Below are 72,089 nucleotides of genomic sequence, written 5' to 3' on the forward strand. Positions count from 1 at the left end.
AGAGAGACCAGCTACGGACCAGTTACAACACCCTGACTAAAGAGAGAGACCAGCTACACATCAGCTACAACAACCAGACTGAAGAGAGAGACCAGCTACGGACCAGTTACAACAACCTGACTAAAGAGAGAGACCAGCTACAGGCCAGTTATAGCCTTCTGACTGAAGAGAGAGACCAGCTACGGAACAGTTACAACACCCTGACTAAAGAGTGAGACCAGCTACGGACCAGTTACAACACCCTGACTAAAGAGAGAGACCAGCTACACATCAGCTACAACAACCAGACTGAAGAGAGAGACCAGCTACGGACCAGTTACAACAACCTTGACTAAAGAGTGAGACCAGCTACGGACCAGTTACAACACCCTGACTAAAGAGTGAGACCAGCTACGGACCAGTTACAACAACCTTGACTAAAGAGTGAGACCAGCTACGGACCAGTTACAACAACCTGACTAAAGAGTGAGACCAGCTACGGACCAATTACAACACCCTGAGTAAATAGAGAGACCAGCTAAGGACCAGTTACAACACCCTGACTAAAGAGAGAGACCAGCTACGGGCCAGTTACAACACCCTGACTAAAGAGAGAGACCAGCTACGGACCAGTTACAACAACCTGACTAAAGAGTGAGACCAGCTACGGACCAATTACAACACCCTGAGTAAAGAGAGAGACCAGCTACGGACCAGTTACAACACCCTGACTAAAGAGAGAGACCAGCTACGGACCAGTTACAACACCCTGACTAAAGAGAGAGACCAACTACACACCAGATACAACAACCTGACTAAAGAGAGAGACCAGCTATAGACCAGTTACAACACCCTGACTAAAGAGAGAGACAACTTTCACTTTGGTGTATTTTCATCCATATCGGTTGAACCGTTTAGAAATGACAGAACTTTTAGGGGACCAAAAAAATTGGGACAAATTCATTTATATGTGTATTAAAGTTACAGACTCACAAATATTATACCCCTAAGACATGCTAACCTCTCACCATTACCATAACAGGAGAGCTTACCGTGTCTTGGGGTATAAAATTTGTGCATTCACTCATCATTATTCACAATTAATTCAGGACTATCCATAATCATGGTAGAATCCTCGTTAATGTACACGTTTAGAAACATATTCTATTATAATTTACAATAAAAGTGACTCCAAAATGACACAATACATTATTTACCGTTCATTTCTAAATAATCTGAAACACAACCAAAGCAAACAGCAAATGCAGACAAGTTTTTAGAACGCTAAAAATATGGGATCAAATACTAAACCTTGACTACTTTAATACACGTATAAGATCATTTGTCCCAATCATTTTGGTCCCTACAGTATGTACAAAAAGTTCTGGCATTTCTAAACAGTTCACCCGATATGGACAAAAAAAACTAAAATGAAAGCTGACAGTCTGCACTTTAACCTCATAGTGAGTGTATCATTTCAAACTGCTGGAGTACAGAGACAAAACAACCAGACGTGTCAAGGTTGAAATACTTTTGGAGCTCACAGTATATATATTTACATTTCTCAACATCAGACATTTATCTTCATCCTGAAGAAGAGAGTCTGGATTGGTCTGAGGGGACCAGGAAATGGGTGGAGATAAGATAACTAATCTGTCAATAAGGCTCCATTCAATAATTTTCTATACATGTTATTGTCATTGATGGCAGCAATCAACAAAGTTAACTTTAAGATGAAACATTTCTGTATATTATTTAGGATTGTGACGTTCTAACTGTGATATCTGACTGTTATTAACCCTGTAGGTGCTGGTATTAACCATGATATCTGACTGTTTTAACCCTGTAGGTACTGGTATTAACCATGATATCTGACTGTTTTTAACCCTGTAGGTACTGGTATTAACCATGATATCTGACTGTTTTAACCCTGTAGGTACTGATATTAATCATGATATCTGACTGTTTTAACCCTGTAGGTACTGGTATTAACCATGATATCTGACTGTTTTAACCCTGTAGGTACTGGTATTAACCATGATATCTGACTGTTTTAACCCTGTAGGTACTGGTATTAACCATGATATCTGACTGTTTTAACCCTGTAGGTACTGGTATTAACCATGATATCTGACTGTTTTTAACCCTGTAGGTACTGGTATTAACCATGATATCTGACTGTTGTTAACCCTGTAGGTACTGGTATTAACCATGATATCTGACCTTTTTAACCATGTAGGTACTGGTATTAACCATGATATCTGACTGTTGTTAACCCTTAGGTACTGGTATTAACCATGATATCTGACTGTTGTTAACCCTGTAGGTACTGGTATTAAACATGATATCTGACTGTTGTTAACCCTGTAGGTACTGGTATTAACCATGATATCTGACTGTTTTAACCCTGTAGGTACTGGTATTAACCATGATATCTGACTGTTTTAACCCTGTAGGTACTGGTATTAACCATGATATCTGACTGTTGTTAACCCTGTAGGTACTGGTATTAAACATGATATCTGACTGTTGTTAACCCTGTAGGTACTGGTATTAACCATGATATCTGACTCTTTTTAACCCTGTAGGTACTGGTATTAACCATGATATCTGACTGTGTTTTAACCCTGTAGGTACTGGTATTAACCATGATATCTGACCTTTTTAACCATGTAGGTACTGGTATTAACCATGATATCTGACCTTTTTAACCCTGTAGGTACTGGTATTAACCATGATATCTGACTGTTTTAACCCTGTAGGTACTGGTATTAAACATGATATCTGACTGTTGTTAACCCTGTTGGTACTGGTATTAACCATGATATCTGACTGTTTTTAACCCTGTAGGTACTGGTATTAACCATGATATCTGACTGTTTTAACCCTGTATGTACTGGTATTAACCATTAACCACTGTTTTTAACCCAGTAGGTACTGGTATTAACCATGATATCTGACTGTTTTTAACCCTGTAGGTACTGGTATTAACCATGATATCTGACTGTTTTAACCCTGTAGGTACTGGTATTAACCATGATATCTGACTGTTTTAACCCTGTAGGTACTGGTATTAGCCATGATATCTGACTGTTTTTAACCCAGTAGGTACTGGTATTAACCATGATATCTGACTGTTGTTAACCCTGTATGTACTGGTATTAACCATGATATCTGACTGTTTTAACCCTGTAGGTACTGGTATTAACCATGACATCTGACTGTTTTAACCCTGTAGGTACTGGTATTAACCATGATATCTGACTGTTTTAACCCTGTAGGTACTGGTATTAACCATGATATCTGACTGTTGTTAACCCTGTATGTACTGGTATTAAACATGATATCTGACTGTTTTTAACCCTGTAGGTACTGGTATTAACCATGATATCTGACTGTTGTTAACCCTGTAGGTACTGGTATTAACCATGATATCTGACTGTTTTTAACTACCGTAGGTACTGGTATTAACCATGATATCTGACTGTTTTTAACCCTGTAGGTACTGGTATTAACCATGATATCTGACTGTTTTAACCCTGTAGGTACTGGTATTAACCATGATATCTGACTGTTTTTAACCCTGTAGGTACTGGTATTAACCATGATATCTGACTGTTTTTAACCCTGTAGGTACTGATATTAACCATGATATCTGACTGTTTTAACCCTGTAGGTACTGGTATTAACCATGATATCTGACTATTATTAACCCTGTAGGTACTGGTATTAACCATGATATCTGACTGTTTTAACCCTGTAGGTACTGGTATTAACCATGATATCTGACTGTTTTAACCCTGTAGGTACTGGTATTAGCCATGATATCTGACTGTTTTTAACCCAGTAGGTACTGGTATTAACCATGATATCTGACTGTTGTTAACCCTGTATGTACTGGTATTAACCATGATATCTGACTGTTTTAACCCTGTAGGTACTGGTATTAACCATGACATCTGACTGTTTTAACCCTGTAGGTACTGGTATTAACCATGATATCTGACTGTTTTAACCCTGTAGGTACTGGTATTAACCATGATATCTGACTGTTGTTAACCCTGTATGTACTGGTATTAACCATGATATCTGACTGTTTTAACCCTGTAGGTAATGGTATTAACCATGATATCTGACTATTATTAACCCTGTAGGTGCTGGTATTACCCATGATATCTTACAGTTTTTAACCCTGTAGGTACTGGTCTTCACATCAGCCTGATAATGGTGGTGGCAAACAAGAAGAATATGGTGAGGAGGACTGTGTTCAGATACATAAAGATCAGACTTCTCTGGAGTCATGGAATGACTTGTCATGTGACAGCAAACTCAACTGGATTTGTGAGAAAGTGCTTCAGCATCACCATGACAACACCCTGTAACACATACAGCAGCCCGCAGTACACACACCTTCCTCTTTCATTCTCTCTCTTTCTGTCTCTCTGTCTCTCTCTTTCACACTCTCTCTCCGTCTCAACCCCCCCTCCCCCCACCACACACACACACACACACACACACACACACACACACACACACACACACACACACACACACACACACACACACACACACACACACCGTCTCACCTAATCATCCCCATTTTACAATTGGCTCATTCATCCCCCTCCTCTCCCCTGTAACTATTCCCCAGGTTGTTGCTGTAAATGAGAAAGTGTTCTTAGTCAATTTGGCTGGTAAAATATGGCAAAAAGCATTTTTAAACACATGCACGCAAACGCACCTATTGTTGTATTTGTTTGTATTATCATATTAATAAAAGTCCCACTTATTTCCTGTTTGTTGCTTCCTGTGTACCAGTAGTTATGTTTCACACGTCATCAGAGTCAACATGAAGTTAGTACATTTGTGACCAGTTTCCGGAAACTAGGCATATGTCGCGGGTCACTACTTCACAGGAGAGCCGTTTCAACGTACAATTAAAAAGAACATCTAAATTAGTTTTCTTTGGACAGAAATGCCTTCTCCAACATGTGACCTTTCATGTGCCTTAATAACAAACTTGTGTGCCACCTGTAAATACGACTACAATTGTTAACTTCTTATGGCTGCAAGGGGCAGTATTGAGTAGCCAGTTAAATCGTGCCCATTTCAAACGGCCTCGTACTCAATTCTTGCTCGTACAATATGCATATTATTATTACTATTGGATAGAAAACACTCTCTAGTTTCTAAAACCGTTTGAATTATTTCTCTGAGTGAAACAGAACTCATTCTGCAGCACATTTCCTGACCAGGAAGTGGAATGTCAGAAATCGATGCTCTGTTCAACTTCCTGCCTATACATGGGCATGATACGTAAGAGTCTACGTACACTTCATACACCTTCCCCTGGTTGTCAAGAGGCGGTGAGAGAAGAAATTTCGTGTTTATCTTGGTCTGAGGTGGAATTAAAGCTCTTTGTATGACGTGACCGTCCATTTCCTGTTTCTGGAGCGTGCGAAAGGGGACATGGATTTGCCTTCTGTTTAGCTGTCGTTATGGACGACTAACATCTCCGGTTTAGATTTTATTTGATACATGTGACCATATCATCGTAAAGTATGTTTTTTCAATATAGTTTAATCAGATTATTGAATTTTTTTTGGGAGTTTTGCCGTGTTCCGTTCTCTGACTTTGTTGACGTTGGAGAGATCCGTGCCACTTGGCAAGTGCCCATGCTAAATCAAGAGGGAAATTTGCCGTTCCAGATCCAAACAACGACTGTTCTGGACAAAGGACACCTTGTCCAACATTCTGACGGAAGATCACCAAAAGTAAGAAACATTTTATGATGCTATTTCTAATATCTGTCGTGCATGTGAACTGGTCGTCGGCGCCCAAGTGTTTCTGGCTATTGTGGCTACGCTAATATAACGCTATATTGTGTTTTCGCTGTAAAACACTTGATAAATCGGAAATATTGTCTGGAATCACAAGATGCCTGTCTTTCAATTGCTGTACACTATGTATTTTTCAGAAATGTTTTATGATGAGTATTTAGTTATTTGACGTTGGTGTCTGTAATTTTTCTGTCTGCTTTCGGTGCAATTTCTGACTGTAGCTGCAATGTAAACTATGATTTATACCTGAAATATGCACATTTTTCTAACAAAACATATGCTATACAATAAATATGTTATCAGACTGTCATCTGATGAAGTTGTTTCTTGGTTAGTGGCTATTTATATCTTTATTTGGTCGAATTTGTGATAGCTACTGATGGAGTAAAAAACTGATGGAGTAAGAAAAGTGGTGTCTTTTGCTAACGTGGTTAGCTAATAGATTTACATATTGTGTCTTCCCTGTAAAACATTTTAAAAATCGGACATGTTGGCTTGATTCACAAGATGTGTACCTTTCATATGCTGTATTGGACTTGTTAATGTGTGAAAGTTAAATATTTAAAAAAAATATCTTTTGAATTTCGCGCCCTGCACTTTGAGCTGGCTGTTGTCATAAGTGTACCGACGTCGGGCTTGCACGCCAAACAGGTTAACTTCTCTGCGCTAACAAAACACAGCTTAGCTTTTTGTTAACTTCTTAGCGCTAGGGGTCAGATTTTTTATTTTTTTTAAAATAACGTACCCAACGTAAACGGACATTTGCTCTGGTCCAGATCGTAGAATATGCATATAATTTACAGATTAAGATAGACAACACTCCAAAGTTTCCAAAACTGTCGAAATATTGTCTGTGAGAAAAATAATACTTATTCTGCAAGCGAAATCCTGAGAAAAAGTAACCCGGAAGTGATATTTAAAAAAGAGAATATTTGTTTCCTTTCCCCTCTAACCTCCATTTAAAGGGGTATCAACCAGATTCTTTTTCCAATGGCTTCCTCAGGCTGTGACCAGGCTTTAGACATAGTTTCAGGCTTTTATTTTGAAAAAGGAGCGAGATGTTTCAAAAGAGGTCAGGTGTCCTCTGAATATTTCCTGCGCGCGCGGGAGGAGCTCACCATTTTCCTTTTCTCTCTTAATGAATAGGTTATGCTCCGGTTGAAATATTATCGATTATTTTGTTAAAGACAACCTGAGGTTTGATTTAAAAAAACAAACAGAGCCATTGTTGTGTCAAGTTGGCTGAATGTCTTTCAGGTGGTGGACCATTCTTGATACATACTGTGATGGCATTTTCCTGTATTACCAAATGAGGAGAGTTACAAACTACACACCAGTCAGAGTTATACTTAAACTTCATCTTTAATAATATGAGCTTTACAATAGCCCTTTGACTCTCAGATCAATTTACGATCTATAATGAATTTTGAGAGTGACTACAGAAGAATACAAATATCTTTTATAGCCAAGATACACCCCTCTCAACTTACATGACGAACCACAGATCTTAGGAACAGTTCACAAAGGTTAAGATTTGTATGAAAGATATCTATAAAACATAGCAGACAGTTACTGCTGTGTCAACAGTTCTCATTGTAAAGACCAGTGTCTGGCCCCATCCTACTCCCAACTGGAACCTTTCTCACCCTGGTACAGTATAACACAAAATCATTACCTCATCCATCTGGAATGCTCTTTAGGATTTATTACCCAAAGACATCGTAAATCTCCTCTGTCAGTGCTATCTCATAGAGGCCCATCCTCAGTGGAACACACACACACAGTAGTCAACAGATTATATTCTATCGAATAAAACAACCATTCTAATGCAATACAAAGATTATAATATAATTTTACAAGCACTATAACATAATCTTGCAATTTTCCACCACAACACTGTTGAGCGTGAAACACCCATAAGCATTGCAGTTATTGGCACAAACCGGTGAGCCTGGCACCTACTACCATAACCCACAAGAAGGTACTTAAATCTTTTGTCTTGCCCATTCACCCTCTCAATGGCACACATACACAATCAATTGTCTCAAGCGTTTAAAATCCTTCTTTAAGCCGTCTTCTCCTCTTCATCTACACTGATTGAAGTAGATTTAACTTATTTGTGATAGGGGGCAGCATTTTCACTTTTGGATGAATAGCGTGCCCAGAGTGAACTGCCTCCTACTCTGTCCCAGATGCTAATATATGCATATTATTATTACTATTGAATAGAAAACACTCTGAAGTTTCTAAAACTGTTTGAATGATGTCTGTGAGTATAACATAACTCATATGGCAGGCAAAAACCTGAGAAAAAATCCAAACAGGAAGTGAGAATTCTGAGGCTGATCGATTTTCAACTCATCGCCTATTCAAATCCCAGTAAGATATGGATCTGTTTGCACTTCCTACGCCTTCCACTAGATGTCAACAGTCTGTAGAATGTTGAATGAAGCCTCTACTGTGATGTGGGGCCGGATGGGAGTTGTTTCAGTCAGTGGTCTGGCAGAGTGCCAGTTCTTGGTCACGCACATTCCAAATGATATCGCCTTGCGTTCCATTATTTCTGTAGACACAAAGGAATTCTCCGGTTGGAACGTTATTTAATATTTATGATAACAACATCCTGAAGATTGATTCTCTACTTAGTTTGACAAGTTTATTCGACCTGTAATATAACTTTTTGAAGTTTTCGTCCGACGTTCGCCTGGATCAGCGCGAGCGTTTGGACATGTGTACTAAACATGCTAGCAAAAGTAGTTACTTGGACATAAGTAATGGACATTATCGAAACAAAACAACGATTTATTGTCGAACTAGGATTCCTGGGAGTACATTCTGATGAAGATCATCAAAGGTAAGGGAAAATGTATGATGTCATTTCGTATTTCTGTTGACTCCAACATGGCGGAGAAATGTTGTTATATCTGAGCACCGTCTCAGGTTTTTGCATGGTGTGCTTTTTCCGTAAAGTTTTTTTGAAATCTGACACAGCGGTTGCATTAAGAACAAGTGTATCTTTAATTCTATGTAAAACATGTATCTTTCATCAAAGTTTATGATGAGTATTTCTGTTATTTGACGTGGCTCTCCGCAATTTCTCTGGATATTTTGTAGGCATTTCTGAACATGGCGCCAATGTAAACCGAGATTTGTGGATATAAATATGCACATTATCGAACAAAACATACATGTGTTGTGTAACATGATGTCCCATGAGTGTCATCTGATGTCATCTGTGTGTTTTTGTGACTTGGCTCTGACCTAACATAATCATATGTTGTGCTTTCGCCGTAAATCATTTTTTAAATCAGACATGTTGGCTGGATTCACAACAAGTGTAGCTTTAATTTGGTGTCTTTCATGTGATTTCATGAAAGTTTGATTTTTATAGTAATTTATTTGAATTTGGCGCTCTGCATTTTTACTGGCTTTTGGCCAAGTGGAACGTTAGCGTCCCACATATCCCAGAGAAGTTAACCTGTGAATAGACAGTAGATATTATCACAGTTAACCTGTGGGTAGACAGTAGATGCTATGACAGTTAACCTGTGGGTAGACAGTAGATGATATGACAGTTAACCTGTGGGTAGACAGTAGATGTTATGACAGTTAATCTGTGGATAGACTGTTGATGTTATGACAGTTAACCTGTGGATAGACAGTAGATGCTATGACAGTTAATCTGTGAATAGACTGTTGATGTTATGACAGTTAACCTGTGGGTAGAAAGCAGATGCTAAGACAGTTAACCTGTGGATAGGCATTAGATGTTATGACAGTTAACCTGTGGATGGACAGTATGTGTTATGACAGTTAATCTGTGGATAGACAGTAGATGTTATGCTGTGGATAGACAGTAGATGATTTGACAGTTAATCTGTGGATAGACAGTGGATGTTATGACAGATAACCTGTGGATAGACATTAGATGTTATGACAGTTAACCTGTGGATGGACAGTATGTATTATGACAGTTAATCTGTGGATAGACAGTAGATGTTATGACAGTTAACCTGTGGATGGACAGTATGTGTTATGACAGTTAACCTATGGATAGACAGTAGATGTTATGCTGTGGATAGACAGTAGATGTTATGACAGTTAACCTGTGGATAGACAGTATATGTTATGACAGTTAACCTGTGGATAGACAGTAGATGTTATGCTGTGGATAGACAGTATATGTTATGACAGTTAACCTGTGGATAGACAGTAGATGTTATGACAGTTAACCTGTGGATAGACAGTAGATGTTATGACAGTTAACCTGTGGATAGACAGTAGATGTTATGACAGTTAACCTGTGGATAGACAGTAGATGTTATGACAGTTAACCTGTGGATTGACAGTAGATGTTATGACAGTTAACCTGTGGCTAGACAGTAGATGTTATGACAGTTAACCTGTGGATAGACAGTAGATGATATGACAGTTAATCTGTGGATAGACAGTAGATGTTATGACAGTTAACCTGTGGATGGACAGTATGTGTTATGACAGTTAACCTGTGGATAGACAGTAGATGTTATGCTGTGGATAGACAGTAGATGTTATGACAGTTAACATGTGCATAGACAGTAGATGATATGACAGTTAATCTGTGGATAGACAGTAGATGTTATGACAGTTAACCTGTGGATGGACAGTATGTATTATGACAGTTAACCTGTGGATTGACAGTAGATGTTATGACAGTTCACTGTCACCCTATCACCTCTGTTGTCTCTGCTAGTCAACATGATGGCAGCTGAAAGCTTCCTTCATAACCAAGTCCTGCCCTCTCTCTCCTCCAAACCCCCTCATGACATTGGCCACGTTCCAGATTGACTACATTGAAGTCGCCTGACAGATCTCATAATGCCTGGATTGGTGTTTAACACATCAGTTAATTACATCATGTTGTATAGTAATCTGATGCCCATTTGTTGATGCGTGCAACTCAACTGCAATTTAGTCGGCCTGTTCTCTCCTTATTGTAGTTGATAGATTGAGCTCTGACTTCACAGATACAGGAAACTACTAACCCTGCTACTGTTCTCCCTCCCATCTCACTCTGACAGCCACAGTTTCCTCTTCTCTCTCTGGTTGGACAGCATACTTGTTACTCTTTGGCCTCAACTTTATTTCAAAGCCATGTCTTAGTGTTACTTTTGTGTAAAACTATGTCTAATGATTCATTTGAAAGTCAACAATAGGTTTTTCTATATGTCCTGCAAACATTTCTGAAAACCTGTTTTTGCTTAGTCATTATGGGGTATTGTGTGTAGATTGATGAGGGAAAAAAACAATGTAATACATTTTAGACTAAAGCTGTAACGTAACAAAACCCTTTCTGAATGCACTGTACAGTACATGGTATTTGGTGGCCAGTCAAACTCTGGGGGGAAGTTTCCTCTAGGTATATATCTATGATCAGCAATCCCTCCCCCGATCCTAACCTTAACCATTTGTGGTGGAAATTCAAAAAACTGACCCAAGATCAGCATCTAGGGGCAACTTCCCCCCTCACCACCAGTCACAGAGTGAGAGCCATAATGTGCTCTCCATTTGAAGGCTGGGGGGGCTGTAAACTCAGTCAGGATATATGTAGTGTATATGTCAATTAACAGGATCCCAAATAGTTTTAACACATCCCAAATTGGGACTTACATCATATAGCATGATATAGAGTCATATCATGTATTATTTTATCACACTAAGACTGGTTGGAGTCATATCATGTATTATATTATCACACTAAGACTGGTGGGAGTCATATCATGGATTATATTATCAAACTAAGACTGGTGGGAGTCATATAATGGATTATATTATCACACTAAGACTTGTGGGAGTCATTTCATGGATTATATTATCAAACTAAGACTGGTGGGAGTCATATCATGCATTATATTATCAAACTAAGACTGGTGGGAGTCATATAATGGATTATATTATCACACTAAGACTTGTGGGAGTCATATCATGGATTATATTATCACACTAAGACTGGTGGGAGTCATATCATGTATTATATTATCACACTAAGACTGGTGGGAGTCATATCATGTATTATATTATCACACTAAGACTGGTGGGAGTCATATCATGTATTATATTATCACACTAAGACTGGTGGGAATCATATCATGTATTATATTATCAAACTAAGACTGGTGGGAGTCATATCATGTAGTATATTATCAAACTAAGGCTGGTGCGAGTCATATCATGTATTATATTATCACACTAAGACTGGTGGGATTCATATCATGTATTATATTATCAAACTAAGACTGGTGGGAGTCATATCATGTATTATATTATCACACTAAGACTGGTGGGAGTCATATCATGTAGTATATTATCACACTAAGACTGGTGAGAGTCATATCATGTATTATATTATCAAACTAAGGCTGGTGGGAGTCATATCATGTATTATATTATCACACTAAGACTGGTGGGATTCATATCATGTATTATATTATCAAACTAAGACTGGTGGGAGTCATATCATGTATTATATTATCACACTAAGACTGGTGGGAGTCATATCATGGATTATATTATCACACTAAGACTTGTGGGAGTCATTTCATGGATTATATTATCAAACTAAGACTGGTGGGAGTCATATCATGCATTATATTATCAAACTAAGACTGGTGGGAGTCATATAATGGATTATATTATCACACTAAGACTTGTGGGAGTCATATCATGGATTATATTATCACACTAAGACTGGTGGGAGTCATATCATGTATTATATTATCACACTAAGACTGGTGGGAGTCATATCATGTATTATATTATCACACTAAGACTGGTGGGAGTCATATCATGTATTATATTATCACACTAAGACTGGTGGGAATCATATCATGTATTATATTATCAAACTAAGACTGGTGGGAGTCATATCATGTAGTATATTATCAAACTAAGGCTGGTGCGAGTCATATCATGTATTATATTATCACACTAAGACTGGTGGGATTCATATCATGTATTATATTATCAAACTAAGACTGGTGGGAGTCATATCATGTATTATATTATCACACTAAGACTGGTGGGAGTCATATCATGTAGTATATTATCACACTAAGACTGGTGAGAGTCATATCATGTATTATATTATCAAACTAAGGCTGGTGGGAGTCATATCATGTATTATATTATCACACTAAGACTGGTGGGATTCATATCATGTATTATATTATCAAACTAAGACTGGTGGGAGTCATATCATGTATTATATTATCACACTAAGACTGGTGGGAGTCATATCATGTATTATATTATCACACTAAGACTGGTGGGAGTCACGTGGTGGCCAGGGTTGTGTTGATTTCACACTTTCTTCCTCACTGTGGTTGACTGATAAAGAGTTTCACTGCAGTAAGTCACACAGACACAAACTTATATTAGAGTTAAGGTTAGAAGTAGAAGTTACTGTATTTGAGCACAATTGTGTTAATTAGATTTCAGAGGGAGTCTATTAACATTGCCAGATCAAGTGAACTAGATAATAAACAAAAGTGAAATAGACAATAAAAATGAACAGTAAACATTACACTCACAAAAGTCCCAAAAGAATAAAGACATTACAAATGTCAAATTATGTGCAAATAGTTAAAGAACAAATCTTGCTGCTGTTTTGGCAAACTGAGATCTTTCACCCAATAGATATGTGAGTTTATCAAAATTGGGTTTGTTGTTCGAATTATTTGTGGATCTGTGTAATCTGAGGGAAATATGTGACTCTAATATGGTCATACATTTGAAAGGAGGTCTCTTTCTCTCTCTCTCTCTCTCTCTCTCTCTCTCTAACTCTCTAACCTTTGTTTCTTTCACAACTACCAGCGTCAATTTGTTGATACTTCCCTAAAGTTAACACCTACAGTACAGCAGTCACACAGACAGAGACACACAGATGACTCAGAGACAGAGATACCACTAGAAGCAGAGACTTAACGTATAGAGGGTTTGCAGTTGACGTACGACGCCTCCTGGCGGCCATGTTGGAAGACGAGCACATTAATTCTAGAAGCAAAGACTTAATGTATAGTAGACCTGCATAGAAAGAAAGACCCAGGTATTGTTAAAGATGTCAAAGGTCATCTATGCTGAGCCAGATATGAACAAGAAGGTCAAGTTTAACAGAGGTGAGATGGAGGAGAGGATTGTTGATATCTATGTCAGTGCAGACACCCTGAGAGACGGTGAGACCAGCACCAAGAGAGAAGAGACAGCAGACACTGCCCCTAATAATGGACCAGGAGACCAGCAAACAGGTAACACACACACACACACACACACACACACACACACACACACACACACACACACACACACACACACACACACACACACACACACACACACACACACACACACACACACACACACACACACACACTCACTCACAAAATAACAACATAAAAGTATCTTGTATGTGTCCACAGAGCCTGATAGCTCAGTGAAGAGACCCTTCCTAGTTGCTGCAGTGTGTCTGGGGCTGCTGTGTGTTCTACTGGCTGGGATCATAGGCCTGTCTGTCTGCTGTGAGTTTGTGTCCAAGTTCACTGCTTATCACCTAGTTGTAAGAAGTGCTGGTTACTAAGCCTATTTACCTGGTGTTTTAGCTAGTAACTCTATGTTTATACTTTGTAGATAACAGAGCCATCACAGATTCTGAGGATAAAAGGAATAACTTGTCACAGAGTTTTTCCCTTTATAAGACCAACACAACTGCAGAGAGAGACCAGTTACAGACCAGATACAACAACCTGACTAAAGAGAGAGACCAGTTACAGACCAGATACAACAACCTGACTAAAGAGAGAGACCAGTTACAGACCAGATACAACAACCTGACTAAGGAGAGAGACCAGCTATGGACCTGTTACAACACCCTGACTAAAGAGAGAGACCAGTTACAGACCAGATACAGCAACCAGACTAAAGAGAGAGACCAGTTACAGACCAGATACAACAACCTGACTAAAGAGAGCGAGACCAGTTACAGGCCAGATACAACAACCTGACTAAAGAGAGAGACCAGCTACAGACCAGATACAACAACCTGACTAAAGAGAGAGACCAGTTACAGACCAGATACAACAACCTGACTAAAGAGAGAGACCAGTTACAGACCAGATACAACAACCTGACTAAAGAGAGAGGCCAGATACGGACCAGGTACAACAACCTGACTAAAGAGAGAGACCAGTTACAGACCAGATACAACAACCTGACTAAAGAGAGAGACCAGTTACAGACCAGATATAACAACCTGACTAAAGAGAGAGGCCAGATACGGACCAGATACAACAACCTGACTGAAGAGAGAGACCAGTTACAGACCAGATATAACAACCTGACTAAAAAGAGAGACCAGTTACAGACCAGGTACAACAACCTGACTAAAGAGAGAGACCAGTTACAGACCAGGTACAACAACCTGACTAAAGAGAGAGACCAGTTACAGACCAGATACAACAACCTGACTAAAGAGAGAGACCAGTTACAGACCAGATACAACAACCTGACTAAAAAGAGAGACCAGCCACGGACCAGATACAACACCCTGACTAAAGAGAGAGACCAGTTACAGACCAGATACAACACCCTGACTAAAGAGAGAGGCTATCTTCAGGCAAAGCTTTTTATGATAGGTGAGATATAAACTGTGATAAATTAGAAGTAAAATCAACAGTAATTATATATCAGCGGGTTTATGAGTATGAATATACTGGCTACGTTTCTCAATGTGTTCAGAGTGCAGCACTTTGACGACAATTTTGTACTTCCTCGCTACTAAGAAGAAAAACTGGGAGGAGAGAGAAGCAGTCCTGGTGATCAAACTGCAGAGAGGAACAGGTGAGAAAGAGAGAGAGGAGAGAGAGAGAGAGAGAGAGGAGAGAGGGAGGAAGGGGAGAGAGGAGAGAGGGGGGGAGGGGAGGGAGGGGAGAAAGAAGAGAGGGAGGGAAGGGAGAGAATAGAGAGGGAGCCAGGGGAGAGGTGAGAGAAAAGAGAGAGAGGAGAGAGGGAGGGAGGGAGAGAGGTGAGAGGGAAGAGAGAGCGAGAAAGGGAGAGAGAGATGAGAGAGGGAGGGAGGTAGGGGAAAGGTGAGAGAGAATACAGAGAGAGAGAGGGGGGGGCAGACCTGGTGATCATAAACAGAATAGAGGAACAGTTGAGAGAGAGAGGGGGAGAGAGAGAGGACAGAGGAAGGGAGGGGAGAGAGGAGAGAGGGAGGGAGGGGAGAGAAGCGAGAGGGAGGGGGGAGAGGTGAGAGAGAAAAGCGAGAGAGAGGGAGAGAGGTGAGAGAGAGGGGAAAGGAGGGAAGAGGTGAGAGAGAATAGAGAGAGAGGGGAGAGAGGGAGGAGGGAGGTGAGAGCGAGAGAGAGGTTGAGAGTGGTTGAGCAAGTATTTTCATCAGTACCCTAATATGTGCACAGTATTTTAAAATATATTAAAAGTGACCGTTTTTTATCTATCACAACAACAGACATTTGTCTTCAACCTCCACCTGAGAGTCTGGATTGGTCTGACTGACTCTGTTACTGAGGGGAACTGGAAGTGGGTGGACGACACATCACTGGCCACAGGGTGAGAGATTTGACCATTTTACCTTGTGATATGGAGATACAAAACAACAATGATATATTGCTTCCAATCATGTTCATCAAAATGTATGTTTCTACTCATGAATGTCATTCAATGAGAACTATAGACGTATTATAGAAACCAGGTAATATTTACATATGAACATGTAATTGAAAGAGTAAAATATAAAATGTGTTGATGGTCCATTCTTGATAATGGTATGATCATCTTACAGAGTGTGTCTTTAAAGCTGAGAACACATAGGACTATGTGTATAAATGAGGAGGATGTTTGTACCACAGTGTCTGACTGTCTTGTTCTCTGTGTTGTTTAGGTACTGGGGGGCTGGACAGCCTGATAATAGTGGGCAGGAGGACTGTGTTGAGATATACTATAGACAAGCTGACCCTGTACAGACATGGAATGATGACAAATGTACCAAATATCATAACTGGATCTGTGAGAAAGTGGTGTAACAATAACCTACTGTCTGTCTGTCTGTCTGTCTGTCTGTCTGTCTGTCTGTCTGTCTGTCTGTCTGTCTGTCTGTCTGTCTGTCTGTCTGTCTGTCTGTCTGTCTGTCTGTCTGTCTGTCTGTCTGTCTGTCTGTCTGTCTGTCTGTCTGTCTGTCTGTCTGTCTGTCTGTCTGTCTCTCTCTCTCTCTCTCTCTCTCTCCGTATTTATTATGTTAATGGTTGGATAAGGTAATTTATGGTTAAGTGATGATTGCACCTAGTGACATGAACTCCCCATAGAGGTGAAATAATGGTATTACATACTGTCTCATAACTCACTGGAGAAACACAAACTGAGATGAGGAAGAAGAAAATTAAGAGAATGACAGAATGAAAATAAGAATAGTTATGTTAGGATTTAATAAAAGGAGTGTGTAGACATACCTTACTGGGTACACATTGGTTGAATCAACGTTGTATCCATTTCATTTCAATAAAATTACGCTGAACCAACGTGGAATAGACATTGAATTGACGTCTCTGCACAGTGGGACTTTACTCTGTAAAATGCTTGATTAATAGTTTTTTTAATGAACTTGTCATGTGATTTGCCATAGTCTTACACAGTGATCATTTTCAAGGCTCTGAAAGTAAAATAATAAAAAAACAATGTCCCAGAAGGAGTACTAGCTTCCTGATTGGATGTGATTGGATCATTAAAATAGTGTGACCTGAACACAACAGAGAGTAGAACTAAGAGGACACACATACACCAAGGGCAGGAACATACACAGGCACGTACACAGGCACACAAGCATCCACACACACAACACATACACACAGACACACAACACACACACACACTTCTGAATAACTCCTCACACTGATGTCAGTATAGATAGAAAACAGACAGTATAGAAAGACAAAAAGGCCCCTATATGACCATTGGTGGCTGGCCACAGAGCACAAACCATAACATGACTTCCTTATGAACAATGACACAAACAGGCCTGCAAAGAATAACTTCCTGCTTGATGTTGATTGGATACTTAAAACATTCTAGCAACTGTAGTGGACCCCAGACAGAGAGCAGAGAGGTACCTGCTGGAGACCCACATTACACACACTACTCAACTACTTGTCAGTGCAGTTAGAATCATACAGTAGATATTACCATTAGGAGTCAGTTAGAAAGGTAATCATACAGTAGATATTACCATTAGGGGTCAGTTAGAAAGGTAATCATACAGTAGATATTACCATTAGGAGTCAGTTAGAAAGGTAATCATGCAGTAGATATTATCATTAGGAGTCAGTTAGAAAGGTAATCATACAGTAGATATTACCATTAGGAGTCAGGTAGAAAGGTAATCATACAGTAGATATTACCATTAGTAGTCAGGTAGAAAGGTAATCATACAGTAGATATTACCATTAGAAGTCAGGTAGAAAGGTAATCATACAGTAGATATTACCATTAGGAGTCAGTTAGAAAGGTAATCATACAATAGATATTACCATTAGGAGTCAGTTAGAAAGGTAATCATACAGTAGATATTACCAATAGGAGTCAGTTAGAAAGGTAATCATACAGTAGATATTACCATTAGGAGTCAGTTAGAAAGGTAATCATACAGTAGATATTACCATTAGGAGTCAGTTAGAAAGGTAATCATACAGTAGATATTACCATTAGGAGTCAGGTAGAAAGGTAATCATACAGTAGATATTACCATTAGGAGTCAGTTAGAAAGATTGCCCTTTTAATGATTCTAACATGTTATACTGATACAGTAACTTCCTCTTTAATGATTCTAACATGTTATACTGATACAGTAACTTCCTCTTTAATGATTCTAACATGTTATACTGATACAGTAACTTCCTCTTTAATGATTCTAACATGTAATACTGATACAGTAACTTCCTCTTTAATGATTCTAACATGTTATACTGATACAGTAACTTCCTCTTTAATGATTCTAACATGTTATACTGATACATTAACTTCCTCTTTAATGATTCTAGCATGTTATACTGATACAGTAACTTCCTCTTTAATGATTCTAACATGTTATACTGATACAGTAACTTCCTCTTTAATGATTCTAACATGTTATACTGATACAGTAACTTCCTCTTTAATGATTCTAACATGTTATACTGATACATTAACTTCCTCTTTAATGATTCTAGCATGTACAGTAACTTCCTCTTTAATGATTCTAACATGTTATACTGATACATTAACTTCCTCTTTAATGATTCTAGCATGTTATACTGATACAGTAACTTCCTCTTTAATGATTCTAACATGTTATACTGATACATTAACTTCCTCTTTAATGATTCTAGCATGTTATACTGATACAGTAACTTCCTCTTTAATGATTCTAGCATGTACAGTAACTTCCTCTTTAATGATTCTAACATGTTATACTGATACAGTAACTTCCTTTTTAATGATTCTAGCATGTACAGTAACTTCCTCTTTAATGATTCTAACATGTTATACTGATACAGTAACTTCCTCTTTAATGATTCTAACATGTTATACTGATACAGTAACTTCCTCTTTAATGATTCTAACATGTTATACAGATACAGTAACTTCCTCTTTAATGATTCTAACATGTTATACTGATACATTAACTTCCTCTTTAATGATTCTAACATGTTATACTGATACAGTAACTTCCTCTTTAATGATTCTAACATGTTATACTGATACAGTAACTTCCTCTTTAATGATTCTAACATGTTATACTGATACAGTAACTTCCTCTTTAATGATTCTAACATGTTATACTGATACATTAACTTCCTCTTTAATGATTCTAACATGTTATACTGATACAATAACTTCCTCTTTAATGATTCTAACATGTTATATTGATACAGTAACTTCCTATTTAATGATTCTAACATGTTATATTGATACAGTAACTTCCTCTTTAATGATTCTAACATGTTATACTGATACAGGAACTTCCTCTTTAATGATTCTAACATGTTATACTGATACAGTAACTTCCTCTTTAATGATTCTAACATGTTATACTGATACAGTAACTTCCTCTTTAATGATTCTAACATGTTATACTGATACAGTAACTTCCTCTTTAATGATTCTAACATGTTATACTGATACAGTAACTTCCTCTTTAATGATTCTAACATGTTAATTTGATACAGTAACTTCCTCTTTAATGATTCTAACATGTTATACTGATACATTAACTTCCTCTTTAATGATTCTAACATGTTATACTGATACAGTAACTTCCTCTTTAATGATTCTAACATGTTATACTGATACAGTAACTTCCTCTTTAATGATTCTAACATGTTATACTGATACAGTAACTTCCTCTTTAATGATTCTAACATGTAATACTGATACAGTAACTTCCTCTTTAATGATTCTAACATGTTATACTGATACAGTAACTTCCTCTTTAATGATTCTAACATGTTATACTGATACATTAACTTCCTCTTTAATGATTCTAGCATGTTATACTGATACAGTAACTTCCTCTTTAATGATTCTAACATGTTATACTGATACAGTAACTTCCTCTTTAATGATTCTAGCATGTACAGTAACTTCCTCTTTAATGATTCTAACATGTTATACTGATACAGTAACTTCCTCTTTAATGATTCTAACATGTAATACTGATACAGTAACTTCCTCTTTAATGATTCTAACATGTTATACTGATACAGTAACTTCCTCTTTAATGATTCTAACATGTTATACTGATACAGTAACTTCCTCTTTAATGATTCTAACATGTTATACTGATACATTAACTTCCTCTTTAATGATTCTAGCATGTTATACTGATACAGTAACTTCCTCTTTAATGATTCTAACATGTTATACTGATACAGTAACTTCCTCTTTAATGATTCTAGCATGTACAGTAACTTCCTCTTTAATGATTCTAACATGTTATACTGATACAGTAACTTCCTCTTTAATGATTCTAACATGTAATACTGATACAGTAACTTCCTCTTTAATGATTCTAACATGTTATACTGATACAGTAACTTCCTCTTTAATGATTCTAACATGTTATACTGATACAGTAACTTCCTCTTTAATGATTCTAACATGTTATACTGATACATTAACTTCCTCTTTAATGATTCTAGCATGTACAGTAACTTCCTCTTTAATGATTCTAACATGTTATACTGATACAGTAACTTCCTCTTTAATGATTCTAACATGTTATACTGATACAGTAACTTCCTCTTTAATGATTCTAACATGTTATACAGATACAGTAACTTCCTTTTTAATGATTCTAGCATGTACAGTAACTTCCTCTTTAATGATTCTAACATGTTATACTGATACAGTAACTTCCTCTTTAATGATTCTAACATGTTATACAGATACAGTAACTTCCTCTTTAATGATTCTAACATGTTATACTGATACAGTAACTTCCTCTTTAATGATTCTAACATGTTATACTGATACAGTAACTTCCTCTTTAATGATTCTAACATGTTATACCGATACAGGAACTTCCTCTTTAATGATTCTAACATGTTATACTGATACAGGAACTTCCTCTTTAATGATTCTAACATGTTATACTGATACAGGAACTTCCTCTTTAATGATTCTAACATGTTATACTGATACATTAACTTCCTCTTTAATGATTCTAACATGTTATACTGATACAGGAACTTCCTCTTTAATGATTCTAACATGTTATACTGATACAGGAACTTCCTCTTTAATGATTCTAACATGTTATACTGATACAGTAACTTCCTCTTTAATGATTCTAACATGTTATACTGATACAGTAACTTCCTCTTTAATGATTCTAACATGTTATACTGATACAGTAACTTCCTCTTTAATGATTCTAACATGTTATACTGATACAGTAACTTCCTCTTTAATGATTCTAACATGTTATACTGCTACAGTAACTTCCTCTTTAATGATTCTAACATGTAATACTGATACAGTAACTTCCTCTTTAATGATTCTAACATGTTATACTGATACAGTAACTTCCTCTTTAATGATTCTAACATGTTATACTGATACAGTAACTTCCTCTTTAATGATTCTAGCATGTACAGTAACTTCCTCTTTAATGATTCTAACATGTTATACTGATACAGTAACTTCCTTTTTAATGATTCTAGCATGTACAGTAACTTCCTCTTTAATGATTCTAACATGTTATACTGATACAGTAACTTCCTCTTTAATGATTCTAGCATGTACAGTAACTTCCTCTTTAATGATTCTAACATGTTATATTGATACAGTAACTTCCTCTTTAATGATTCTAACATGTTATACTGATACAGTAACTTCCTCTTTAATGATTCTAACATGTTATACTGATACAGTAACTTCCTCTTTAATGATTCTAACATGTTATACTGATACAGTAACTTCCTCTTTAATGATTCTAACATGTTATACTGATACAGTAACTTCCTCTTTAATGATTCTAACATATTATACTGATACAGTAACTTCCTCTTTAATGATTCTAACATGTTATACTGATACAGTAACTTCCTGTCTGTGTGTATGGGTATGTGTGCATGTGTGTGTTCTCACATCAGTGTGTATCTCCTCAGGACCTGAGGATTCAGGGAGGACACTCTATAGGATGGTTGCTGTGAGCTTTAGGATGCTGTGTGTTCTACAAGTCACTCTCAACATCTCCCTGAGACTGTCTTTCTGTGAGTGAGGTTGTATCCCAAATGATACTCTACTAGTGCACTACCGTTGGCCAGGGTCCATAGGGTTCTGATCAAAAGGATGCCATTTAGACCTTAAGATTCCATTTTGGACCCTATTCCGTTTGTAGTGCATTATTTTTGACCAGGGCCCATATCCCCTTTGTAGTGCACTACTTTTGACCAAGGCACAAAGGACTAGTGCACTATATAACAAATAGGGTGCCATTTGGGACCCATTCCCAGAACATCTCTTTTCTTTCTTTCAGCCTGCTCTGATAGAGAGAGAGACCAGATAAAGGCCTGTTACAACACCACTGGCCTGACGCAAGAGAGAGACCAGCCAGATACCAGTAGTGGTATCATTGGCCTGTGTACAGAGAGAGACCAGTGCCGGAAGAACAGAAACCAGCTAGAGAGTGAGAGAGACCAGTTAGAGAGGGAGAGAGACCAGTTAGAGAGCGAGAGAGACCAGTTAGAGAGCGAGAGAGACCAGTTACAGAGCGAGAGAGACCAGTTACAGAGCGAGAGAGACCAGTTACAGAGCGAGAGAGACCAGTTACAGAGCGAGAGAGACCAGTTACAGAGTGAGAGAGACCAGTTACAGAGTGAGAGAGACCAGTTACAGAGTGAGAGAGACCAGTTACAGAGTGAGAGAGACCAGTTACAGAGTGAGAGAGACCAGTTACAGAGTGAGAGAAACCAGTTAGAGAGTGAGAGAGACCAGTTACAGAGTGAGAGAGACCAGTTAGAGAGTGAGAGAGATCAGTTACAGAGTGAGAGAGAACAGTTACAGAGAGAGAGAGACCAGTTACAGAGTGAGAGAGACCAGTTACAGAGTGAGAGAGACCAGTTAAAGAAAACAAACCAAAACCAGTTACAGCAGTATTACAATGCCGTGACTAAAGACAGGGACATGAGGAGTGACAGGGTCAGTCTTCTGATCAATGAGAAGGTGACGCTGGAGAAGGGGCTCTCTGGGTGTGGTAAGTTGCCAAGTCAGTCACCAGGGCTGCATGTATACCGAACAAAAATATAAACGCAACATCAATTATTTCAATGATTTTACTGAGTTAAATCATATCAGGAAATCAGTCAAATTAAATAAATGCATTAGGCCCTAATCTAAGGATTTCACATGACTGGGAATACAGATGTGCATATGTTGGTCACAGATCCTTAAAAAATAAAAAGGGCCTCACAATGGACCTCAGGATCTCGTCACTGTCACAGTCGTCTTGAGGTGAATGAATGGACCAAGGCGCAGCGTGATATGAATACATCTTCTTTTATTTTACGACGAAGATGAACACGAAACGAAACACTTATACAAACTATACAAAACAACAAACAACCGTGAAGCTACAAACGAAAGTGCACACACAAGCTACTTACGTTCAACATAGACAATCTCCCACAATCACCTAAAGCCTATGGCTGCCTTAAATATGGCTCCCAATCAGAGACAATTAATGACATCTGTCTCTGATTGAGAACCAAACCAGGCAACCATAGACTTTCCTAGAACTCTCTCCTGAACACAACCCCATACACTATACAACACCCCCTAAACAATACACACACCCTAAACTAGACAAAACACACAAACTTCCCATGTCACACCCTGACCTAACTAAAATAATAAAGAAAACAAAGAATACTAAGGCCAGGGCGTGACAGTCACGGTATATTTGTGCATTCAAATTGCCATCGATAAAATGCAATTGTGTTCGTTGTCCGTAGCTTATGCCTGCCCATACCATAACCCCACCACCACCATTGGGCACTCTGTTCACAACGTTGACATCAGCAAACCGCTCGTCCATACAACGCCATACACGTGGTTTGCTGTTGTGAGGATGGTTGGACGTACTGCCAAATTCTCTAAAACGACGTTGTAGGCAGCTTATGATAGAGAAATGAACATTCAATTATCTAGCAACGGCTCTGGTGGACATTCCTGCAGTTAGAATGCCAATTGTGCATTCCCTCAAAACTTGAGACATCTGTGGCATTGTGTTGTATCAAAACAGCACATTTTAGAGAAACCTTTTATTGTCCCCAGCACAAGGTGCACCTGTGTAATGATCATGCTGTTTAATCATATTCTTGATATGCCACATCTATCAGGTCGATGGATCATCTTGGCAAAGGAGAAATGCTCACTAATAGGGATTTAAACAAGTTTGTGCACAAAATTTGAGAGAAATAAGATTTTTGTGCGTATGGAACATTTCTGGGATCTTTTATTTCAGCTCATGAAACATGGGACCAACACCTTACAGTTTGAGTTTATATTTTTGTTCAGTGTCGATTCTATACCCTTCCTTCTCCTGAAGTGTGCGAGTCCAGTGTGCACTTGGACACCGTGTGCAGTGCATCCCCATTGTGAATTTACCAATAGTTCAATTACAGTGTTAACATTTATTTAAAGGAGTGTTGCAAGATTCTGGCAACTAAGACGCTTTTTTTTTTTTACTTAGGGTCAGATGAACTCTGGGTGGCGTTTTTATGTCTCTGTGTGCAGTATGGAGGAAGCTAGAGGTAGTTTGCCTTGCACGGCAACGCACGCAGGCACGGCAACCATACAGCCTTTAGAAACTGAAACAGGTTTGCTGTATTTAAGTGTTATTTAAGTGTTTTAATGTGTCCTAAAGGATGGAAGAAGTTTGGCTCCAGCAGCTGTTATTACCTCTCGGCTGAGAAGAAACCCTGGGAGTACGCTGAACAGGACTGTCTGGGGAGAGGAACACACCTGGTGATCATAAACAGTGACGAGGAACAGGTGAGAGAGAGATAGATAGATAGATAGATAAATAGACAGAGAGACAGAGAGACAGACAGAAGACAGACAGACAGACAGACAGACAGACAGACAGACAGACAGACAGACAGACAGACAGACAGACAGACAGACAGACAGACAGACAGACAGACAGACAGAGATGAATCAGGTAAATAAATACTCACATGCAATTGACAACATCATTATCTTTCACCTAACAGAAGTTCCTCACTGCATTAAGAACAATTTCCTGGATCGGTCTGACTGAAAGAGAGACAAAAGGGACCTGGAAATGGGTGGACGGTACACCACTGACCACATGGTGAGATAATAATCTGTCTATAAGACTGTAACCATTTTAAATAGAATAACATCTGCATTGGTATGATTTAGAATTATGTTAACCAGTGTCTGTCTGGCTGGTTCTCTGTGTCGTTAACCCTCTAGGTACTGGGCGGAAAAACAGCCTGATAATTCAGGTCCTAATGGGGAGGAGGACTGTGCTGAGATGAATTGTGCATATTGTGACCCTGTATATACATTTAATGATGTAGGATGTACCGATGAACGTAATTGGATTTGTGAAAGAGTGATTTAACAAACAATAGCTCGTTATGTACAGTTGCATTGCATGTCGTCTGTACACAAATATCTCTCTCCCCCAATGGGTTTTTATTGGCATGGGAAACATGTGTTTATATTGCCAAAGCAAGAAACAATAAACATCATTAAAAAAACTGTTTAAAAGGGGGGAGGAGTGGTAGGATTAGGGGAAAATAATAAATGAAAATATATACAAAAATATATAGATTTTATATACATTTTCCCCAAAAATATATGGGGGATTGGAAATTATGGAGACAATTACATTGATGGAAGCCACAACCTATCCGCAATGTTAAAGCTGATCTACCCCATAAAAAATTACAATTAAATGTACTGTAAACATTGCACTCAAATGTTTCAAAAGCATAAAGATGTTTCAAATGTTAGATTATCAGCTACGTACAGTGTTTAAACAATGTGCAAATAGTTGTAGTGTGAATGGTAGGGTAAGATAAATAAACAGATAAATATTGGTGGTATTTACAATGTTGTTTGTGCTCCATTGGTTGCCCTGTTTTCATGGCAATCTTGTTGCTGTGATCAAATCAGATCAAAATGTATTTGTCACGTGCACCGAATACAACAGGTGTAGACCTTACAGTGAAATGCTTACTTACAGGTCCTAACCATCAGTGAAATGTTTAAGTAAAAATAGGTATTAGATCACCTAACTAACATATGCGAGTTTGTCAATGTTTGATTTGTTTTCTAATTCTTTGTGGGTCTGTGTGATCTGTGGAAAATATGTGTCTCTGATGTGGACATACATTTGGTAGGAGGTTAGGAAGTGCAGCTCAGTTTCCCCCTCATTTTGTGGGCAGTGTGCACATAGCCTGTCTTCTCTCAAGAGCCAGGACTGCCTATGGCTGCATCTTTCAATAGCAAGACTAGGCTCACTGAGTCTGTACATATTTAAGACTTTTCTTCATTTAGGGTCAGTCACAGTGGTCAGGTATTCTGCCACTGTGTAGTCTCTGTTTAGGGCCAGATAGCATTCCAATGTGCTCTGTTTTTTGGTTTATTCTTTCCAGTGTCCCAAATAGTTATCTTATTGTTATTGTAGTTTGGCTGGGTCTAATTGTGTTTCTGTCATGGGGCTCTGTGGGGTGTGTTTGTGTTTGTGAACAGAGCCCCAGAACCAGCTGGCTGAGACTTCTCTAGGTTCATCTCTCTGTAGGTAAGGGCTTTGTGGTGGACTGTATAGGCACAAAATAGCTCTTTTCTGGATTTTGATAATTAGCGGGTTTAGTCCTAATTCTGCCCAGTGTGCATTGTTTGGGGATTTGCGTCGTACATAAAGGATGCTGTAACAGATGGTATAATGGCACAAATACAATGATGAGTCCTCTATCTATGTTTATAGAGACAGTGCTGAATGATTAAGTGATGATCCCACCTAGTGGTTAAAGTGAGAGATGAACTCACCATAGATGTAAAATAGGGTTCCCACTAGATGGCCAGGCCACAATGTCAAAATTGTCTATAATCGTACACATTTATGAATATACACATTTCCTTTTTGGTCTTAATTTAAGGTTATGGTTAGGCACACAGGTTAGCAGTGTGGTAAAGGTTAGGGTTAAAATCAGATTTTAAGAAGAGAAATTGTAGAAAAAGGCCAGATATTGATGAAAAAAGTGGTATTACAGACTTGCCTTTGGGATTTTTCTCTATTCATCCTTCCTCGATTCTTCTTCACATCCCTCTTTCCTCGCTGCCTTCTCAAAATTCATTGGAAAATACAATCCTAGGGGAGGTACTTTGAAACTTCAAGGAGTTTAGGAGGAGAGGAATACAGGAAAGACTAATTGATAGAGCCTTAGTGTCAGAAAAAGGAGGAAGAGAATAATAAATAATAATGGAGAGAGAAAAATATATACAGTGGGATCTATAGTTATTGACACCCCTTGATAAAATGAATGAAATAATAATAATAATAATGAAATAAATAATATAAATACTGAGCTATAGTGACCCACAAGATATCTTGTCTGTTTACACTTACACCATTTTATTTTTGCTAATAGAATTGCTCAGAGAAAGAGATTGTTTAACACGTAATATTGCTTTCCCCTCAAAAAGATACAGGTCAACATTATTGGCACCCCTGTTTTCAATCTTTCAATACCTCACCTTGCGATGATAATACCACTGAGTCTTTTTCTAAAAAAGTTTTATGAGATTGGAGAACATGTTGGGAGTTTTTTGTGGGTCATTTTTAGCAGACAAATTACAGTAGTGAGTGTATACATTTTCATGTTGGTCCCCAGCGGGAATCAAACCCACATCCCTGGAGTTGCAAGTATCATGCTCTACCACACGGGATAATGCAAGTGAGCTTAGACCATTCTTCCATACAGAATCTGCCCTCTTCAATTCAAACCACAGGTTTTCAATCGGGTTCAAGTACAGAGACAGATGGCAATTGCAAAACGTTGATTTTATGGTCAATTGACCATTTATTTGTGGATTTTGATGTGCGTTTGGGGTTATTGTGTTTCTGGAAGGTCCATTTGCAGCCAAGTGTCAGCCTCCTTATGGAGTTTTTTGGCTAAATTGTCCTGGTACTGAGTAAAGTTCATGATGCTGTTGACTTTAACAAGGGCCCTAGGACCAGTGGAAGCAAAGTAGCCCCATAACATCAAAGATCCACCATCATATTTCACAGTAGGTATGGGGTTATATTCTGCATCCCACCACTGGTGTGCATTGCCAAAGAGCTCTATTTTCATGTCATCCAACACGTCAATGCCTGAAGATTGATAAACAGCAACGGCACTTAGATTGGAACCGGTGTTACGGTAAGACGGCATGTTCTGCAATCTCATGAAACATTTAGAAAAAGGCTCAGTATCGTTATCCTCGCAAGGTGAGGATTTAAAAGGTGTTGAAAACAGGGGTGCCAATACATTTGACCCCTTTCTTTTTGAGAATAAAACAATATTTATCGTTGAACAAAATTGCTTTCTTTTTTTCAGTTGTATTAGTATAAAATAATATATTTAAAAAAAGATTGGAGCATACAATAGTTAGTATTTGTATTGTTTCTTTTAAACAGTCTGTTTTACTCATCCTTATCAATAGTGACAATAATTCAGGGCCTGGCTGTAGCTACAGTAGCTATGTGACTGTTAGCGATATAGTTGAGTTAATTATACTGAACAATGTGTATTCCTTGAGGTTAAGCTACTGTACTGCTACTGTGCTACTGCTACAAGTAATTGCAATTATTTTTTTGTAGCACGCATGTTTGACTCTGAAGCCCCATTTATATCTGCTGCTAGCATACGTCCTGTGTCCAGATCATGTCCACATTCTGATTGTGCCCACATTTTCAGACAGAAGTAGACGATTCAAAGACTTGTTGTGAACTGATTTAGGACAACGGACAAGATCAGGATGATGGACGCATATCAGTGTCAGGTATAAAAGGGGCTTGAGAGAGAGAGAGGGTTGACAGCATTGTCACCAGCGTAACTGTATGTATCATCATTGCAGCTATTGATTATAATAAACATATTAATGATGAAGGTATTGATTATAATAAACATATTAATGATAAAGATATTGATTATAATAAGCTTCCTAAAGCTTAACATTTATTGATGGTGATATTTGTTAATTTGATGCTATTGTCCGTTGACCAGTCTCAGCCCTTTTTTCAGAAACGTGTCATTATGAATATCTCATTGGTTCATTCTGTATTCCCTGTGTATAGCAGACTAATGACATGGTGATTTCTAATCCACCTCTCGGTGTAACACATGCTAGAACTGTACTATGTACTGATATTGTTGACTTGTTTCTTTCCGGTCTCAACCAGTGCTTTTTCAGATGCTTCATTGCGTATTAGGTTGAATATCCATGCATTCTTCATGTCACTCTGTCACCTACAGGTCCTGGTTTTTACCATATTGGACTTGGTCGTCCACAATGCTTATTATGAAACAAACTGTGGATTTTAGGTAGAAATAAATGTTGCAAAGTGCTGCACAAACACTAGTCTAGATGCATGTTTTGTTGGCTTGCACAGCATTGAACATGGATGAGAATGGCACTGAACATGGATGTGAATGGCACTGAACATGGATGAGAATGGCACTGAACATGGATGAGAATAGCACTGAACATGGATGAGAATGGCGCCGGAGGAGATGGCTGACTTTTTACGGGCTCTATCAGGAATCAAGGTAAGACCAAAGTGCAGACTGTGTGAAGTAACAATGTTTATTGTAACCACAGGGGCAGGCAAACGACAGGTCAAGGCAGGCAAGGGTCGATAATCCAGAGTAGTAGCGAGGTACTGGACGGCAGGCAGGGTCAGGGTCGGGCAGAATGGTCAGGCGGGCGGGTACAGGGTCAGGACAGGCAAGGGTCAAAAACCAGGAGGACGAGAAAGAGAGGCTGGGAAAAGACAGGAGCTGACAGGACAAATGCTGGTAAGCTTGACAAACAAGATGAACTGGCCACAGACAAACAGAAAACACAGGTATAAATACACAGGGGATAATGGGGAAGATGGGTGACACCTGGAGAGGGGTGGAGACAAGACAGGTGAATCAGATCAGGGTGTGACAGGCTCCTAATCAATTGTGCTATTTTGTGTGTTTTTTCATGTTGTTTGTAACTTATTTGGTACAAAATGTTTCTACCACCGTCTCTTTTGACCCGAAAAGAGCTTCTGGATATCAGAACAATGATTACTCACCTCGAACTGGACAAAGATTTTTCTTTAACGAGTCGGATGCGAAGGATTTACTCCAGACACCGGACCAGGCCCAAATCCCATCATTCGCATGAAGAAAAGATGCCTATACAGGGGACGCAGGTCCGGGTGCCTTGTTAGACTTCGTCGGCGAGTAGGTAACCCACCTCTACCATCCGTCCTATTGGCCAACGTGTAATCATTGGAGAATACACTGGATGAGCTCCGTTCAAGACTATCCTACCAACGGGACATTAAAACTGTTTCACCGAGTCGTGGCTGAACGAAGACATGGATAATATACAGTTGGCTGGTTTTTCAGTGCATCGGCAAGACAGAACAGCTGCCTCCGGTAAGATAAGGGGTGGCGGTCTATGTCTACAGTATGTCTCTCTGGTCTGATATGTTAATTCTTAACCCGTCACTTTGTACAGTTTGTTCAAAAGGGGCGGTTTCGTCAGGCTGACACGCTGTCTGACCACACTCAAGGGGGTGGTGACTACTTACTGTGCACAGTTAATTTCCTCTTATAGTTTCTAAAATCACAACCCTCTCTTAACAAAAACACTTTCATCATGTTTCCTATAGCATGCGCAACGCAGAGGATGGAAACTTCATACATGTAGTGTGCATACTTTTCAAGTTACAGTATTTCCTTTATAATTTTTTTTATGACATCACAAAATAACACACAATATGACAGTGTTCTTTAGACCGCTTTTGACCATTCCCCACATTCTATGTTAGAAATATTGTTCCAGTATTCGCTTTAGAACGTGTTAGCATTTTGGTGGGAAAAAGTATGTGAAACCAAGGCATATTCCTCTGGTGAACATTGGAGAGGGAGATGCTGAATGTACTGTCCTTGATTTACAACAGGGTGTGAGGTGTTAACCCCCAAAAAGATTTGTCATGGGTCCTCAGATCCTCAAAAAGTCCTACAGCTGCACCACCGAGAGCATCCTGACTGGTTGCATCACCGCCTGGTATGGCAACTGCTCGGCCTCTGACCGCAAGGTGCTACATAGGGTAATGCGTACGGCCCAGTACATCACTGGGGCCAAGCTTCCTGCCATCCATGACCTCTATACCAGGCGGTGTCAGAGGAAGACCCTAAAAATGGTCAAAGACTCCAGCCAACCTAGTCATAAACTGTTCTCTATGCTACCGCACGGCAAGCGATACTGGAGTGCCAAGTGTAGGTCCAAAAGGCTTCTTAACAGCTTCAACCCCCAAGCCATAAGACGGCTGTACAGCTAATCAAATGGCTACCCAGACTATTTGCATTGAGCCCCCCCCCCTTTTTTTACACTGCTGCAACTCGCTGTTTATTATCTATGCATAGTCACTTTACTACTACCTACATGTACATAATACCTCAACAACCTCGACTAAACTGTAGCCCTGCCCATTGACTCTGTACCGGTATCCCCTGTATATAGCCTTGTTATTGTTATTTTATTGTTGCTCTTCAATTATATATTTTTTTGTTTATTTAGTAAATATTTTTCTTGACTCTTATTTTTTTAAATGGCATTGTTGGTTCAGCGCTTGTAAGTAAGCCTTTCACTGAAAGGTCTACACCTGTTGTATTCGGCGCATGTGTCAAATATAATTTGATTTGAAAGCTTGTGTCTGAGAAAATGACTGATAGTGAGTAGTCTCAATAATAAGTCGTCTGTTTTAATGCAGCGGTCTGGTTTTTGTAGCAAATAGCCTATTATTATTGACTGACCTTGGAATTTCTCTCCTTATCTTTCTTTTTGCTACATAGTCTTGCTAACACCAGCCTCTACGTCATACAAGCCAGTGGCTCCTGCACTAAAGAGCCAATCAAGAATTGCATGTTGCGTTGGCGCCATCTTGTGTGAGTTTTGGCCATCTCAATTGCAGAACAAAAATGGACATTTCCCCTGTCTTCTATTTGCAAAGGTAGGCAGATACACCCATATGTATCAACCAAACTATAGTAAGAGTTCTGATCTAGGATCAGGTCCCCTCTGTCCAGGTAATCTTATTTGTGGTGATCTACAGTAAATGGCAAACCTGATCCTAAATCTGCTCTCCTACTCTTGAGACACACTTCTCTTACTTTTCTTAAATCACCACTGGGCAAGCAACCCAATGCAAAGCCACAGCTATGGCGCTAGCCCTAACACCAACATCCACCCACCACTAGGCAGTCACAGAACAGCGCCCGGTTTCCCAAAAGCATCTTAACGCTAGGTTCCTCCTATGGTTCTAACCATAAACTTAGCCTTAAGATGCTCTTGTGAAACCGGGCCCATATCTGTGAGAGCTGTAATGGTCTGATGAGATGCCAAAGCCACAAAGAGGTCCAGTGGCATTCAGGTGGTGAGCCACACATCTGACACCAGCTATCAACAGCATTAAGTCCCTGTTTGGAGCAACAGTCAGCAAGATTGTAACCAAAGGCATCTGACTTGACATAATGCTGAGGACTGGGAGTTTGTTTGTGGTCCAAGATCAAGGGCTGAGTTGACTTCAATTCACTTGAACAAATCCAGCAAATGTTTATATGAATTTGGTAAACATTTCAATAACTGTAGTGTGGATTGATGGCCATCGCCTCCTAAATACTACCACAAAAACCTCAATCCCCATAGGGCATTGCTGCCTGGGGGCGTGGCTTTCTAATTAGACAGACTTGATAAAGTTGTGTGAGAGCACACAGCCAAAGTAACTAAGTCGCCTTCATAGAGATAGATAGAGGACACCTTTATATCAGTGCCATTGTAGTGTTTGTGACAGCATAGGCAGAGCCATTGAGGCTACAACCCATTGGAATCCCCACCCAGTTGACTACTTGACTACATTCAAATGTCGGATGATGGCAATGTCCAATAACAATGGCAATGTGCATCCTAAAATGGGTTATATCCACGATGAGTCCTCTATCTATCTCTATGGTAGCCTTGCACAAGCCTTGGCTTGTGGGAGCTGGAACGGCTCATAGGAGCAGGAACCTATCTCCTGTTTCTGTAGCGTGAGGCAGCTTGATGTACAAATACATCCCCTGGACAGGACGCTAGTCTATAGTAGGGCCTTGTATTACACCCCCTGGACAGGACACTAGTCTATAGTAGGGCCTTGTATTACACCCCCTGGACAGGACACTAGTCTATAGTTGGGCCTTGTATTACACCCCCTGGACAGGACACTAGTCTATAGTTGGGCCTTGTATTACACCCCCTGGACAGGACACTAGTCTATAGTAGGGCCTTGTATTACACCCCCTGGACAGGACACTAGTCTATAGTTGGGCCTTGTATTACACCCCCTGGACAGGACACTAGTCTATAGTTGGGCCTTACCCCCAATAAATCTCATTGTTGAGTGGCAAGCAGAGACGCATCCAGTCCCATATTTACAATCTCTGTTGGAGGCTCCTACATTTAGGATGTATACTAACTGCTGAAACAGTCATTTTAATGTTCATAAAGTCCTATGTAACTGGCCACTGTGTACTTCCTGTTGCTGTGAGAACCTGTATAACAACCACAAGTCCCCCTCAACAGGAAGAGAGATGGGGGCTGAGAAACAAGGCACCTATTCTTCATTTTTCATTTACAGATGACACAAAAGAGATTCTTCATACTTGGGATCTCTCACTATGGGGCGGATCCTGTCTTCTACTTAAGTCACATTTTCACTTATTCATGCATTGATGCTAATGGGAGACTAATTTAAGTTCTGACTAAAGCTGAAGTTAGGGCTCACCCTTATATCAATCACTATAGTCAATGTTTGATTGTGTCTCATTGATGATGCTATGTATAGTACCTGTCTCCACAGAACTCAGGGAAGAGACCCTTCCTACTTGCTTCTATATGGATCCCCATTAATTAGTTCCTGCCAAGGCAGCAGATACTCTTCCTGGGGTCCAGCAAAATTATGGCAGTTATACAATTTAAAAAACATTACAAAATATTCACAACATATTTGACAACACATTAAGTGTGTGCCCTCAGGCCCCTACTCTACTACCACATATCTACAACACAAAATCCATGTGTACGTGTGTGTATAGTGCCTATGTTATCGTGTGTGTGTCTGCATGTGTCTGTGTCTGTTTGTGTTGCTTCACAGTAAGTGGGTGGAACTTCCCCCAGTAGACCAGGAAGTTTCTCAGGAATCAGATAACAAGGTGGAAAGAAGAAGAAAGTGTCCCAACTATAATCAGCCAGGACATGTTACTGTATAACCAGCCAGGACATGTTACTGTATAACCAGCCAGGACATGTTACTGTATAACCTGCCAGGACATGTTACTGTATAACCAGCCATGACATGTTACTGTATAACCAGCCAGGACATGTTACTGTATAACCAGCCATGACATGTTACTGTATAACCAGCCAGGACATGTTACTGTATAACCAGCCAGGACATGTTACTGTATAACCAGCCAGGACATGTTACTGTATAACCAGCCAGGACATGTTACTGTATAACCTGCCAAGACATGTTTCTGTATAACCAGCCAGGACATGTTACTGTATAACCAGCCAGGACATGTTACTGTGTAACCAGCCAGGACATGTTTCTGTATAACCAGCCAGGACATGTTTCTGTATAACCAGCCAGGACATGTTACTGTATAACCAGCCAGGACATGTTACTGTATAACCAGCCAGGACATGTTACTGTATAACCAGGCAGGACATGTTACTGTATAACCAGCCAGGACATGTTACTGTATAACCAGCCAGGACATGTTACTGTATAACCAGGCAGGACATGTTACTGTATAACCAGCCAGGACATGTTACTGTATAACCAGGCAGGACATGTTACTGTATAACCAGCCAGGACATGTTACTGTATAACCAGCCAGGACATGTTACTGTATAACCAGGCAGGACATGTTACTGTATAACCAGCCAGGACATGTTACTGTATAACCAGCCATGACATGTTACTGTATAACCAGCCAGGACATGTTACTGTATAACCAGCCAGGACATGTTACTGTATAACCTGCCAAGACATGTTTCTGTATAACCAGCCAGGACATGTTACTGTATAACCAGCCAGGACATGTTACTGTGTAACCAGCCAGGACATGTTTCTGTATAACCAGCCAGGACATGTTTCTGTATAACCAGCCAGGACATGTTACTGTATAACCAGCCAGGACATGTTACTGTATAACCAGGCAGGACATGTTACTGTATAACCAGCCAGGACATGTTACTGTATAACCAGCCAGGACATGTTTCTGTATAACCAGCCAGGACATGTTACTGTATAACCAGCCAGGACATGTTACTGTATAACCAGCCAGGACATGTTACTGTATAACCAGCCAGGACATGTTACTGTATAACCAGCCAGGACATGTTTCTGTATAACCAGCCAGGACATGTTACTGTATAACCAGCCAGGACATGTTTCTGTATAACCAGCCAGGACATGTTACTGTATAACCAGCCAGGACATGTTACTGTATAACCAGCCAGGACATGTTACTGTATAACCAGCCAGGACATGTTACTGTATAACCAGCCAGGACATGTTACTGTATAACCAGCCAGGACATGTTACTGTATAACCAGCCAGGACATGTTTCTGTATAACCAGCCAGGACATGTTACTGTATAACCAGCCAGGACATGTTACTGTATAACCAGCCAGGACATGTTACTGTATAACCAGCCAGGACATGTTACTGTATAACCTGCCAAGACATGTTTCTGTATAACCAGCCAGGACATGTTACTGTATAACCAGCCAGGACATGTTACTGTGTAACCAGCCAGGACATGTTTCTGTATAACCAGCCAGGACATGTTTCTGTATAACCAGCCAGGACATGTTACTGTATAACCAGCCAGGACATGTTACTGTATAACCAGCCAGGACATGTTACTGTATAACCAGGCAGGACATGTTACTGTATAACCAGCCAGGACATGTTACTGTATAACCAGCCAGGACATGTTTCTGTATAACCAGCCAGGACATGTTACTGTATAACCAGCCAGGACATGTTACTGTATAACCAGCCAGGACATGTTACTGTATAACCAGCCAGGACATGTTACTGTATAACCAGCCAGGACATGTTTCTGTATAACCAGCCAGGACATGTTACTGTATAACCAGCCAGGACATGTTACTGTATAACCAGCCAGGACATGTTACTGTATAACCAGCCAGGACATGTTACTGTATAACCTGCCAAGACATGTTTCTGTATAACCAGCCAGGACATGTTACTGTATAACCAGCCAGGACATGTTACTGTGTAACCAGCCAGGACATGTTTCTGTATAACCAGCCAGGACATGTTTCTGTATAACCAGCCAGGACATGTTACTGTATAACCAGCCAGGACATGTTACTGTATAACCAGCCAGGACATGTTACTGTATAACCAGCCAGGACATGTTACTGTATAACCAGCCAGGACATGTTTCTGTATAACCAGCCAGGACATGTTACTTTATAACCAGCCAGGACATGTTACTGTATAACCAGCCAGGACATGTTACTGTATAACCAGCCAGGACATGTTACTGTATAACCAGGCAGGACATGTTACTGTATAACCAGCCAGGACATGTTACTGTGTAACCAGCCAGGACATGTTACTGTATAACCAGCCAGGACATGTTACTGTATAACCAGCCAGGACATGTTTCTGTATAATCAGCCAGGACATGTTACTGTATAACAAGCCAGGACATGTTACTGTGTAACCAGCCAGGACATGTTTCTGTATAACCAGCCAGGACATGTTACTGTATAACCAGCCAGGACATGTTACTGTATAACCAGCCAGGACATGTTATTGTATAATCAGCCAGGACATGTTACTGTATAACCAGCCAGGACATGTTACTGTATAACCAGCCAGGACATGTTTCTGTATAACCAGCCAGGACATGTTACTGTATAACCAGCCAGGACATGTTACTGTATAACCAGCCAGGACATGTTACTGTATAACCAGCCAGGACATGTTTCTGTATAACCAGCCAGGACATGTTACTGTATAATCAGCCAGGACATGTTACTGTATAACCAGCCAGGACATGTTTCTGTATAACCAGCCAGGACATGTTACTGTGTAACCAGCCAGGACATGTTTCTGTATAACCAGCCAGGACATGTTATTGTATAATCAGCCAGGACATGTTACTGTATAACCAGCCAGGACATGTTACTGTATAACCAGCCAGGACATGTTACTGTGTAACCAGCCAGGACATGTTACTGTGTAACCAGCCAGGACATGTTTCTGTATAACCAGGCAGGACATGTTACTGTAAAACCAGCCAGGACATGTTATTGTATAATCAGCCAGGACATGTTACTGTATAACCAGCCAGGACATGTTACTGTGTAACCAGCCAGGACATGTTTCTGTATAACCAGCCAGGACATGTTACTGTATAACCAGCCAGGACATGTTTCTGTATAACCAGCCAGGACATGTTACTGTATAACCAGCCAGGACATGTTACTGTATAACCAGCCAGGACATGTTACTGTATGACCAGCTAGGACATGTTACTGTATAACCAGCCAGGACATGTTACTGTATAACCAGCCAGGACATGTTACTGTATGACCAGCTAGGACATGTTACTGTATAACCAGCCAGGACATGTTACTGTATAACCAGCCAGGACATGTTACTGTATAACCAGCCAGGACATGTTACTGTATAACCAGCCAGGACATGTTACTGTATGACCAGCTAGGACATGTTACTGTATAACCAGCCAGGACATGTTACTGTATAACCAGCCAGGACATGTTACTGTATAACCAGCCAGGACATGTTACTGTATAACCAGCCAGGACATGTTACTGTATAATCAGCCAGGACATGTTACTGTATAACCAGCCAGGACATGTTTCTGTATAACCAGCCTGGAAATGTTACTGTATAACCAGCCAGGACATGTTACTGTATAACCAGCCAGGACATGTTACTGTATAACCAGCCAGGACATGTTACTGTATAATCAGCCAGGACATGTTACTGTATAACCAGCCAGGACATGTTACTGTATAACCAGCCAGGACATGTTTCTGTATAACCAGCCAGGACATGTTACTGTAAGACCAGGCAGGACATGTTACTGTAAAACCAGCCAGGACATGTTACTGTATAACCAGCCAGGACATGTTACTGTATAACCAGCCAGGACATGTTACTGTATAACCAGCCAGGACATGTTACTGTATAACCAGCCAGGACATGTTACTGTATAACCAGCCAGGACATGTTACTGTATAACCAGCCAGGACATGTTACTGTATAACCAGCCAGGACATGTTACTGTATAACCAGCCAGGACATGTTACTGTATAACCAGCCAGGACATGTTACTGTATTACCAGCCAGGACATGTTACTGTATAATCAGCCAGGACATGTTACTGTATAACCAGCCAGGACATGTTACTGTATAACCAGCCAGGACATGTTTCTGTATAACCAGCCAGGACATGTTACTGTAAGACCAGGCAGGACATGTTACTGTAAAACCAGCCAGGACATGTTACTGTATAATCAGCCAGGACATGTTACTGTATAACCAGCCAGGACATGTTACTGTGTAACCAGCCAGGACATGTTACTGTATAACCAGCCAGGACATGTTACTGTATAACCAGCCAGGACATGTTACTGTATAACCAGCCAGGACATGTTACTGTATAACCAGCCAGGACATGTTACTGTATAACCAGCCAGGACATGTTACTGTATTACCAGCCAGGACATGTTACTGTATAACCAGCCAGGACATGTTACTGTATAACCAGCCAGGACATGTTTCTGTTCCACAAATCCCCACCTACAACAGGTTTAAAGCAGTCAGATTCGGACTCAGACTCTCGGTACTGGGGGCCTCCCCTGGGTGAACGTTGAGGTTTGTGCCCTAGCACTACAAAGCTCATTCAAAATATCAAAGCAAGATGGTGAGTTGGTTATTCGAATCAGCTGTGTAGTGCTAGGGCAAAAAAACATTAATCACCAAGGAGGGTTTGGGAAACCCTGCTTTAAGGCACTGTAGCTCTAGTCAGAAAACATTGTTTAAAATGTCTGAGTCCATCTATACCAATCCAGATATGCCCGATAAGGTTTGACAGAGGTGAGATGGAGGAGAGGATTGTGGATATCTACATCAGTGCAGACACACTGGGGGAACAGTGAGATCAGCACCACGACACATCTGCAGAAAGGCTAGCTACATGACAGTTACAACACTCTGACTAAAGAGAGAGACCAGCTACAGACAAGCTACAACACCCTGACTAAAGAGAGAGATCAGCTACAGACCAGTTACAACACCCTGACTAAAGAGAGAGACCACCTACCGACCAGTTACAACACCCTGACTGAAGAGAGAGACAAGCTACCGACCAGTTACAACACCCTGACTAAAGAGAAAGACCAGTTACAACACCCTGACTAAAGAGAGAGACAAACTACAGACCAGTTACAACACCCTGACTAAAGAGAGAGACAAGCTACCGACCAGTTACAACACTCTGACTAAAGAGAGAGACCAGCTACCGACCAGTTACAACACTCTGACTAAAGAGAGAGACAAGCTACCGACCAGTTACAACACCCTGACTAAAGAGAGAGACAAGCTACCGACCAGTTACAACACTCTGACTAAAGAGAGAGAGACCAGTTACAACACCCTGACTAAAGAGAGAGACAAACTACCGACCAGTTACAACACTCTGACTAAAGAGAGAGACAAGCTACCGACCAGTTACAACACCCTGACTAAAGAGAGAGAGACCAGTTACAACACCCTGACTAAAGAGAGAGATAAGCTACCGACCAGTTACAACACTCTGACTAAAGAGAGAGACAAGCTACCGACCAGTTACAACACCCTGACTAAAGAGAGAGACAAGCTACCGACCAGTTACAACACTCTGACTAAAGAGAGAGACCAGTTACAACACCATGACTAAAGAGAAAGACCAGTTACAACACCCTGACTAAAGAGAGAGACAAACTACAGACAAGTTACAACACCCTGACTAAAGAGAGAGACAAGCTACCGACCAGTTACAACACTCTGACTAAAGAGAGAGACCAGTTACAACACCCTGACTAAAGAGAGAGACAAGCTACCGACCAGTTACAACACCCTGACTGAGGAGAGAAACCAGTTACAACACCCTGACTGAGGAGAGAAACCAGATACAACACCCTGACTAAAGAGAGAGACAAGCTACCGACCAGATACAACACCCTGACTGAGGAGAGAAACCAGTTACAACACTCTGACTGAGGAGAGAAACCAGTTACAACACCCTGACTGAGGAGAGAAACCAGTTACAACACCCTGTCTGAGGAGAGAAACCAGTTACAACACCCTGACTAAAGAGAGAGACAAGCTACAGACCAGTTACAACACCCTGACTGAAGAGAGAGACAAGCTACCGACCAGTTACAACACCCTGACTAAAGAGAGAGACAAACTACCGACCAGTTACAACACCCTGACTAAAGAGAAAGAGACCACCTACCGACCAGTTACAACACCCTGACTGAAGAGAGAGACAAGCTACCGACCAGTTACAACACCCTGACTAAAGAGAAAGACCAGTTACAACACCCTGACTAAAGAGAGAGACAAACTACCGACCAGTTACAACACCCTGACTAAAGAGAAAGAGACCACCTACCGACCAGTTACAACACCCTGACTGAAGAGAGAGACAAGCTACCGACCAGTTACAACACCCTGACTAAAGAGAGAGACAAACTACCGACCAGTTACAACACCTTGACTAAAGAGAAAGAGACCACCTACCGACCAGTTACAACACCCTGACTGAAGAGAGAGACAAGCTACCGACCAGTTACAACACCCTGACTAAAGAGAAAGACCAGTTACAACACCCTGACTAAAGAGAGAGACAAACTACAGACCAGTTACAACACCCTGACTAAAGAGAGAGACAAGCTACCGACCAGTTACAACACCCTGACTAAAGAGAGAGACCAGCTACCGACCAGTTACAACACTCTGACTAAAGAGAAAGACCAGTTACAACACCCTGACTAAAGAGAGAGACAAACTACAGACCAGTTACAACACCCTGACTAAAGAGAGAGACCAGCTACCGACCAGTTACAACACTCTGACTAAAGAGAAAGACCAGTTACAACACCCTGACTAAAGAGAGAGACAAACTACAGACCAGTTACAACACCCTGACTAAAGAGAGAGACAAGCTACCGACCAGTTACAACACTCTGACTAAAGAGAGAGACCAGTTACAACACCCTGACTAAAGAGAGAGACAAACTACAGACCAGATACAACACCCTGACTAAAGAGAGAGACAAGCTACCGACCAGTTACAACACCCTGACTAAAGAGAGAGACAAACTACAGACCAGTTACAACACCCTGACTAAAGAGAGAGACAAACTACAGACCAGTTACAACTCCCTGACTTAAGAGAGAGACAAGCTACCGACCAGTTACAACACCCTGACTAAAGAGAGAGACCAGTTACAACACCCTGTCTGAGGAGAGAAACCAGTTACAACACCCTGTCTGAGGAGAGAAACCAGTTACAACACCCTGACTGAGGAGAGAAACCAGTTACAACACCCTGACTGAGGAGATAAACCAGTTACAACACCCTGTCTGAGGAGAGAAACCAGTTACAACACCCTGACTAAAGAGAGAGACAAGCTACAGACCAGTTACAACACCCTGACTAAAGAGAGAGACAAACTACAGACCAGTTACAACACCCTGACTAAAGAGAGAGACCAGTTACAACACCCTGACTGAGGAGAGAAACCAGTTACAACACCCTGACTGAGGAGAGAAACCAGTTACAACACCCTGACTGAGGAGAGAAACCAGTTACAACACCCTGACTGAGGAGAGAAACCAGTTACAACACCCTGTCTGAGGAGAGAAACCAGTTACAACACCCTGACTAAAGAGAGAGACAAGCTACCGACCAGTTACAACACCCTGTCTGAGGAGAGAAACCAGTTACAACACCCTGTCTGAGGAGAGAAACCAGTTACAACACCCTGACTAAAGAGAGAGACAAGCTACCGACCAGTTACAACACCCTGTCTGAGGAGAGAAACCAGTTACAACACCCTGACTAAAGAGAGAGACAAGCTACCGACCAGTTACAACACCCTGACTAAAGAGAGAGAGACCAGCTACAGACCAGTTACAACACCCTGACTAAAGAGAGAGACAAGCTACCGACCAGTTACAACACCCTGACTAAAGAGAGAGACAAGCTACCGACCAGTTACAACACTCTGACTAAAGAGAGAGAGACCAGCTACCGACCAGTTACAACACCCTGACTGAAGAGAGAGACAAGCTACCGACCAGTTACAACACCCTGACTAAAGAGAGAGACAAGCTACCGACCAGTTACAACACCCTGACTAAAGAGAGAGACCAGGTACAGACCAGTTACAACATTAGCACTTCCGGGTTGGAGTGAGTAGTCGCATTTCGCTTCGCTCCACAGGTAGTATTACATTTCATTTCATTTCATTTCATTACAGTACAGTACAACGGTTTGATTTGTTTGATCGTAGCAATTTTTTCTTAGCTAGCTACATAGCCGTCTTTGTATCAAAGATAATTGTGTAGTTTAGAGTAATTATCGAGGTTAGCTAGCCAGCTATTTTCGTCCTTCTAACGTAGTCAACACTGCTAGCTAGCCAGCTAGCCAACTTCTACCGAATAGCACCACTGTAGAAACTATTACATTACAACGGAACGACTTGATTAGTGTAGTGTTAGCTAGCTACATAGTTGTCTTTGCTGTCTTTGTATCTAAGATAATTGTGTAGTTTAGAGTAATTATCGAGGTTAGCTAGCCAGCTATTTTCGTCCTTCTAACGTAGTCATCACTGCTAGCTAGCCAGCTAGCCAACTTCTACCGAATAGCACCACTGTAGAAACTATTACATTACAACGGAACGACTTGATTAGTGTAGTGTTAGCTAGCTACATAGTTGTCTTTGCTGTCTTTGTATCTAAGATAATTGTGTAGTTTAGAGTAATTATCGAGGTTAGCTAGCCAGCTATTTTCGTCCTTCTAACGTAGTCATCACTGCTAGCTAGCCAGCTAGCCAACTTCTACCGAATAGCACCACTGTAGAAACTATTACATTACAACGGAACGACTTGATTAGTGTAGTGTTAGCTAGCTACATAGTTGTCTTTGCTGTCTTTGTATCTAAGATAATTGTGTAGTTTAGAGTAATTATCGAGGTTAGCTAGCCAGCTATTTTCGTCCTTCTAACGTAGTCAACACTGCTAGCTAGCCAGCTAGCCAACTTCTACCGAATAGCACCACTGTAGAAACTATTACATTACAACGGAACGACTTGATTAGTGTAGTGTTAGCTAGCTACATAGTTGTCTTTGCTGTCTTTGTATCTAAGATAATTGTGTAGTTTAGAGTAATTATCGAGGTTAGCTAGCCAGCTATTTTCGTCCTTCTAACGTAGTCATCACTGCTAGCTAGCCAGCTAGCCAACTTCTACCGAATAGCACCACTGTAGAAACTATTACATTACAACGGAACGACTTGATTAGTGTAGTGTTAGCTAGCTACATAGTTGTCTTTGCTGTCTTTGTATCTAAGATAATTGTGTAGTTTAGAGTAATTATCGAGGTTAGCTAGCCAGCTATTTTCGTCCTTCTAACGTAGTCAACACTGCTAGCTAGCCAGCTAGCCAACTTCTACCGAATAGCACCACTGTAGAAACTATTACATTATAACGGAACGACTTGATTAGTGTAGTGTTAGCTAGCTACATAGTTGTCTTTGCTGTCTTTGTATCTAAGATAATTGTGTAGTTTAGAGTAATTATCGAGGTTATCGAGGTTACCTAGCCAGTTATCGAGGTTACCTAGCCAGCTACACTTTCAAACAAAGTCAACAACGCAGCCACTGCTAGCTAGCCTACTTCACCAGCCAGCAGTACTGTATCATTTTAATCATTTTAGTCAATAAGATTTTTGCAACGTAAGCTTAACTTTCTGAACATTCGAGACGTGTAGTCCACTTGTCATTCCAATCTCCTTTGCATTAGCGTAGCCTCTTCTGTAGCCTGTCAACTATGTGTCTGTCTATCCCTGTTCTCTCCTCTCTGCACAGACCATACAAACGCTTCACACCGCGTGGCCGCTGCCACTCTAACCTGGTGGTCCCAGCGCGCACGACCCACGTGGAGTTCCAGGTCTCCAGCAGCCTCTGGAACTGCCGATCTGCGGCCAACAAGGCAGAGTTCATCTCAGCCTATGCTTCCCTCCAGTCCCTCGACTTCTTGGCACTGACGGAAACATGGATTACCACAGATAACACTGCTACTCCTACTGCTCTCTCCTCGTCTGCCCACGTGTTCTCGCACACCCCGAGAGCTTCTGGTCAGCGGGGTGGTGGCACTGGGATCCTCATCTCTCCCAAGTGGACATTCTCTCTTTCTCCCCTGACCCATCTGTCTATCGCCTCCTTTGAATTCCATGCTGTCACAGTTACCAGCCCTTTCAAGCTTAACATCCTTATCATTTATCGCCCTCCAGGTTCCCTTGGAGAGTTCATCAATGAGCTTGACGCCTTGATAAGTTCCTTTCCTGAGGATGGCTCACCTCTCACAGTTCTGGGTGACTTTAACCTCCCCACGTCTACCTTTGACTCATTCCTCTCTGCCTCCTTCTTTCCACTCCTCTCCTCTTTTGACCTCACCCTCTCACCTTCCCCCCCTACTCACAAGGCAGGCAATACGCTTGACCTCATCTTTACTAGATGCTGTTCTTCCACTAATCTCATTGCAACTCCCCTCCAAGTCTCCGACCACTACCTTGTATCCTTTTCCCTCTCGCTCTCATCCAACACTTCCCACACTGCCCCTACTTGGATGGTATCGCGCCGTCCCAACCTTCGCTCTCTCTCCCCCGCTACTCTCTCCTCTTCCATCCTATCATCTCTTCCCTCTGCTCAAACCTTCTCCAACCTATCTCCTGATTCTGCCTCCTCAACCCTCCTCTCCTCCCTTTCTGCATCCTTTGACTCTCTATGTCCCCTATCCTCGGTCCTCCCCTCCTGCTCCGTGGCTCGACGACTCATTGCGAGCTCACAGAACAGGGCTCCGGGCAGCCGAGCGAAAAAATGGAGGAAAACTCGCCTCCCTGCGGACCTGGCATCCTTTCACTCCCTCCTCTCTACATTTTCCTCTTCTGTCTCTGCTGCTAAAGCCACCTTCTACCACTCTAAATTCCAAGCATCTGCCTCTAACCCTAGGAAGCTCTTTGCCACCTTCTCCTCCCTCCTGAATCCTCCTCCCCCCCCCCCCCCTCCTCCCTCTCTGCGGATGACTTCGTCAACCATTTTGAAAAGAAGGTCGACGACATCCGATCCTCGTTTGCTAAGTCAAACGACACCGCTGGTTCTGCTCACACTGCCCTACCCTGTGCTTTGACCTCTTTCTCCCCTCTCTCTCCAGATGAAATCTCGCGTCTTGTGACGGCCGGCCGCCCAACAACCTGCCCGCTTGACCCTATCCCCTCCTCCTTGACCCTATCCCCTCCATTTCCGGAGACCTTCTCCCTTACCTCACCTCGCTCATCAACTCATCCTTGACCGCTGGCTACGTCCCTTCCGTCTTCAAGAGAGCGAGAGTTGCACCCCTTCTGAAAAAACCTACACTCGATCCCTCCGATGTCAACAACTACAGACCAGTATCCCTTCTTTCTTTTCTCTCCAAAACTCTTGAACGTGCCGTCCTTGGCCAGCTCTCCTGCTATCTCTTTCAGAATGACCTTCTTGATCCAAATCAGTCAGGTTTCAAGACTAGTCATTCAACTGAGACTGCTCTTCTCTGTGTCACGGAGGCGCTCCGCACTGCTAAAGCTAACTCTCTCTCCTCTGCTCTCATCCTTCTAGACCTATCGGCTGCCTTTGATACTGTGAACCATCAGATCCTCCTCTCCACCCTCTCCGAGTTGGGCATCTCCGGCGCGGCCCACGCTTGGATTGCGTCCTACCTGACAGGTCGCTCCTACCAGGTGGCGTGGCGAGAATCTGTCTCCGCACCACGTGCTCTCACCACTGGTGTCCCCCAGGGCTCTGTTCTAGGCCCTCTCCTATTCTCGCTATATACCAAGTCACTTGGCTCTGTCATATCCTCACATGGTCTGTCCTATCATTGCTATGCAGACGACACACAATTAATCTTCTCCTTTCCCCCTTCTGATAACCAGGTGGCGAATCGCATCTCTGCATGTCTGGCAGACATATCAGTGTGGATGACGGATCACCACCTCAAGCTGAACCTCGGCAAGACGGAGCTGCTCTTCCTCCCGGGGAAGGACTGCCCGTTCCATGATCTCGCCATCACGGTTGACAACTCCATTGTGTCCTCCTCCCAGAGCGCTAAGAACCTTGGCGTGATCCTGGACAACACCCTGTCGTTCTCAACTAACATCAAGGCGGTGACCCGTTCCTGTAGGTTCATGCTCTACAACATTCGCAGAGTACGACCCTGCCTCACACAGGAAGCGGCGCAGGTCCTAATCCAGGCACTTGTCATCTCCCGTCTGGATTACTGCAACTCGCTGTTGGCTGGGCTCCCTGCCTGTGCCATTAAACCCCTACAACTCATCCAGAACGCCGCAGCCCGTCTGGTGTTCAACCTTCCCAAGTTCTCTCACGTCACCCCGCTCCTCCGCTCTCTCCACTGGCTTCCAGTTGAAGCTCGCATCCGCTACAAGACCATGGTGCTTGCCTACGGAGCTGTGAGGGGAACGGCACGTCCGTACCTTCAGGCTCTGATCAGGCCCTACACCCAAACAAGGGCACTGCGTTCATCCACCTCTGGCCTGCTCGCCTCCCTACCTCTGAGGAAGTACAGTTCCCACTCAGCCCAGTCAAAACTGTTCGCTGCTCTGGCACCCCAATGGTGGAACAAACTCCCTCACGATGCCAGGTCAGCGGAGTCAATCACCACCTTCCGGAGACACCTGAAACCCTACCTCTTTAAGGAATACCTAGGATAGGATAAAGTAATCCTTCTAACCCCCCCCCCCCCCCCCCCTTAAAAGAGTTAGATGCACTATTGTAAAGTGGTTGTTCCACTGGATTTCATAAGGTGAATGCACCAATTTGTAAGTCGCTCTGGATAAGAGCGTCTGCTAAATGACTTAAATGTAAATGTAAATGTAAACACCCTGACTAAAGAGAGATAGACCAGCTACAGACCAGTTACAACACCCTGACTGAGAGAAACCAGCATATTACCAATATTATTTCCTCAGATTGTAGCTTTCTGTATACCATTAGTTATTTCCTCAGATTCTAGTTTCCTCTATACCAGTAGTTGTTTGACAAATCAACATTACATTAGTACATTTTACTTTGTGCACACTGCATGTGGTGCATTTCATCATTTCCATTTCAAATATATTAATAGTACTTTCTACAAAATTTTAGAAAACCCCTATTGACGCACCGGAACACTATACAAATATCCCCATCAAAATCTGTCAGTTTAAGCAGCAGATATATTTTGTTGTATGGGCTGCCCTTCCTCATCTGTGGTGGAATTTGGCCGAGCTGAAGCAGTGTTTGTCAGAACATGAGACATCCCAAAAATCGCTCTTCTTACAAATACGTCTGTAGGGTCTGAGCTGTTTGGCCTACAAACTAACATGAACACATTGTGGAAAGAAGAGATTCTGCAGAACTGTCCTAGCAGGTCGACCAGCTTCCTGATTGAATGTGATTGAATACTTAGAACAGTTTCACCTGCAGTTGGTCACTGATAGAGATCAGAACAGTACTGAGAGGACAAACACACAAGCACGTAAACACTCACTGAGACACCCACACAAATATATTTAAAGTTCACCTTTTAAACTTCTGATTAAGATGCAGACATAGATTTACACCATTTCCATCCCCTTCACCATGGAAACGGCCAACAGAACCAGAGGAACCTTTACCATCTGAGCCACCAACGATCTCAGATTCACTTCCTCTTTCCCTGCCAGCATCTCCATGGTGGCTGGGGGTGGCGCTGCCAATGGTACGGTGCCCGCCATCACCCCGTCAGGAATGGATATAACCCTGACCATCGAGGCCGCTGGAGCCACAGACTTGAACCACGCATTCCTGCGTCTCTACGTTGTAAGCAAAGTAAGGGTCTTATTTCAAACTCTAAAATAGCCTCCTTTTCTCATATCCTCTCACCCTGATATGAAAGGAATTGGTTGTGTAAGCTACCAGCTCTTATCAGCGACATCAGTTGTCTGACTAATCTCTCTCTCTCTCTCTCTCTCTCTCTCTCTCTCTCTCTCTCTCTCTCTCTCTGTGTGTGTACGGGCTACCAGGCATCTCCTCCAAGGGGCCAGGATTCTGGTCTAGAAGCACGGTTTCGATTGCTAATACAGTTTTGTTTCGGTAATGCAGTTTAAGGGACGCTTGGCCCAGAAAGACAATTTCCATACACGGCCACATAGAGAAGTCAGATTTGAAAATGTGTAATAAGTCACTTTAGTCATCACCTTTGTGAACAAAATATCCAATTAATTATTCAAATAATTATCGCTGAGGCCGATAAAAAAATGATATTTTATATTCATCCAAGGTCTGCCATGTTTTTGGATGACGTAATGACGACGTCGCTGCTCATGCTGCTCCCAGTGTGCACTGAGTGCTGGTGAGCATGTGTGAGTGCCACGTCTAGGTCCAAGAGGCTTCTAAACAGCTTCTATCCCCAAGCCATAAGACTCCTGAACAGCTAATCAAATGGCTTCCCAGACTTTTGCATTGCCCCACCCCCCCACGCTGCTGCTACTCTCTGTTATTATCTATGCATAGCCACTTTAATGACTCTACCTACATGTACATAATTACCTTGACACCGGTGCCCCCGCACATTGACTCTCAACACTTCTACTGCGGTGTCACGCCCTGACCTTAGAGATCCTTTTAATTCTCTATTTGGTAGGTCAGGGTGTGACTAGGGTGGGAAATCTATGTTTATATTTCTTTGTTGGCCGAGTATGGTTCCCAATCAGAGGCAGCTGTCTATCGTTGTCATCATACTTAGGCAGCCCTTTTTCCCACCTTCAGTTGTGGGATCTTGTCTTTTTGTGTTGCATGTGTTGCACTCCTAGCTTTACGTTCGTTGAGTTGTTTATTGTTTTTTGGTGGAACATTTATAATTAAAGAAAATGTACGCCTACCACCCTGCACCTTGGTCTCCTTCTATCAACGAGCTTAACAGAAGATCCCACCACCAACGGACCAAGCAGCGTGGTCAGGAGGACTGGACCTGGGAGGAAATCCTGGAGGGAGCAGGACCCTGGACAAGGGCCGGGGAGTATCGCCGTCCGAAGGAGGAGATAGAGGCAGCGAAAGCGGAACCGCACTGATACGAGGAGATAGCTCAACGAAGCAAGCACGAGAGGCAGCCCCCAATTTTTTGTGGGGGAGGGGGCACACAGGGAGATTGGCGGAGTCAGGGTTCCGACCTGAGCCTACTCCTCGTGCTTACCATGGGGAGCGTGTGACTAGTCAGGCACTGTGTTATGCGGTGATGCGCAAGGTGTCTCCAGTGAGCATTCACAGGCCGGTGCGCTCTGTGCCAGCGCCCCGCATTTGCCGGGCGGAAGTGGGCATCCAGCCAGGACGGGTTGTGCCAGCTCTACTCTCGAGACCTCCAATGCACCTCCACGGCCCAGTGTATCCGGTGCCTGCTCCACGCACCAGGCTTCCAGTGCATCTCCCCAGTCCGGTGAGACCTGTTCCGGTTCCACGTACCAGGCATCCAGTATGTCTCCCCAGCCTGGTAAGCCCTGTGGCAGCTCCACGCACCAGGCTTCCAGTACGTCTCCTCAGTCCGGTGAGACCTGTTCCGGCTCCACGTATGAAGCCTCTAGTGATGATCCATGGCATGAAGCCTCCAGTGATGATCCATGGCCCAGAGCCTGTAGTGATGATCCATGGCACGAAGCCTCCAGTGATAATCCATGGCCCGGAGCCTCCAGTGATAATCCATGGCACGAAGCCTCCAGTGATGATCCATGGCCCGGAGTCTGGAGTGATGATCCATGGCACGAAGCCTCCAGTGATGATCCATGGCCCGGAGCCTGTAGTGATGATCCATGGCACGAAGCCTTCAGTGATGATCCATGGCACGAAGCCTTCAGTGATGATCCATGGCACGAAGCCTCCAGTGATAATCCATGGCCCGGAGCTTCTAGTGATAATCCATGGCACGAAGCCTCCAGTGATGATCCATGGCCCGGAGCTTGCAGTGAAAATCCAGGACACGGAGCCTCCAGCGATGGTCCCCAGTCCGGAGTCTCCAGTGACGGTCCGCAGTCCGGAGTCTCCAGCGACGGTCTGCAGTCCGGAGCCTCCAGCGACGATCCGCAGTCCAAAGCCTCCAGCGACGATCTGCAGTTCAGAGCCTCCAGCGACGATCTGCAGTCCAGAGCCTCCAGTGACGATCTGCAGTCCAGAGTCTCCAGCAACGAGCAGCAGTCCGAAGCCTCCAGCAGGGGTTCGCAGTTCGGAGCCTCCGGTGACGATCTGCAGTCCGGAGCCTCCAGCGGTGGTTCCAAGTTCAGAGCCTCCGACGATGATCCACGGTCCGGTTCCTCCGGGAACGATTCACGGTCCGGAGTCTCCGGCGACAATCCACGGTCCGGTTCCAAAGAAGCAGAGGGATCAGCGTAGGGATCGGGGGCTACGTCCCGAACCGGATCCGCCACCAAGGGTAGATGCCCACCCGGACCCTCCCCTATAGGTTCAGGTTTGCGGCCGGGAGCCCGCACATTTTGGGGGGGGGGGGGGGGGTACTGTCACGCCCTGACCTTAGAGATCCTTTAATTCTCTATTTGGTAGGTCAGGGTGTGACTAGGGTGGGAAATCTATGTTTATATTTCTTTGTTGGCCGAGTATGGTTCCCAATCAGAGGCAGCTGTCTATCGTTGTCTCTGATTGGGGATCATACTTAGGCAGCCCTTTTTCCCACCTTCAGTTGTGGGATCTTGTCTTTTTGTGTTGCATGTGTTGCACTCCTAGCTTTACGTTCGTTGAGTTGTTTATTGTTTTTTGGTGGAACATTTATAATTAAAGAAAATGTACGCCTACCACGCTGCACCTTGGTCTCCTTCTATCAACGAGCGTAACAGGCGGTAGGCCCCAGGAACGAGAACGTGACCCAGGGGACTGCAGTTCCACCTGCTGTTCAAAGAAGGTATAGCTGGTGGTAAAGGAGAGGGCAGGCAACGTGGGTGTGTGTTTGGGCTCAGTGAAAGACGTGGTGGGGTGGTTGTGAGCTCTACAGCCCAGGGCCCGGTTTCCCAAAAGCATCGTAAGTCTCCATCATTATTACCACAGGATCCTTTTGTTCTAAGATGAACTTAGACTTAAAACTATTTTGGGAAACCGGGCCCAGGTCTCTGTCACCAACACTACAGCTGTACCTGTAGTTAGTACTACATCCACCCAGGTCTCTGTCACCAACACTACAGCTGTACCTGTAGTTAGTACTACATCCACCCAGGTCTCTGTCACCAACACTACAGCTGTACCTGTAGTTAGTATTACATCCACCCAGGTCTCTGTCACCAACACTACAGCTGTACCTGTAGTTAGTACTACATCCACCCAGGTCTCTGTCACCAACACTACAGCTGTACCTGTAGTTAGTACTACGTCCACCCAGGTCTCTGTCACCAACACTACAGCTGTACCTGTAGTTAGTACTACGTCCACCCAGGTCTCTGTCACCAACACTACAGCTGTACCTGTAGTTAGTACTACATCCACCCAGGTCTCTGTCACCAACACTACAGCTGTACCTGTAGTTAGTGCTACATCCACCCAGGTCTCTGTCACCAACACTACAGCTGTACCTGTAGTTAGTACTACATCCACCCAGGTCTCTGTCACCAACACTACAACTGTACCTGTAGTTAGTACTACATCCACCCAGGTCTCTGTCACCAACACTACAACTGTACCTGTAGTTAGCACTACATCCACCCAGGTCTCTGTCACCAACACCACAGCTGTAGGTATCGTTAGTACTACATCCACCCAGGTCTCTGTCACCAACACTACAGCTGTACCTGTAGTTAGTACTACATCCACCCAGGTCTCTGTCACCAACACTACAGCTGTACCTGTAGTTAGTACTACATCCACCCAGGTCTCTGTCACCAACACTACAGCTGTACCTGTAGTTAGTACTACATCCACCCAGGTCTCTGTCACCAACACTACAGCTGTACCTGTAGTTAGTACTACATCCACCAGAGGGCTACCTTTGACTCTGTCCCTGTATCTCAGGATCTGTGTGATGCTTTCTCTCCTCCTGTGGAATAGAGTAGAGCTGTAGAGTTGTATAATAGTTCATGTAGGTAGATGTCATGTGGAACAGTGGAATCAGTGCAGAGAGAGTTGTGTCATTAGATGTAACCAGTATGTATATGTTATGCTGTACTAAAAGACAGGGTGGAAATGTGAACTTTTTGTCATAAAACATGTGAAGGGTTTTTATTCCTCTTTCTATTCTATTACATCTGTCAAACTGAAACTATGGAGATATTGTCAGAACGTCTGCTTTTTCATTCTGAGAAACTCTTCACCCTCAGCATAGATAAAAAAAGACCCCTACTATAAATGGCCTTTGGTGGCCGATCACACCACGGGGGGAAGTCTCCCCTACGTACAGATCTAGGATCAGGTTTCTCTCCCCCAATCTTAACCTTAACCATTAGTGGTGGAAATGTAAAACCGACCTAAGATCAGCGTCTAGGGACAACTTCCCCCCTCACCACCAGTCACAGAGTGAGATCCATAATGTGTTCTCCATTTGAAGGCTGGGGGTGCTGTAAACTCAGTCAGGATATATGTAGTGTATATGTCAATTAACAGGATCCCTAATAATTTTAGCAGATACAAAATTGTGACCCTATGAATTCATACATACATCATATAATATGATATAGAGTCATATCATGTATTATATTATCAAACTAAGGCTGGTTGGAGTCATATCATGTATTATATTATCACACTAAGACTGGTGGAGTCATATCATGTATTATATTATCACACTAAGACTGGTGGGAGTCATATCATGTATTATATTATCACACTAAGACTGGTGGAGTCATATCATGTATTATATTATCACACTAAGACTGGTGGGAGTCATATCATGTATTATATTATCACACTAAGACTGGTGGAGTCATATAATGTATTATATTATCAAACTAAGACTGGTGGAGTCATATCATGTATTATATTATCACACTAAGGCTGGTGGGAGTCATATCATGTATTATATTATCAAACTAAGACTGGTGGGAGTCATATCATGTGTTATATTATCAAACTAAGACTGGTGGGAGTCATATCATGTGTTATATTATCAAACTAAGGCTGGTGGGAGTCATATCATGTATTATATTATCAAACTAAGACTGGTGGGAGTCATATCATGTATTATATTATCAAACTAAGGCTGGTGGGAATCATATCATGTATTATATTATCAAACTAAGGCTGGTGGGAGTCATATCATGTATTATATTATCAAACTAAGACTGGTGGGAGTCATATAATGTATTATATTATCACACTAAGACTGGTGGGAGTCATATCATGTATTATATTATCACACTAAGACTGGTGGAGTCATATCATGTATTATATTATCACACTAAGACTGGTGGGAGTCATATCATGTATTATATTATCACACTAAGACTGGTGGAGTCATATAATTTATTATATTATCACACTAAGGCTGGTGGGAGTTTTATCATGTATTATATTATCACACTAAGACTGGTGGAGTCATATAATTTATTATATTATCACACTAAGGCTGGTGGGAGTCATATCATGTATTATATTATCACACTAAGGCTGGTGGGAGTCATATCATGTATTATATTATCAAACTAAGACTGGTGGGAGTCATATCATGTGTTATATTATCAAACTAAGACTGGTGGGAGTCATATCATGTGTTATATTATCAAACTAAGGCTGGTGGGAGTCATATCATGTATTATATTATCAAACTAAGACTGGTGGGAGTCATATCATGTATTATATTATCAAACTAAGGCTGGTGGGAATCATATCATGTATTATATTATCAAACTAAGGCTGGTGGGAGTCATATCATGTATTATATTATCAAACTAAGACTGGTGGGAGTCATATAATGTATTATATTATCAAACTAAGGCTGGTGGGAATCATATCATGTATTATATTCACACTAAGGCTGGTGGGAGTCATATCATGTATTATATTATCAAACTAAGGCTGGTGGGAGTCATATCATGTATTATATTATCAAACTAAGACTGGTGGGAATCATATCATGTATTATATTATCACACTAAGGCTGGTGGGAGTCATATCATGTATTATATTATCAAACTAAGACTGGTGGGAATCATATCATGTATTATATTATCACACTAAGGCTGGTGGGAATCACATCATGTATTATATTATCACACTAAGACTGATGGGAGTCATATCATGGATTATATTATCACACTAAGACTGGTGAGAGTCATATCATGATTTATATTATCACTTCAGTTCAATCACATGTTTAATACTGATGAGCCCTGTGGGAAACATACATGTTTAGATTAGACACTAAGTCATGTGGTGACCAGTGTGGTGTTGATTTGACAGTTTCCTCTTCACTGTGGTTGACTATTTAAAAACATGTATCACTATAATAAGTCACACAGATGCTGGACAGTCCAGAGAGAACACATAGATAGAGACGTACATTAGAGCTGAGATAAGTAGAAGTTACTGTATTGGACCACAAGTGTGTTAAGATGTCAGAGGGAGACTATGAAAACACAGATGGATTTGAAGACGAGGAGCCTGATGCAATGAAGAACACAGCCATTGATGGAAAATTATATGCCAACGTAAGAGACTTCAAGCCCAGTACAAGAAATGGAGTTGTTGCTTCAGGTAAGATTGCACGAACACACACACACACACAAACACATAAGCACAAAAACAATTACAGGTGTGATAACCCTGTAGAACTCCAGCTTTATTTGTCTCAATCCTGGATGAAACATGACCAAAGATCTTTAAGCATTTGTGATTCAGTACATGTTCAGTGGTGGAAGAGACCCTCTGGAGTTGCTGCAGTGTGTCTGGGGCTGCTGTGTGTTCTCCTACTGGCTGGGATCATAGGCCTGTCTGTCTACTGTAAGTTTAGTATGTTGTCACTGAGACTTAAGTAGCCTACTTAATCATACGTACTCATTAAAGGTGTGGTAGTTACATGTTTGATTAACTTTTCCCTTTTACAGATCGAGTCATTGGTCATCACACCTCAACAGAGAGAGACCAGCTACAGGACAGCAACAGCCTTCTGACTAAAGAGAGAGACCAGCTACAGACCAGTTACAACAACCTGACTAAAGAGAGAGACCAGCTTCAGACTAGTTACAACAACCTGACTAAAGAGAGAGACCAGCTAGAGACCAGATACAACAACCTGACTAAAGAGAGAGACCAGCTAGAGACCAGATACAACACCCTGACTAAAGAGAGAGACCAGCTTCAGACTAGTTACAACAACCTGACTGAAGAGAGAGACCAGCTACAGACTGAGAAAGATTTTCTTAATGGGAGGTTTACCAATCTCAGTGAGTAAACATACAATAGTACATTTTCTTTAATCCCACACGCTTTATTGTGTGTCTGAATTTTTTACTTTAGTATCTTGTGTGGTAAATTGAAGGAAATTCACGTCTTCATCTTGTAGAACAAACCTGTCCTGAAGGCTGGCAGAAGTTTGAATCCAGTTGGTACTTCCTGTCTACTGAGACTAAAACCTGGAAGCAGAGCAGAAAGGACTGTCTGGAGAGAGGAGCAGACCTGGTGATCATAAACAGTAATAAGGAACAGGTGAGAGAGAGAGAGAGCGAGAGAGCGAGAGAGAGAGATAGATAGAGATTATATATATATATATAAATATCTATCTATCTATCAATCTATATATATATATATAGAGAGAGAGAGAGAGAGAGAGAGAGAGAGAGAGAGAGAGAGAGAGAGAGAGAGAGAGAGAGAGAGAGAGAGAGAGAGAGAGAGAGAGAGAGAGAATATGCAGGCGGTAAATATGATCAAACATATACGTATATATATTTATCTTTTTCAACAACAGGAGTTTCTCTTCAACCTCAACAAGGGAGTCTGGATTGGTCTGACTGACTCTGTTACTGAGGGGAACTTGATATGGGTGGACGGCACACCACTGACCACCCCAAGGTAATATACTACTGCTCTAATAACACTGACCACAGAGTAAGGAGAAGGACTGATTATCTGTGTTGTTCATACTCTAGGTCCTCCATACTCAACTAGTGGACCAACACTGACCACAGAGTAAGAGATGATAACTACTCTGACAATAAGGCTCCAATGTTCAGTTCATTCAACCTTTATCTATACAGGTTATTGTCATTGATGGCAGCAGTCAACAAAGTTGAATTTAAGGTGAAACATTTCTGTATATTATTTAGGATTGTGATGTTCTAACTGTGATATCTGACTGTTTTAACCCTGTAGGTACTGGTATTAACCATGATATCTGACTGTTTTTAACCCTGTAGGTAGTGGTATTAACCAAGATATCTGACTGTTGTTAACCCTGTAGGTACTGGTATTAACCATGATATCTGACTGTTTTTAACCCTGTAGGTACTGGTGTTAACCATGATATCTGACTGTTTTTAACCCTGTAGGTACTGGTATTAACCATGATATCTGACTGTTTTTAACCCTGTAGGTACTGGTATTAACCATGATATCTGACTGTTTTAACCCTGTAGGTACTGATATTAACCAAGATATCTGACTGTTGTTAACCCTGTAGGTACTGGTATTAACCATGATATCTGACTGTTTTTAACCCTGTAGGTACTGGTGTTAACCATGATATCTGACTGTTTTTAACCCTGTAGGTACTGGTATTAACCATGATATCTGACTGTTATTAACCCTGTAGGTAATGGTATTAACCATGATATCTGACTGTTTTAACCCTGTAGGTACTGGTATTAACCATGATATCTGACTGTTATTAACCCTGTAGGTAATGGTATTAACCATGATATCTGACTGTTTTAACCCTGTAGGTACTGGTATTAACCATGATATCTGACTGTTATTAACCCTGTAGGTAATGGTATTAACCATGATATCTGACTGTTTTAACCCTGTAGGTAATGGTATTAACCATGATATCTGACTGTTATTAACCCTGTAGGTACTGGTATTAGCCATGATAGCTGACGGTTTTAACCCTGTAGGTACTGGTATTAACCATGATATCTGACTGTGTTTAACCCTGTAGGTACTGGTATTAACCATGATATCTGACTGTTATTAACCCTGTAGGTACTGGTATTAACCATGATATCTGACTGTTTTAACCCTGTAGGTACTGGTATTAACCATGATATCTGACTGTTTTAACCCTGTAGGTACTGGTATTAACCAAGATATCTGACATTTTGAACCCAGTAGGTGCTGGTATTAACCATGATATCTGACTGTGTTTAACCCTGTAGGTACTGGTATAAACCATGATATCAGACTGTTGTTAACCCTGTAGGTACTGGTATTAACCATGATATCTGACTGTTGTTAACCCTGTAGGTACTGGTATTAACCATGATATCTGACTGTTGTTAACCCTGTAGGTACTGGTATTAACCATGATATCTGACTGTTGTTAACCCTGTAGGTACTGGTATTAACCATGATATCTGACTGTTTTAACCCTGTAGGTACTGGTATTAACCATGATATCTGACTGTTTTAACCCTGTAGGTACTGGCATCATCCACAGCCTGATAATGGTGCTGGCAGACTAGACTATGGTGAGGAGGACTGTGTTGAGATACGTACAGATCAGCGTCCTCTGGAGGCATGGAATGACTTGTCATGTGACAGGGAAATCTACTGGGTTTGTGAGAAAGTGGTTTAACATCACCATGACAACATACTGTAACACATACAGCAGCACACAGTGCACACAACTTCCTCCTTCATTCTCTCTCTCTCTGTGTGTCTCTCTCTCACAGACATTCTCTCTCTGTCTTACACCCACATACACAACCTCACACACTGCATGCACACATGCATGCAAACGCATCTGTTGTTGTGTTTGTTTGTAGTATTATATTAATAAAAGGCCTACTTATTACCTGTTTGTAACTTCCTGTGTTTAATACGTCATCAGGTTCAACATGAAGTCAGTACATTTGTATTTTCTATACACATCATTTCTAATTCAAATATATTCTACAGATATTTACATGTTCCAATTTAGGCCTGGTGATAACATTCATTCTCAACAGTACCAAACCACCATTACATACACTGTATAGGAGTTGACTGTACCACCAATCAATTAGTGTAGTAGAGATATCAAAGGATATTCTCTAAATAATATTTAACAGTCAGTCGTTGTTGTCAATTTACATATAAGCACAATATCAAATGCTCATACTTGACTGTTGTTCTCCTATATGGGTCCCAAAAGAGGGAAGTGTAGTGGATATTTTCAGTGGTTCAACCAGCTGTCACTCAAAAACTCCTCAACCAATCAGGTTCATTAAGAGAGAGGGCAGCAGGTAGCCTAGCGGTTAAGATCGTTGGGCCAGGAACCAAAAGGTTGTTGGTTCGAATTCCTGAAACGACTATTTGAAAAATCTGTTGATGTGCCCCTGAGCGAGGCACAACCCTAATTGCTCCTGTAAGTCTCTCTGGATAAGAGCATCTGCTAAATGAATAAACTGTAAATGTAGAGGTGAGCCCCGGTGGTTTATGTTGTCACCTCATCCTCACTGGTTAAGACTACCCACCCTCAATATCCACTTGGAGCAGTTTGTAGTGTCACATTTATTGTAAGAACATTATAATGCCCCATGTTTGTAGTCCTGGACCTCCTGAACATATTGATGTATATTTGGGAGTAAATAGAGGGTCCAAATCAGCAGAAAGGTGAAAGGAAGGGGGAGTTCTGGAAACTCCCTGAATTATCTTGGGGCTGTTACATCTGATATTTAATATATGTTAACAACTAGCCTTTGTTCTCCACTTCCCCTCTATGATCTATATCTTCCTGGTATGACAGTGTCCTGTCCATCATCATCATATGCTGCAGAAAATGGTTTAAAAATAACCACTGTAACAATCTCTCTCTCTCTCACACACACACACACACATGCACGCACGCACGCACACACACACACACACAGACGCACACACACACACATGCACACAAGTAAGTAAACTTGTTCTATTTTTTTGTTAGCATAGCCACAACTACCGTTTCATCATGTTGATACTTCCCTAGAGTTAACACCTACAACAGTCACACAGACAGAGACACACAGAGACAGAGATATCACTAGAAGCAGAAACTTAACTTTTAGAGGACTTGCAGTTGACGTACGACGTCTCCTGACGGCCATGTTGGAAGACCACCACATTAATTAGAAGCAGAGACTTAATGTATAGTAGACCTACATAGAAAGAAAGACCCAGGTATTGTTAAAGATGTGTCATGACTGGCCTGTTCGGGTCAGGTTACCGTGGACCACACTCCTACAGAGACATCTCTCACACCCGCCAGAGGGGGAGAGATGGAGAGGTCTGGAGGTGGGGGTTTTATGAAACCTCACACCCTTTGTAAATCTTAAGGCAGCAGAGAAAATCACTTTGTCCTCTTACTGTGGAGGAATGGAATGTATGTTGGGCCTATGGAGAACCTACCTCAGAACAGTAACATGCAATAAAGGGACTTTGGGACAATATGTTTTGTCAGACAAAATGGTGGTAATGACGATAGATGGAATATGAAAATCAATGTCGTTTTTGTTTTGTTATTAAAAGTTAAATGATGACGTTATAATGAAAACATTTTAACTGAAGAGTTTTCACAATATGTACCTGGTGTTTGCACACTGTACGTGGTGTGGAAAATGTCCAGATCAAATAGAATGTTTTTGAAAAGATTAAATGTGATGTTAGTTGTCTAAATTGGATATGGGTAAAATCCAGACTTTGCCTCGTAACTAGTTACGCCCAGAGAACTTGACAAAAAGACGGAAACACCTCTTTCTGACCCGAGGGTATAAAACATGCGAGTTAAGAATTAACATAACAGACTACGTGACCATGCGCTGCAGCCAAGGTTCTATTTGTTGTAACCCCACAACGCAACATGAGGTTGAAGAAGACAAAGGAACCTTTTAACAAATCTATGCTACGGATGAGTAGCTGTGTCTTGAATTCAAGCAAGACCACCCGGTTACCACTCTCCAAGGAATCGTGTGTCTACACTGCTTTCGTTCCTACGCTGGAGCCCTGAGCTACATGGCTGACCGTACTCAGAAGACCCCCTTTCAGAACAAGGGTGAGGAAACAGACCTCTAAGAGAAAGGACCCTGACATTGTGTGAACAATCAGAGAGTTACACCCGGTAACCAAAGAAGTGCTGCCATCAGAGGAGGAACTCGGTCCACAAGGAGATGCCAAATCGGAGACCTTTGACACGTAATTACATCATTATATTCTGACCCATAAGAGAGGCAGTTCGGGGCAAGGTTAGGGCTAAACTAAGCATAGTTTACAAATGTACCCAAGTGTGCTTTTCACTTGTGCTCTCTCACTTTCTCACTCTTTTTAAATCCCCATTTTGTATAACATGTGTCATATTGTGTTGGCCAGCTAAGGACATGTTTCATTAAACTACGTTCTAATCAATAGCCTAGACTGTGTGTTTGTGTATGTGTATCTTATATTATCATTTTAGCTTGTTAGTAAATAAATAATCAACTCAATTGGTGTGGTACAGACTTATTTAGTGGGACTGGGGATTGTGCAGATTCCCGGATTATGCGACGTTCAGGATGAGACTGTAGAGGAAATTAATTAGCGACGGTTGTAAAATCGATATTCTGATATTCTTTGAGTTAATTTGGGAAATAGAAACTCAATAAAACCAAACTTTCCCATGGTGCCCCAGGATGCTGAGTTAATAATTACTTGATTCATTTAATCACGTAATTTTAAACAGTTAATCATTCGATGAACAGCAGCCGTCACAATCAATACAAAGCCATAACAGATGTTAAAGGTCATCTATACTGAACCAGATATGAACAAGAAGGTCAAGTTTGACAGAGGTGAGATGGAGGAGAGGATTGTGGATATCTACGTCAGTGCAGACACCCTGAGAGACGGTGAGACCAGTACCAAGAGAGAAGAGACAGCAGACACTGCTCCTAATAATGGACCAGGAGACCAGCAATCAGGTAACACACACTCAACACAATTAGAGTAGAAGGTTCAAGGTCCCTCCCCTAGGATTGTTTTCTCCAATGTTTTTTGAGAAAGAGGGGAGGAGAGAGGATGTGAGGAGGAATTGAGCAAGGATGAATTGAGAAAGAGCCCATAGACAAGTCTGTAATACCACTATTTCACCTCTATGGTGAGTTCATCTCTCACTTTAACCACTAGGTGGAATCATCACTTAACCATTCAGGACCTTATCCAACATAGAGATAGAGAGAGAGAGATAGAGAGAGAGAGAGAGTCCGCCGTCGGCAGACCTGGCTCTCAAGAGAAGACAGACTATGTGCACACTGCCCACAAAATGAGGTGGAAACTGAGCTGCACTTCCTAACCTTCTGCCAAATGTATGACCATATTAGACACACATATTTCCCTCAGATTACACAGACGCATATTATTATTTTTTTTAATCATAAACTCCCATATCTATTGGGTGAAATACCAGTGTGCCATCACAGCAACAAGATTTGTGACAAACACCATTGTAAATACAACACATATTTATGTTTTTATTAAATTGAACCTTTATTTAACTAGGCAAGTCAGTTAAGAACAAATTCTTATTTACAATGACAGCATCCCAGAGAAGAGTGGGTTAACTTCCTTATTCAGGGGCAGAACGACAGATCGGGGATTTGTTCCAGCTACTTTTAACCTTTCAGTGATACCCATCCCGGATCCGGGAGCATCCTCATCAAAAAAGCTGACTAGCATAGCCTAGCCTAACGGGACAGGTATATCATATAATATAATTTTCATGAAATCACAAGTCCAGTACAGCAAATGAAAGATAAACATCTTGTGAATCCAGCCATCATTTCCGATTTTTAAAATGTTTTACAGCGAAAACACAATATGTATTTATATTAGCTAACCACAATAGCCAAAGACTCAACCGCATATTTTCACCATGTTTCTACCGCATAGGTAGCTATCACAAAACCGACCAAATAGAGATATAATTAGTCACTAACCAAGAAACAACTTCATCAGATGACAGTCTTATAACATGTTATACAATACATTTATGTTTTGTTCAAAAAATGTGCATATTTGAGGTATAAATCATAGTTTTACATTGCAGCTACCATCACAAATAGCACCGAAGCAGCCAGAATAATTACAGAGAGCAACGTGAAATACAAAAATACTCATCATAAAACATTTATGAAAAATACATGGTGTACAGGAAATGAAAGATAAACATCTTGTGAATCCAGCCAATATTTCCGATTTTTTAAGTGTTTTACAGCGAAAACACAATATAGAATTATATTAGCTTACCACAATAGCCAAACACACAAATGCATTTATTCACCGCAAAAGGTAGCTATTGCAAAAACCAGCAAAAGATATAAAATTAATCACTAACCTTTGGACAACTTCATCAGATGACAGTCTTATAACATCAGGTTATACAATACACTTATGTTTTGTTCGAAAATGTGCATATTTAGAGCTACAAATCCTGATTATACATTGTGAATACGTAGCATCGATTCACCAGAATCTCCAGAGATATTTTGGACACTCACCTAATCTGACCAAAGAACTCATCATAAACTTTACATAAAAATACTTGTTGTATGGCAAATGAAAGATACACTGGTTCTTAATGCAACCGCCGTGTTAGATTTTTAAAAATAACTTTACCATAACAAACAGCTTGCGTTATTGCGAGACAGCGCTCGCCAAAACGGCAGAGAATAGGAATCAACATTTTCCACAGAAATACGAAATAACATCATAAATTGTTCTTACTTTTGCTGAGCTTCCATCAGAATCTTGTACAAGGAGTCCTTGGTCCAGAATAAATCGTTGTTTGGTTTTAGAATGTCCTTTTCTTCTGTCGAATTCGCGCCAACAATGCTAGCCAAGGTTGATAACGTTCCCACCCTCTCTTGACGCAAAGAATGGAAAACTCCAAAAGTCCCAATAAATGTTGAATAAACTGATAAAACTCGGTTGAAAAAACCTACTTTACGATTATATTATCACATGTATCAAATAAAATCAGAGCCGGAGATATTCGCCGTGTAAACCGAAAGCTTTTCAGAAGCTAATGTCGAGCTCCGCCTCGCGCCTTGGTAGACAAAGGAAATTCCTGACCTCCCACTCCAAAAGCTCTTGTTCGACCTCAGATCAAGCTAGACACCCCATTCCACCTTCCACTGCCTGTTGACATCTAGTGGAAGGCGTATGAAGTGCATGCATATCGATAAATATAAGGCAATTGAATAGGCAGGCCCTGAAACAGAGCCCCATTTTCAGAATTTTCACTTCCTGTCTGGAAGTTTGCTGCCAAATGAGTTCTGTTTTACTCACAGATATAATTCAAACAGTTTTAGAAACTTGAGAGTGTTTTCTATCCAATAGTAATAATAATATGCATATTGTATGATCTAGAATAGAGTACGAGGCCGTTAAAATTGGGCACGATTTTTTCCAAAGTGAAAATAGCGCCCCCCTATTGACAATACGTTTTAAGGTTACTGGCCTAACGCTCTAACCACTAGGCTACCTGCCATCCCATTTATATTTATCTTCCCTTTTGTACTTTAACTATTTACACATCGTTATAACACTCTACATAGCCATAATATGACATTTGAAATGTCTATATTCCACTGAAACTTTTGTTCGTATAATGTTGACTGTTTATTTTTTACTCATTATTTGACTTTTGTTTGTTATCTATTTCACTTGCTTTGGCAATATGTTTCCCATGCCAATAAAGCCCTTTGAGAGAGAGAGAGAGAGTGAGAGAGGGAGAAAGGGAGAGAGGGAGAGAGAGGGCATTATCACAGTAGGTTATTGTTACACCCCTTTCTCACAGATCCAGAAATGCTATTTGTGACATTTGTCATCATTCCATGTCTGTACAGGGTCATCTTGTCTATAGTATATCTCAACACAGTCCTCCTGCCCAGATAACAGACCACCATTATTAGGCTGTCCTGTCCCCCAGTATCTAAACAACACAGAGAACCAGACAGTCAGACACTGTGGAAAAACATCCTCCTCAATTATATACATAGTCCTATGTTCTTTCAGTTTAAAAACTTTAAAGACTTCCCTTTGGCTCTACTCTTTTGGGTCTCTATCTCTTTATATATTTTATGTTGCTTCCACCAGCCAAAGTATTCACCATCTCTCTCTCTCATCTATTCCTCTCTGCTGTTTATGATCACCATGGAGTTGTTGCTTCAGGTAAGATTACACACACACACACACACACACACACACACACACACACACACACACACACACACACACACACACACACACACACACACACACACACACACACACACACACACACGCAGTCTTGTACAGCTAACCTTGTGGGGACATACAATTCAGTCCCATTCAAAATCCTATTTTCCCTAACCCCTAACCCTAAACCTAACCCTAATCCTAACCCGTACTCTTACCCTAACCCTAACCCTAACCTTAACCCTAACCCAGAAACCTAAACTTTATCCTAACCCTAAACCTAACCCTAGCTCCTAACCCTAACCCTACAACTAACCCTAGCTCCTAACCTTAATATTTAACTTAATTCTAACCCTAACACTAATTCTAACCTTAACCCTAAACCCCCTAGAAATAGCATTTGACCTTGTGGGGACTAACAAAATGTCCCCAGCTGGTCAACTTTTTGTTCGTTTACTATTCTTGTAGGGACTTCTGGTCCCCACAAGTATAGTTAAACACGTCCACGTCCACGTCCACACACACACACACACACACACACACACACACACACACACACACACACACACACACACACACACACACACACACACACACACACACACACACACACACACACAACTAGACAAACACTAAAATCATATAATTGTGTGACCTGTAGTTTGAAACACACAAAAAAGACTGTCGACCATGTCCATAGAGATCTAGGATCAACTTCCCCTCCCCCAATCCTAACCTTAATCATTTAGTGGAGGAAAAACTGACCCAAGATCAGCGTCTAGGTGAAACATCACATGACACCATATTTTTGTTTTATTTTAGTCTGTTCCACAAAGGAGACAGACCAGTTAGAGAATTGTTACAACACCACTGGCCTGACGCAAGACAGAGACCAGCCAGTTCAATTTGCACTAGCACTAGACAGCTGATTCTAATCATCGAGTTGGTTATTTGAATCAGCTGTGTAGTGTAGGGTAAAACCCAAAACGTTCACTAAGGGGGGCCCCAGGACCGAGTTTAGGAAACTCTGCTTTAAGGCAACAGGGCTATAGTCAATAAACATTGTTGAAAATGTGTGAGTCCATCTATACCAAGCCAGATATGACCAATAAGGTTTGACAGAGGTGAGATGGAGGAGAGGATTGTGGATATCTACATCAAGGCAGACACACTGGGGGAACAGTGAGATCAGCTACATGACAGTTACAACACCCTTACTGAGGAACGAGACCAACTACAGACAAGCTAAGACAACCTGACTGAAGAGAGAGACCAGCTACAGACCAGTTACAACAACTTAACTGAAGAGAGAGACAAGCTACAGACCAGTTGCAACAACCTGACTAAAGAGGGAGACCAGTTACAGAGAGAGAGAGTGATGATTTTGAAGGTTGGTACTACATCTCGACCAAGACTGAAAACTGGACAGACAGCAGACAGGACTGTACCAACAGAGTTTTGAGGCCTCATTTATCAATACTACTACTTAACCCATCAGAGTCTAAGCTCTGTTTCGTCCATAGTTTCCACCATTTCAGACCCCTTCACCGTAGAAATGGCCAACAGAACCGGAGGAACCTTTACCGTCCGAGCCACCAACGATCGCAGATTCACTTCTTCCTTCCCTGCTAACATCTCCATGGTGACCGGGGGCGGTGCAGCCAACGGTACGGTGAGCCTCATGGCGCCCGCCAGCAGCCCATCAGGAACGGATGTACTATAACCCTGTCCATTGTCAGCAAAGTAAGGTTCTTGTTTCAAAACTCTAAAATGCCCTCCTTTTCTCATATCCTCTCTCCCTCACAGCCACTGATTTGAAAGGAATTGGTTGCTGTAAGCTACCAATTGTTATCAGCTACATCAGTTATCTAACTAAGCTCTCTTGCTCTCTCTCTCTATCTAAACCCTCTCCCTCTTCCTCCCCTTCTTCACTTCCTTCCTCCTTACAGGTGACAGATTTTACCATTCTCCAGTGCGGGCTACCAGGCGTCTCCTCCAAGGGGCCAGGATTCTGGTCTAGAAGAATGGTTTCGATTGCTCCTACAGTTGTGTTTCGGTACTGCAGTTTATCAGATGCTCGACCCAGAAATACATTTTCCATACATGGCCACATAGGAAAGTCAGATTCGAAAATTCCTAATAAGACACTTTAGTCATCACCTTTGTGCATTATTCTTCAAATAATTGTCGCTGAGGCCGATTTTTTGTAAATGTTTATATTCATGCAATGTCTGCCATGTTTTTGGATGACGTAATGATCTCGTTGCTGCTCAAGTCAAATCAAATTGTATTGGTCACATACACATATCTACCAGATGTCATTGTAGCGAAATGCTGTGCAGTGTGCCCCTGGTAAATGCGTTGGGCAGACCGTATCACCCTCTGGAGAGCCTCGCTTCCCTGTACCCACTGAGTGCTAGTGAGCATGTGATGTTGGGCTGTGTAAACCGGATGCAACCCGGATACAGACGTCCATGAATCTGCGTATGCGAACGTGAATACCTTGAAAACAACAACATCTTGGACAGTCTCCAGTTGTTATTATACCTCAGTGGTGTCCTCTGACTGTCCATAAGCATACAGCTCCTCAAACTGGCAGCTCTCTGCCAACCTCCCCGACTGTGTCAAAGGGACAGGAATCATCTGCATCAGCCTATACCAGGGCAATGGAACCCTCAACACTTCTAGGACAGTGGGCCACCGGTCCAAGAATGTGACCAGGTTGGACTGCTTCACCTGCTGTTCAAAGAAGGTAGAACTGTTGGTAGTGGACAGGGCAGGCAAAGTGGGTGTGTGTCTGGGCTTAGTGAAGGACTCTGTGGGGGTGGTTGTGAGCTCTACAGCCCAGGGCCTGGTTTCCCAAAAGCATCTTAAGTCTAAGTCCATCGTTTCAAACATAGGATCCTACTGTTCTCAGATTAATTTAGCCTTAAAATGCAATTGGGAAAACGGGCCCAGGTCTCTGTCACCAACACTACAGCTGTACCTGTAGTTAGAACTACATCCACCCAGGTCTCTGTCACCAACACTACAGCTGTACCTGTAGTTAGTATTACATCCACCCATGACTCTGTCACCAAGACTACAGCTGTACCTGTAGTTAGTACTACATCCACCCAGGTCTCTGTCACCAACACTACAGCTGTAGGTATAGTTAGTACTACATCCACCCAGGTCTCTTTCACCAACACTACAGCTGTACGTATAGTTAGTACTACATCCACCCAGGTCTATGTCACCAACACTACAGCTGTACCAGAAGTTAGTACTACATCCACCCAGGTCTATGTCACCAACATTACAGCTGTACCTGTAGTTATACTACATCCACCCAGGTCTCTGTCACCAACACTACAGCTGTACCTGTAGTTAGTACTACATCCACCCAGGTCTCTGTCACCAACATTACAGCTGTACCTGTAGTTAGTACTACATCCACCCAGGTCTCTGTCACCAACACTACAGCTGTACCTGTAGTTAGTACTACATCCACCCAGGTCTCTGTCACCAGCACTACAGCTGTACCTGTAGTTAGTACTACATCCACCCAGGTCTATGTCACCAACATTACAGCTGTACCTGTAGTTAGTACTACATCCACCCAGGTCTCTGTCACCAACACTACAGCTGTACCAGTAGTTAGTACTACATCCACCCAGGTCTATGTCACCAACACTACAGCTGTACCTGTAGTTAGTACTACATCCACCCAGGTCTCTGTCACCAACACTACAGCTGTACCTGTAGTTAGTACTACATCCACCCAGGTCTCTGTCACCAACACTACAGCTGTACCTGTAGTTAGAACTACATCCACCCAGGTCTCTGTCACCAACACTACAGCTGTACCAGTAGTTAGTACTACATCCACCCAGGTCTATGTCACCAACACTACAGCTGTACCTGTAGTTAGTACTACATCCACCCAGGTCTCTGTCACCAACACTACAGCTGTACCTGTAGTTAGTACTACATCCACCCAGGTCTCTATCACCAACACTACAGCTGTACCTGTAGTTAGTACTACATCCACCCAGGTCTCTGTCACCAACACTACAGTTGTACCTTTAGTTAGTACTACATCCACCCAGGTCTCTGTTACCAACACTACAGCTGTACCAGTAGTTAGTACTACATCCACCCAGGTCTCTGTCACCAACACTACAGCTGTACCTGTAGTTAGTACTACGTCCAACAGAGGGACAACTTTGACTCTGTCCCTGTATCAGGACCTGTGTGATGTTTTCTCTCCTGCTGTGGAATAGAGTAGAGCTGTAGAGTTGTATAATAGTTTATGTGTCATGTGGAACAGTGGAATCAGTGCAGAGAGAGTTGTGTCATTAGATGTAACCGGTATGTATATGTTATGTTGTACTAAAAGTCAGGGTGGAAATATGAATGTTTTGTCATAAAAAGTGAATTTTTTAAAAATTATTTTTTCTATTCTATAAAATCCATCAAACTGGAACTATGGAGATGTTGTCAGAACTTCTGCTTTTTCATTCTGAGTAACTCTTCACAGACATCACAGATAGAAAGATCCCTATATGGCCATTGGTGGCCGGTCACACTCCAGGGGGAGGTTTCCCCTAGGTTCAGATCTAGGATCAGGTTTATCTCCCCCAAATCTTAACCTTAACCATTAGTGGTGGAAATGTAAAACCGACCTAAGATCAGCGTCTAGGGACAACTTCCCCCCTCACCACCAGTCATAGAGTGAGAGCCATAATGTGTTCTCCATTTGAAGGCTGGGGGTGCTGTAAACCCAGTCAGGATATATGTAGTGTATATGTCAATTAGCAGGATCCCTAATAATTTTAGCAGATACAAAATTGTGACCCTGTGAATTCATACACACATCATATAATATGATATAGAGTCATATCATGTATTATATGATCAAACTAATTCTGGTGGGAGTCATATCATGTATTATATTATCAAACTAAGGCTGGTAGGAGTCATATCATGTATTATATTATCAAACTAAGACTGGTGGGAGTCATATCATGTATTATATTATCAAACTAAGGCTGGTGGGAGTCATATCATGTATTATATTATCACACTAAGGCTGGTGGGAGTCATATCATGTATTAAATTATCACACTAAGGCTGGTGGGAGTCATATCATGTATTATATTATCAAACTAAGACTGGTGGGAGTCATATCATGTATTATATTATCAAACTAAGACTGGTGGGAGTCATATCATGTATTATATTATCAAACTAAGGCTGGTGGGAGTCATATCATGTATTATATTATCAAACTAAGACTGGTGGGAGTCATATCATGTATTACATTATCACACTAAGACTGGTGGGAGTCATATCATGTATTACATTATCAAACTAAGGCTGGTGGGAGTCATATCATGCATTATATTATCAAACTAAAGCTGGTGGGAGTCATATCATGTATTATATTATCACACTAAGACTGGTGGGAGTCATATCATGTATTATATTATCACACTAAGGCAGGTGGGAGTCATATCATGTATTATATTATCAAACTAAGGCTGGTGGGAGTCATATCATGTATTATATTATCAAACTAAGACTGGTGGAGTCATATCATGTATTATATTATCAATCTAAGGCAGGTGGGAGTCATATCATGTATTATATTATCAATCTAAGGCGTCATATCAAGTATTATATTATCACACTAAGGGTGGTGGGAGTCATATCATGTATTATATTATCAAACTAAGACTGGTGGAGTCATATCATGTATTATATTATCAAACTAAGGCTGGTGGGAGTCATATCATGTATTATATTATCAAACTAAGACTGGTGGAGTCATATCATGTATTATATTATCAAACTAAGACTGGTGGAGTCATATCATGTATTATATTATCAAACTAAGGCTGGTGGGAGTCATATCATGTATTATATTATCAAACTAAGACTGGTGGAGTCATATCATGTATTATATTATCAAACTAAGACTGGTGGAGTCATATCAAGTATTATATTATCAAACTAAGGCTGGTGGGAGTCATATCATGTATTATATTATCAAACTAAGACTGGTGGAGTCATATCATGTATTATATTATCAATCTAAGGCAGGTGGGAGTCATATCATGTATTATATTATCAATCTAAGGCGTCATATCAAGTATTATATTATCACACTAAGGGTGGTGGGAGTCACATGGTTGCCAGTGTTTCTAATCCACTGTGGTTGACTGATAAAGAGTTTCACTATCATACAGTATGTCAAGGTATGCTTGTAATCGTTTAGGACTGGGGAGTTTTTCAGAAGAAAAAAACTAAACTGAATGGAGCTAAACAGGAAAACCTGTTTCAATCTGCTTTCCACCAGACACTGGGAGATTAATTCACCTTTAAGCAGGACAATAACCTAAAACACAAGGCCAAATACACACTGGAGTTGCTTACCAAGAAGACAGTGAATGTTCCTGAGTCACAGTTTTGACTTAAATCTACTTGAAAATCTATGGCAAGACCTGAAAATGGTTGTCTAGCAATGATCAACAACCAATTTGACAGAACTAAAAGCATTTTGAAAATAATAATGGTCACATGTGGCACAATCCAGGTGTGGAAAGCTCTTAGAGATGTAATCTCTGCCAAATGTGCTTCTACAAAGTATTGACTTAGTGGTGTGAATACTTATTTAAATTCTATGTTATATTTAATTTTCAATAGATTTGC

At 41.4% G+C, this 72,089-nt stretch overlaps 1 protein-coding gene across 1 annotated transcript; it reads left to right on the forward strand.

The window, feature by feature from the left end:
- The first annotated feature begins 13,914 nt into the window (after positions 1-13,914).
- LOC120041426 (CD209 antigen-like protein A) lies at positions 13,915-25,995 on the forward strand. Its single transcript, XM_038986376.1, has 6 exons — positions 13,915-14,101; positions 15,588-15,689; positions 16,753-16,828; positions 25,250-25,397; positions 25,619-25,719; positions 25,845-25,995. The coding sequence occupies exons 1-6, from the start codon at positions 13,915-13,917 to the stop codon at positions 25,993-25,995; spliced, it is 765 nt and encodes a 254-aa protein (XP_038842304.1).
- Positions 25,996-72,089: the final 46,094 nt, after the last annotated feature.

Source organism: Salvelinus namaycush, unplaced genomic scaffold, assembly GCF_016432855.1.
Source record: "Salvelinus namaycush isolate Seneca unplaced genomic scaffold, SaNama_1.0 Scaffold465, whole genome shotgun sequence".
NCBI classification, from domain to species: Eukaryota; Metazoa; Chordata; class Actinopteri; order Salmoniformes; family Salmonidae; genus Salvelinus; species Salvelinus namaycush.

Coding starts and splice junctions, on each gene's coding strand:
- LOC120041426 (XM_038986376.1), top strand. CDS start 13,915: ATGTCAAAGGTCATCTATGCTGAGCCAGATATGAACAAGAAGGTCAAG. Junction 16,829..25,249: donor ACTATAGACAAGCTGACCCT/GTACAGACATGG, acceptor GTGTTATTTAAG/TGTTTTAATGTGTCCTAAAG. Junction 25,720..25,844: donor GGTACACCACTGACCACATG/GTGAGATAATAA, acceptor TTAACCCTCTAG/GTACTGGGCGGAAAAACAGC.